At 41.8% G+C, this 72089-nt stretch overlaps 1 long non-coding RNA gene across 1 annotated transcript; it reads left to right on the top strand.

Moving 5' to 3' along the window:
* Nucleotides 1-27676: 27676 nt before the first annotated feature.
* Nucleotides 27677-46531, top strand: LOC149445569 (uncharacterized). The gene is made up of 3 exons (XR_016306388.1): nucleotides 27677-27788; nucleotides 37660-37705; nucleotides 46082-46531. It is a non-coding gene; the product is annotated as an uncharacterized LOC149445569 (long non-coding RNA).
* Nucleotides 46532-72089: the final 25558 nt, after the last annotated feature.

The following is a 72089-nucleotide window of genomic DNA, read 5'->3' on the forward strand; positions in this document are numbered from 1 at the left end:
TAAAGCCATACAAAATAGTGTTCAACAAACAGTTTTGAGCTATTATGTTAACACCCTTCTTCAGATCAGAACACATATTATATATGTGCTCTGAGCTGAAGAAGGGCAATAACATAATAGCACAAAACTGTTTGTTGAGCACTATTATGTATGGCTTTGTCCATTTTTGATTACTCTTTTGTATGGTGATTTTTTTTTTTTACATTAAAAGTTCTTTTTTGTGCAGTTTAAGTGCAATATATTTTATCTTTTGGATTTTAATAAACAGCAATACCGTGTGGTTCTTCTCCATTCCTCATGTATGAGTACTCAACTGCCACAATGTATGGATTGAAACCGGCCAGAGTAGTCGCATAGAGGTTGACTACAAGACACAGCAGAGCCATATATTCTCCTCTATCAAAGCATGTTTGACGCTTATTTAACCATAAGAATCCACAGAAGTCGGTGAGCATGTGGGACCACTGGTGGGGAGCACTGTGCATGCACTGGATGAAGAGCACATTAATATTACGTGGCAGCTATACATCTCATCACTATACAAGTCACAAAGGATTATGTTGATATTTATTTATGTTTGCTGTTGAATGTAAGGAGAGCACATGGGGCAGCACTCCTACGTATATATATATATATATATATATATATATATATATATATATATAGTGCCTTGAAAAAGTATTCATGCCCTTTGAAATTTTCCAGATTTTATCATGTTACAACCAGAAACGTAAATGTATTTTATTGGGATTTTATGTGATAGACCAGCACAGAGTGGCACATAATTGTGAAGTGGAAGGAAAATGATAAATGGTTTTCAACATTTTTTACAAATAAATATCTGAAAAGTGTGGCATGCATTTGTAGTCAGCCCCCTTTACTCTCATACTCCTAACTAAAATCTAGTGGAACCAATTGCCTTCAGAAATCACCTAATTAGTAAATAGAGTCCACCTGTGTGTAATCTCAGTATAAATACAGCTGTTCTGTGAAGCCCTCAGAGGTTTGTTAGAGAACATTAGTGAACAAACAGCATCATGAAGGCCAAGGAACACACCAAACAGGTCAAGGATAAAGCTGTAGAGAAGTTTAAAGCAGGGTTAGGTTGTAAAAAAATATCCCAAGCTTTGAACATCTCATAGAAAGCTGTTCAGTCCATTTGAAAATGAAAAGAGTATGGCACAACTGCAAACCTACCAAGACATGGCCATCCACCTAAACTGACAGGCTGGGCAAGGAGAGCATTAATCAGAGAAGCAGCCAAAAGGTCCATGGTACTTCTGGAGGAGCTGCAGAGATCTACAGCTCAGGTGGGAGAATCTGTCCACAGGACAACTATTAGTTGTGCACTCCACAAATCTGGCCGTTATGGAAGTGTGGCAAGAAGAAAGCCATTGTTGGAAGAAAGTCATAAGAAGTCCCGTTTATAAGAAGCCATGTGAGGGACACAAAATGGAACTTTTTGGCCTAAAAGCAAAATGCTATATGTGGCGGAAAAATAACACTGCACATCACCCTGAACACACCATCCCCACCGTGAAACATGGTGGTGGCAGCATCATGTTGTGGGGATGCTTTTCTTCAGCAGGGACAGGGAAGCTGGTCAGAGTTGATGGGAAGATGGATGGAGGCAATCTTAGAGGAAAACCTGAGTCTGCAAAAGACTTGAGACTGGGACAGAGGTTCACTTCCCAGCAGGACAACGACCCTAAACATACAGCCAGAGCTACAATGGAACAGCTTACATGAAAGCATATTCATGTGTTAGAATGGCCCAGTCAAAGTCCAGACCTAAATCCAATTGAGAATCAGTGGCAAGACTTCAAAGTTGCTGTTCACGGGCGCTCTCCATCCAATCTGACAGAGCTTGAGCTATTTTGCAAAGAAGAATGGGCAAAAATGTCCCTCTCTAGATGTGCAAAATTGGTAGAGACATCCCCAAAAAGACTTGTAGCTGTAATTGCAGCAAAAGGTGGTTCTACATACGGTAGTATTGACACCACACTTTTCAGATATTTATTTGTAAACAATTTTGAAAACCATTTATCATTTTCCTTCCACTTCACAATTATGTGCCACTTTGTGTTGGTCTATCACATAAAATCCCAATAAAATACATTTACGCTTTTGGTTGTAACATGACAAAATGTGGAAAATTTCAAGGGGCATGAATACTTTTTCAATGGCTTCCTCTGCTGTCTCACCCAATGAGGAGAGGGAGTCCCAGGATAGCTGAGACTCCAGTGCACATTGCTGGAAGGAGAGGGGGCATAGGTGAGTATTAGGGGGCTGAGGGAGCTGCTGCACAGAGAAGGTTTTTTACCTTCATGCATAGAATGTAGGAGGCTTGGTATGGGGTCAGGACAATCCTTAAGTATAACTCAGCTGGCTCAGCAGCAGGAGAGTTTGGGTGGAAGATGGAGTGAGTGGCTGGATGCAGGATCCAGGGAGGAGCCTACCTACAGGCAGAGTTGCTGGACAGGAAGATTGCTCCACCTTTCATGCCCTAAGAGAGGACAGTCTGGGAAGCAGGGAAGGAGCCAGCCCAGCGTAAAGGCCTGAAGGCAGCCACCAACCCACAAGCTTCAAGGAGAGGACTGAGTGACCCTACACCCCCTAGGCAAGATAAGGGGGGATGCAGGGGTGGACTGGCCATTTGGAAACTCGGGCACTGCCCGAGGGCCCAGGGTCAGTAGGGGGCCCCATGAGATGCCCCTGGTACCTTTTTCATAGGCTTTTTTGAGTTTGGGCAAGGACACAGGGGCCCCATGATCCCCTATTGCCTGGGGGCCCCATGAGTTGTCAGTCCACCCCTGGGGGGAGGGCATTCTGGTGGGAAACCTGACTAGCTCCTCACCTGGAACTGCAAATTTCTAAATGGCAGCTTCTGGGTCCCCTTGCCCAGGGATTCCCTCATGCAGCTGGGTGAAGAGAAGAATTCATCTGGGGTCTGAGGTGGTACACCTGGAGGGCTGGAGAGCTCTTCCAATAAAGAGACTGTTTGTCTAATGGATTTGTACAGAGTTGCTAAGATGTTTGTCCTCAGAGTTCCCTTAGGCATCCCACCCCAACCCCAAGTTCAAAGAAAAAAAAAAACAAGTTCAAGGACTGTGTACTGTCTTCAGTGTGCAAGGTCTGAAGAAAATGTGTGTTGCCTGGCTGTGCAGGACTATAGGGGGACCAAAAAACCTAGCAACTCCTAAGGGGGTAGTGCTACATGTACAAAAAAGGGCAACAAGGTATGTATAATGTTTTTTATATCTATACACAAATATTTTGCCTTTCATTTATATTTTAAACTGAATGGGTTGCTTTACAAGGTGAGGGTTCACATATATTTTAACTCAAAGCCATTAAGCTGCAACATAATGCATGTTAACGAACCTGTGGCAATGCATTGCACACACGTAAATAGGCCTTTAAAGGTTTGTGGCTGTAGAAATTGCGCTACAAAGTGGTATGGGTGGTCTAGCTGAAATCCATCCCTGATCATTGTGTACACCAACGAGCGGCCAGGATCCTTCGAAGACTTCCGTTTTGCTTACACAAGTACATAAACTCTTGGCAAAGTTGCGTTTTCAATGCTTAAATGAACTCCTGAACACAGATGTCCCATTTGTGTTTCATTAGTATAGCGTTTTCTCAGAGGCTTTGGTCCTGAGCGCTGAGCAATAATTACCTGGCACACAGACGTTCCCTTACCAGCTGGCCGGGGACCTCCTCTTCTCTGACCAAGACCCTCACGGCTGTCAGCCCTTTCCAGTCAACTGGACAGCTCAATCAGTGTGAAATATGAAACATGCCGGAGCAGAGACAGGCTGCATTAATACGAATGCCTTAACCCTTCTCTTGCTGTCCCCTGCAATGTCCTTTATATGAGGATCCAGGAAAAGCACAAAATTTGTAATAAATGCGTTCTCATAGATTAAACATAATAAATAAGCTCTAAGAACGGAAAATGTAATTACCCGGGTCTGCATTTTGTATTTGCATGTACTGTTTGGCAGATAAACTATAATCTATTTTATATTACATATAATGTAAGTCCACCTATAGCTTCCATCCATGTCTCTTTTGAACCTAAGTACCTCTTTACTGCACCGTGTCTGTCTTTTATGCATAGATCTGTATACGCAATAAGCAGGTTATATTCTCTTAAAGCTGAACTTGGGGATAAACAAATATTGTCTAAACACAAGAGGCGTGTATTTTCTTGCATGAATTTTGGTGTACATTGTGTATTTCTTCCAGATCTGTGCAGAACTCCACTGTGAGACGTTATCTCTATGCAGGAGCTTCCTGTTATTAAGACCGGTCACTGTTGCTCTCTCTCCTTGCACAGGGTGACAGGTCTTGTCTTTGCCCATTCCTATCATTTTCTGCAGGCTGCTTTTAGTGAGTGGGGCCTGCTTGGCCCCTCACACACCTCTGCTGTCTGCACAGGCTACGTACAGCACAATGATGATGTCACTGCTACTTTTACAAGGTAATAAATGGGTTTGCAAAGGCATTTGGTGCTCATAAAGTGGATTTGTATCCTTTGTGGCTATTGAGGAATATATTTAAATGAATATTTATGTGCCTGGGGTTCAGCTTTAAGGATATAAATACTTGTTCTGTTTGAACACTTCCTTATTCATATACTGCCTGGACCTTGAAGAAGGGGGCATACCCCGAAAGCTCATCCTCAAAATTGTATGTTAGTGCAAATCCCTCCACTAGCTTCCGATTGCACAACGGATCAAATTCCTATCACTGACGTACAAAGCTGTCCATCATACTGCCCCAAATTACACCACCGACCTAATATCCAAGTACCACCCAGCACGCACACTCCACTCCTCTCAAGACCTCCTTCTCTCTAGTTCCCTGGTCTCCTCTTCCCATGCCCGCCTCTAGGACTTCTCCAGGGTGTCACCCATCCTCTGGAACTCCCTACCCCTATCCATCAGATTATCACCTACTCTCCTCTCTTTGAGGCACACCCTGAAAACCCATCTCTTCAGGGAAGCCTACCCCACCCCCTGCTAATTGCTGACCTCCTCCACTCTTCCTACCACTCCATCCCCCACAGCTATCTCCTCCTGTACCACTACCCCCTCCCTCCTAGATTGTAAGCACGAAGGAGCAGGGCCCTCGAACCCTCGTGTATCACATTGTATTGTTATTGTACTGTCGCATGTACTGTCCTCCATTGTAATGTACAGCGCTGAGCGAACTATTGGCGCTTTATAAATACTGTATAATAATAAATTAAAAAAGTATCACGGACAGTACTCAATTGTTTCTTATTCATGTGAATAAGATCAGTATGAACAGTAGAGTTGTGCAGCAAATCATGGCTGAGAGATTGGATCCAAAACAAGGGCAGTTGGAAACAATCCTCTTGTGGTTTGGCCTTGGCTCTTACTCTACAGTGACTAGATAATCCCTTTAGTCAGTGGCACATTGGATTTACACAGGGTGCAGGCCTGACTGAATATGGAAATGACAGTCATTTTGGCACGGTGATCTGATAAAGCTGGCCACAAAACTGGAGTGAAGGTTGAATTTTACAGAAAAATGTATACCTATGGGGTCAGATATGATCCTATACAATCCTAAATACAGATGAGGTTGCTTGAAAAAACTGAATGAAATAAAAAATATTTCTTTAAATTAAATTTAAAATGTAAATTTAAGCACATTTTAAAATGTGGTGTTCTAGTGCAATGTAACCACCTTCAGTTCAGTAAGCAGGATTGTATGGTGAGAATCCCAGGGATATGGCCATTTAAATTAAATATAAAACCTAGCTTGTAGGGCAGGCAGGTGACACTCCCTCCATGTTTCCCTCCTCGTTGGGTGCCAAGTGTGGGTCACATGGGGAGCCTAGCCCAGGGTGAGTTCTTCTGGGCTACACTGGGCACCTAGGACTGGTCACTCGCCTTGCACATGGCTTACCTTTACTTGTGCCATGCTCGTCAATGCCCTGGGGCAGGGCAAAGGCTGCTTTCAGGGATCAATCCAACTCAAAGATAGTTGTACACTGTGTACACTTGCCTGAATCAATGTACACATTCACTGTCAGTTGTTCTATTTAGGAAGGATATGCCGAGTCTATGTTCCCTCCACCTGTCCATCATATCTCCGCTACCTCACTTCCAGTAACAGAATGGGGTCCCGCCGTGTACCTAGTGCCGACTCCGTGCATGCACTCATTTAACTCTTTCTCTTCCATACCTGTGCCCAGACTGGGGACCTCTGTGTGCGGATCTACTCCCATTGCTATGGGAAATGGACCACCAGGGAAAATAATGCCAACAGCATTCCCTCGCTACAAGAAGTTATCCCACATTTCACAGGTACACGTTTCATGACAGGCTGCTTATTAGGCCTCCATTACCCTTGGTAACCACTCGCTGTCTTCATACCCCAATGTGCTTTCTGACCCAGGCTGGAAACTACATGTGTGCGCCAGTTACTTTTAGTAACTTCATACCAGTCAAGGACAAAGTTTCAAAAGCTTTACTGAAAACTTTCAGCATAACAGTTTCAAAACAAAGTGCACAGTCTTTCCCTAATGTCCCTAATCTGTAACTCAGGCTTGTGGTGGTGCCAGCACAGGACACAGTGCACTGAAAAGTGTTCATACTTGGCAAAGTCCATGTTGGCAGTATCCAGGACTGGTATCTTCAGGGTGGACTATGGATCCCAGCACTCCCCCTACATTAGAGAAAGTCCCTGAAGCCAGGCGATCTTCAGCAGGAACTCATGATTCAGCATGACAGACAGGAACTAGCTAATATCTGAGAGCAAGACTAGATTCGCAGACCCGGCCCCTGTGCCTTTTTATATGTTACAGGACTAGAGGGTCAGTCCCAATAAGCCCACCAAGACAAAGACCTGGGAAATGGTGGCACAGCGTTTATCCTATAACTTTATCCTTCCTGGTTGGGGCATCATCTGCCTACAAGCTGGATAACATTTAGTTTGCTGAAGCATAGTTGCTGTTTTTTTAAAATAAAAAAATAGTTTCTAACTTTGTATCACCTTGTTCTCAGTGCTGGTGATCTCCTGAACTCTAACTGCATTGACTTCTGGTCTACATGCATGTGATCCATTAGTGACTGGATGTCATTCCTCAGGACGGGCTTCTTGATGGTGACAACAGCAAAACCTGCTTGCATAATAAATCAGTGCAGCCACTTAAAGTCTCAGCTGGAAGCAAATGGAGAGTTATAACCACCATTAGTCTTTTCTTTGTCACCATTGTCCCATTGGGGAGATTTCCCTTTACTTTTTGTTCCATAGCCAAAACAAGGAGTGAGAGGAAATTGTTCTGACTCAACTACAGGACCATAAACTTTATCTCCAGCGATGTATACAGCTATATGATGTGGTGTTGAATCTATCTCTTGCATCGGGTCAGACAGTTTAACTCAATGAATAAACTCACATGTTGAGGAAGTCAGATGAGGAAAACCATTTGAATGTTCCATTTAATGGAGGATAATCATAGGTAGAAAAATGTTAATGTTGTAAGCCTCATGGAAAGATGCATTCAGGAAGACAGATTACAGTGGAATGACTACCAGAGAGAGGCAGGGGGGAGGGATATACACAAGTACAGTAAGAGAAAGAGCTCAGCTTAGACAGGAGAAGACAGTGAGCAATGATTATTATTATTATCTCAGGTACTTATATAGTGCTGTCAATTTACGCAGCGCCTTACACATATATATTGTACATTCACATCACCTAACCCTCAAGGGGTGTACAATCTAAGGTCCCTAACTTAAATTCATACATACACATATTAGGGCCAATTTAGACAGGATCCAATTAACCTACCAGCATGTCTTTGGAGTGTGGGAGGAAACCGGATTACCCGGAGGAAACTCACGCAGGCACAGGGAGAACATGCAAACTCCAGGTAGGTGGTGCCGTGGCTGGGATTCGAACCAATGACCCTAGTACTCCCAGGCAGAAGTGCTAACCATTTAGCCACTGTGCTGCCCTTTGATAAACAAGTGATGGTCACAGAGAAATAATAATAAATAAAAAAGTGTAACGCAACACTCCCTGTCTGAAATCTTTAGATTTCATAACTTCAAAATAATTATATATTCAATAAGCCCAATTCTGATAAATGTCTTGGAACCTGTAACAAGAAACATGCAACAAGCAAACATAAACATGAGTTCAACTGGATGGCAGAACACATAGTAATCCAGCATGGAACATCTTCAGGGAATACCAAACTTCCAAGTAAAAATACAGCGGTTAGTAGCAATGTACTCCCCGTCGTGCCAAAAGCATGGCAGCGTGGTTGCATAAGTCAGTCACCTGGCAAAAAGAGTACTAACTCTGTAATTGGTCAAGCAAAAGTTTGTGTTGATCCTTCCTTGGTTACCTTGACCTCTACCTTCTGGACCTTGTCAGCATCACTGGGCATAACTTTAGTAATAAGAACCATAAGCCATTCATTCCAACAAGCTTCCTTGTTCTTTAGGAGAATGATATCTCCAACCTTGAGATTAGTCTTAGATGTTTGCCACTTGTGACGGCCTTGAAAATGATGAAGATACTCCTTCCTCCAGCGATTCCAAAACACACAATTTCACTTAAATATATTGCAGAAGTTCCAATCTTTTGAATAAGAAGCGAAGCTGGAGTAAGGATCACTGGAGCATCAGGATCTGAAGGTACCAGTACTAAAGGTCTTGCGTTCACTATAGCAGACACTTCAGCAAGAAAGGTAGACAAAGTCTCATGGGTGAGTGGTAACTTATGATTCTGCAACATGGTATCAAGAATTCTTTGTGCTACTCCAATCATTAGTTCCCAGGATCCTCCCATGTGTGAAGAATGCGTAGGGTTAGTATATCCCAAGTATATCCATTGTTGGCCAGGAAATTGTCTACTTGCAACTTTACATGCTCCAACAAAGTTGGTACCACAGTTGAATCTCAGTTGCTTGACTGGCCCTCTTGAAGAGTGAACTGTTTTTGGACAATTCAGTTCCATTTCTGATTCTCTCAAATTCCTCCTGATACACCTCTTGTTGCACACAGCGGATAATTACCTCTTCTGCACGTGCAATATCTGCTGCTGTGGGGCATCCAGAACAAATGTGCCAGCCATGACACTCTGCTGTAGAGTTCTTCGTAAAGCAATGAGCAATGTGAATTAGGCAAGCAATAGCTCTTACAGGAGATGACCGGGTAGAAAAACGCTCAAAACGGTGTGACTGCAGTTTCTGTTTTGTACTCACAGAAGTGTGAAGTGAGATGTTCACAGTTCTTATTTCCTTATCATCTTCAGGACTTACTAGTTCATAGGTGTCGTCAGTAGGGAGTGAGTAGGAGTTCTCACACAAAAACCTTGGAGGCGAAAGCCATAAGCTGTTCTGAAGAGCTGCTAATGACGCGGCTCTGGTCCCACAGTCAGCTGGGTTGAGTTCAGTGGGAACATAATGCCATTGACTTGGTAGAGAGAACCTCTTTACATGTTCTACCCTGTTGCTGACGTACATGGAAAACTGTTTTGTTTGGTTGTATATATAACCCAAGTACTACCTTACTGTCTGTATAAAAGGTGAAAGAATCAATTCTAGTGTCCATATCACTTTGTATGACTTCGGCAATTTCTACCGCTAGCACAGCTGCACAGAGTTCAAGTCTTGGTATGGTATGTGCAGGTTTGGGAGTGAGTTCTGCCTTGCCTAGCAAAAAACTACAGTGCGATTCTCCATTAATTCCAGAGGTCTTTAAATAGGCTACTGCAGCAATAGCTTCAACTGATGCATCAGAGAAAATGTGAATCTCTCTATGGTCAGCAGTTGAGATGGAAATTGGAACATAGCAATGTGAAATCTGAAGATTTTCTAATGACCTCAAAGAACATCTCCACCTTTCTCACTTGTGTTGTTTCTCACTAGCTAAAGGAGTATCCCAGTCTATGTTCTCAGTAGACAACTGTCTTAGCAGGATCTTACCTTGAATGGTGACTGGAGCAATAAAACCCAGTGGATCATAGATGCTGTTCACCACCAACAAGACTGCTCTCATAGTAAAGGGTTTGTCACAAGTTGACACTTGGAAGGTGAATGTGTCTTGTTTGATGTTCTATAGCAAACCCAAACTTCGTTTTATGGGAGGCACATCTGTACCTAAATCAAGGATTTTTTAGACTAGTGGCTCAGAGTGACTAGTCCTCAGAGGGAAAGGTATTCTTAAGTTCCTGGCTGTTAGATATAATCTTGTGAAGTCTAAGGTTTGCTACAGACAGCATTTTCTTTGTTCTCTTGAGAAGATTGATTGCTTCTTTAGCAGATGGAAAGGATCTGAGTGCGTCGTCAACATAGAAGTTTCTTTCAACAAATTGGCGGGCATTATATCCATTTTCCTTTTCTCCAGCTTGAGCTGTTCTCCTTAGCCCGTAAGTTGCTACTGCAGGGGAAAGACTGTTACCGAAGACATGTAACTTCATTCGATATTCTATCACTTCCTTGTTGATGTCATTGTCTTTGTGTCATAGAAACATGAGGTAGTCTCTGTTGTCTTCTTTGATTAAACATTTGTTGAATGTCAGCCATTACTGCTATGGGCTCTTGTCTGAAGCAGATCAGGACTCCTATTAGACTGTTGTTCAAGTTGGGTCCAGTACAACTCTGATTTGGTCTGGTTTGCATGGGTGATACATGCCAAAGGATGGAAGGTACCAGCATTCTTCTCTCTCCTTTAGTGGGGGTGCAGGCTCTGCATGATCTCTGTCAAATATATTTTGCATAAAGTCCACAAAGTGCTTTTGCAACTCAGGTTTCCTGATTAAGTTGTGCTTTAAGGAGAGGAATCTACAGATTATTATTATTATACAGGATTTATATAGCGCCAACAGTTTGCACAGCACTTTACAAAATGAAGGTAGACATTACAGCTACAATACAATTTGGTACAAGAGGAAACAGAGGGCCCAGCTCGTTTGAGCTTACAATCTAGGAGTGGCTGCTGCAAGTTGTTCGGCAATCTCTCTCTTAGGAGACAAAAAGGTAGGGGTGCTGCCCAGTTATTGGAGTTGTCTTGAAAGAGATCATTGTCCATTACTCTGATAAATTCCTTGTCTTCCATTGAAGGAGCCAGTATATCATCTTCACTGGTTGTATTAAACACTGTAGAGCCGAGGTCATCGTCATGGGGAGAGAAAGGGCTTGTGTTACCTGAGACACTATGTCGCCATTTGCAGCTGGCTATCTTCTCTTTCACCAAATAGTGATGTGGGCATGGCTCAAAGTAAGTGTTTTGGCCATTTGGCAGAATAGTTGTCTTTAATGATGAAACATTGGTAGGTCTCTTCATTTTGCCTATACAGATGTTGCCTATGATGACCCAACCTAAATCTGTGTGCTGGGCAAATGGGGCATCTGGGGCTCCACTGACTTGTCTGTGTACCTTGTGAACCCTTAGAATGTCTCTTCCTAACAGAAGAAGAATCTGAGCATCTTTATCAAGCGGTGGTATCTCACTTGCTATTACCTTCAGGTGAGGGTGATGGAAGGCAGCAGCTGGTGTTGGGATTTCTTCCCTGTGAGCAGGTATCTGGTTGCACTCAACTAGTGTAGGTAGCAGTAATTGCAGGTTACCTTTGAGAGGAGATACCATGAGTCAACGAGCCCTTCTTCCAAAAACCTCTGTAGTTCCACTACAAATACCCAAGGTGTAAGGATGAGCTTCAGCCTTTATTTCAAATAGATCAGTTTGGATCTTGCAAGTGATCTGTTGTTCTGATCATCTAGGATCACATACACCTTTAGAGTCTTTTCTGGTTGACTTTCGTGGTATATGTTCACCAGGCATATCTTAGCACATGACTTATCACAGTGGTCTTCCCCACAAACTTCACAGGATGAAGAAATGATGGTGGAATCAGGCACTTGATCTGTATTCTCCCCGCCTTGCCTTGACCTGGGAGGAAAGTTAACAGGTTGTGCAGAGCTGGGCTCAAGTGGATGGAGGGCTTGCACATGTTCTTCTGAGCCACACTCTATGCACTTGATGGACATATTACAGTCCTTAGCAAAATGTTCGGTAGAAGCACAACACTTGAAACATACCCCAAATATCTTTAAAGCTCCTTACGCTCTTCAAGAGAACTTTTCCTAAAGCCGATGCATTTTTTTTAGGGAGTGTGGCTTCTTGTTAATGGAACACTCTCGGTTAGGGTTTTCTATCTTCCTAATCTGTTTATTTGCAGCCACAGCTGTGGTGGGAGTGGGGAGGATGTCAGTCTTTTTCATGGATACTGGGCCTCTAAGGTTCCTATAGTTGGTCTGAAGACTGGTACTCTTAGGAAAGGATGAAAAGAGACTGTACTCACCATAGGAAAAACGTGGGTCTTCCTTGGTCTCTGCAATGTTCCTGATGAATTCACAAAAGAAAGAGAATGGAGGGAAGGAAACATTGTTCTGTTTTTTGTATGATGACCCTAGTGTGGACCATTTTTCTTGCAAACCATACAGAAGCTTGGAGACGATTGGGTTTACTGAGTCCAGGTAGTTTTGGGTCTGCCTTGGCTAGCTGAAGTTCAAGGAGAAGTTCACTCAGTCTCTGGAACTCCTTGTTGTCCTTACCAGATATGTCTGGGAAAGTTTCCAGACGCATGAACAGAACATTTTCTATAGCTTCTGGACTGCCATACCTTTGCTCTACTAGATTCCCATGCAGCTGTAGGATTGTCCATAGGCCTGCTATAGGATTGTCCATGAAAACTGATCTTAATGGCTTAACATGTGCAGCAGATAGAGGACCAAGCCATCTGATCAGCAGATCCAATTTTTCAGCAGCTGTAATACCAAGATCATTTATTGCAGTTCTGAAAGCACATTTCCAACTTCTGTAGTTTTCAGGTTGGTCATCAAAACTTGTAAGACCAGTTTTTCTGTGCTCTCTGTGAAGTATGTACCTCACAAACTCTGCTGTCTCAGTTGTCTTCGACTTTATGCAAGATGTTGTTGGCTGAACAGTGCTGATTGCGCTATATTTGACATCGCTGTTATAAGACACAGAGAAATATGCTGTAGCAGATGCATTCAGGTGAGTTTCTTGCTTGAATTCAGTTGCTCCAAAGGTACATTTATTTGAGGCTGTACTGATGACAGGAGATTGATGACTTGCTTGCAGCTCCTTCTGATGCTCTGTGACGTATGAAGGAAGTTTAGGTAGATAGGCAGGAAAGGTGTTGGAGTGATTTTGCATGCAGGAAGTTGCTGGAACCTCTTTAACTTGATGTTGAAAAGAAGTCTCTATGTTGTCAGGAGCCTTGGAGACGATAGAGTGTACACTGCAGTGGTTTATAACATAATCTGTAGTGCGCTTGAGGGGATCTTCCATATCCACTATGTTTAGGTTAATGCTGTCTTTCTCACTTGCACCTCCGTCTGCACTGATAGCTTGTTCTAGGACCCTTCGTTTTGCCCTAGCTGTATCATGTTTATACTGTTTGCTTAAGATTTCCATTGCTGCTCTTTGGCATGCTGAGTTTCCAACTCTGCTCTTTGGCGTGCTGACTGAATTTCCAACTCTGCCGTCTGAGTTGCTAACTGTGCTCTTTGGCGTGCTAACTGAATTTCCAGTTCTGCTGTCTGAGTTACTAACTCTGCTGTCTGAGTTACTAACTCTGATTTTTTTTTGCACATGCGGCCTGCACCTTGCTGGCTTCCACTTCAGCACGGGCACTAATAAGTCGCTCATTGAGTGTAGAGCATCTTGAACTATGGGATTTTGAGGACTTTTTAGAATGTCTTATAGAAACGGATCTGTGAGCTGCAGTGTCTTGTAGCAGTTTTATCTTTGCTTCTGCCTTTAATTTGGTTTGCTGGATAAAACTGTCTCTTTCTATATTAAGAACCTGGAAGCTGTTTAATTCCCTTAACGAATCTTCCGTGTGCATACTCTGTAAAACATTATTGAACTTGTTGCTGGTAAACTGACAAAGCTCATATGAGGCAGAAACTTGTTGGATGGCGCCCTCTAGTGGCCGTACCTTGTGTTCAACAGACAGTATGTTAGATTGAGTAACAACCTTTTCCCATAATAACTTCAGGCTAGTTGTTTGTTCAGATCTTAAAGTTTCATCATTTTCCAAGTTGGTGTAACTGAGTGTTTGAGTAACACAGCTGGATCAGATTCTTGGTCGGCTGTGTGTGACATTTCTTCATATATGGTGCCCTTGTAACTCATGTTGACACAGGCAGATAATGACTGAGAGATAAGCAAGCAGGAAAGTTGTGCTTGGGCTTAGTTATGGAGGCTTACACATGCTCCTGCTGTCCTCTTGCTTTGCAATGAGAGCAGTAAATCTTATCTGTATCAGTACTGTCACCCAGGTATCTTGTAATTAGGCTGTAACCCCTTTTTCTACTGTTCTTACTCAACTACAGGATCATAAACTTTATCTCCAGCAATGAATACAGCTATATGACATAGTGTTGAATCTATCTCTTGCATCGGGTCAGACAGTTTAACTCAATGAATAAACTCACATGTTGAGGAAGTCAGATGAGGAAAACCATTTGAATGTTCCGTTTAATGGGGGATAATCATAGGTAGAAAAACATTAATGTTGTAAGCCTCATGAAAAGATGCATTCAGGTAGACAGGATACAGTGGAATGACTACCAGAGAGAGGCAGGGGGAGGGATATACACAAGTACGGTAAGAGAAAGAGTTAAGCTTAGACAGGAGAAGACAGCCTAAAGACAAAGAGCAATGATAAACAAGTGATGGTCACAGAGAAATAATATGAAATCAAATAGTGCAACGCAACAGAAATCCTTCCAAAGTGCGGGAAATTCAAGATTTCCCTCTGTTAGTGTTCTGATGTCAACTCAGAATTTGGGGTTTTCTTTACCTCCACTTTCAGTGATAATGGTAATCAGGGCTAATTGAGAGGGTGAAGCTCCCTAATAGGGGCACGGACAGCAATAAAAACTGGCAGGTGTTCTAATCCCTCTATCCAAAACTAAAAAAAAAGGTTTTCCTTTAATTATACTTTAACCTCCCTAGCGGTATGAATATTTCAGATTTTTGGTGCTGAAAGCGGTACCATTTTTTTGCATGGAAATATGTATTTTTTTTATTGTAGGCCTGTAATTTAGGAATAACTCACTGAAATCTGTCCGAACAAGAGCCTAGTAAACATTCCGGATATGATAAAACTTGAAACACAAAATTATAAATTATAATTTAATAAATAATCATAAAAAATAATAATATAATAATAATAAATTTAATTAAATAATATAATCAAACCAAAAACACTGAAATTTGAAATATAGCGCCAAGTTCGCACATCGCTGAGCAAAGTCGCAGAATCGTTTTCAGTGCCTGATGACGAATTTCCCCACAAATCATTATCACTCAATTCTGCAAGTGGTTCTGATTTACTATCGCTGTTCTCTAGCTGGTCTAAAACCGCTTTTTACATAAAGGGACACTTTTTGGACGCCATGGACATTTCTAAGCTTCCAGGCAGAAAGAACAGTCAAAATGCAGGCAGGGCACAGAACAAAGCACTCGGGACAAAATGTATGTGAAATGTTTTGAAATAGCAATGTTTTACTATGTAATAATCATTTTTTTAAAAATTAAATTTTTTAAAAAATTTCAAATTTGCCGCCGGTTACGGCGCCCGTACGTCCCGACGTCACAGGGACCGGAACACGGAAGCCGGTTGCCGGCATTGGCCGGAGGAGATGGCCGGGGACGCTGCAGGGGACGCATCGCGGGACTGAAGGACAAGGTAAGCGCTGCAGGGACTCCCTATGCAACGCTGCATGGTAAGCCCGAGTGTAGCTCGGGGTTACCGCTTTTGGTACTGAAACTTTACCCCGAGCTACACTCGGGAATACCGCCAGGGAGGTTAAAGTGAATGTAAATGCTTTTCTTTTTTTTTTTTAAACAAACAGGTTTATACTTATCCATTATCCATTCCACTTATCCAGTTTCATTGCATAGTGCGGCCCTGAACCTCCACTTTTTGGGTCCCCCACCTGCACTTCTGGCTCCTCCTCTCCTGCGAGTGCCCCCATAGAATGCCGAATTCTATGGAGACAGTCGTGCAGGTTCACTTCCGAGCCTCACTGTCTGCATTTATAGACACAGACAGCTAGATTCGGTCCTGCCCCTTGCTCCCTCATCACTGGCCTTGATTGATAGCAGTGGGAGCCAATGGCTCCTCGTGCCTCAGCAAAGTCTGTGAGACCAGGAAGTGATGGAATGGATTTCTTTTGAGTGATTTTTGCAATGAATGGGCTGCACAAAATCACTCCAAATGGACCTGCATAGGTGTGAACAGATCCTTAATCTTCAGTGTAGCCCTAGCTTAATTTTTGGTTCACTGAAGTAAATATCTGCACCTCCATGCAGTGTGTCACGCAGTCACCTCAGTTCATCAGATGAGGTCTGCAGACAGCAGAGCGAAGTGCACACATCAAGAATTGTTCGTTACCCTCATGTAACCCTCTCCTGTCATCTCAACAGATCACATTCACCCAGCCCTAGAACCTGTGTACTTTATTTGGGTACCTGACTGAGAGAATAATACGGTCATCCTATGTTGCTGCTGAAAATGTTTAGCATTTGAATGGTTAACGGAAGGCAGAGAAATTCCCCCAAAACTTGTAATTTTGCAGAACCATGATGTAAAAAAAGTCAGCATGGGGAAAATGATACAGTGCAGAAGTAGACACAAGTACCCAGGGGATCAATTATAAAAACACTCGCTCAGCGAATTCTATTCAAATGAACACCTGAAGAAGAAGTCTCCGAGGTTTAGGAAGCGTGCGGATGTTACTGGCTAAATGATAGGCCAATGAGCGCCATCATTGTCTGTTACTCGTGTGCAGGTTTAACTTGACACTAAAATGGGCTTTGTGGAGGAAGCCTCTTCAGCTCTCTTCTCCACTTTCATCCTTAAAATTCCCTTAACACTTTGTGATCTGAGACAGAGAGCCCGGCGCACCTGAACCTTCAGCCTGCTGCCGCCATTCGCACCTATGAATATTCACGCGGTGCACTCAGAGCCTGAGCCGCCAGCCCTCGCCTGAGAGTTTAAAAAACAAGAATTTGCATTTGCCCGCAGGTCATTGTACACAGGGCAAGCTAATTCTGTCTTAAAGTGCACCTGTCACCAAACATTAATCATTTCTGGTTTAGCTGCATTTTAAAAGTTTTACCTTTTTATCAGTTGCTTAGTTATATTTCAGATATTGTCCTTCATTGCCACTAAAATGTCCTTCACTTCACACTTTGGCTTTAAGTTTAAACAAAATACGTAAATAATAATACACAAACCAGAGATCCAACTGTTAGCCTGGGTTTACACTGATGCGGTTTGAAATTTGCACTGGTTTCTGTGCGAATTCCGCACCACATCAAAATCACACCCCGTTCATGCGAACCGTTGTGGGTTTGTATGTTAACAACACCTCGAAATAGGTTCCCAAAACGCGGTGCGATGTGCAGAATTGGAACAAATTGGTGTGAATACCTGTGCGGACAAATAAAGGGTCCTGCACCTTTTTGGTGTGGATGCAGTGCGATTTGAGCCATACAAGATGTATGGCTCAAATTGCACCGCACAGAATTTGCATGTGATTTGCACAGGAATGCGGCGCGGTTCCTGTGCGAATCATTTGCGATGTTCCACACCACAGAAGTGTGAATCCAGGCTTACTCTCTTGGACCTCATTCCTTCTGTAACACTTTCTTCAACAGTTGTTCTTTGCACTGGTCAGTGTACACAGTGAAATGTGAAATTATTTGGTGCAAAATGGCAATATTGGAGGCAGATTACAACAGTTATGCTACAAGCGGTGTTCAAGTCAAACTGGGACTTTTGAGTTTCTATAATAGAAGAACAAATTTCAAAGAGTGGAAACTGCATTTATTTTTCAACATACACCCCTGCTACATTTATACACTTGTGCCATAATTTATCTAATGTCTGGAGAGCTTTGGCATTGAAAGATTTGTCAGTATGCCTGAACCATCTTAGGACAGCTTGCTTCACTTCATCAACAGTGCTGAAATGTCGACCTTAGAGGAACTCTTTTAGGGGTCCAAACAGGTGGAAATCACTTGGAGCGAGGTCTGGGCTGTAAGGGGAATTTGGCAATACTTCTCAGCCAAGTTGTTGTAATGTGCAAAGAGCAGTATGAGCTTGTGTGTTGTCCTGGGGAAGCAGGACGCACTTAGAGATCACACCAGGCCGTTTTTCCGCAGACGCATATGCACATCACTCAGAAGTGGTAAAAAACAAAGTTGTTTTGGTACCCAGCGTGTGCTAACTTTTTGAAAATGCAAATGTTTGTGAATGATTGTATTGACTGTTCCCACAGAAAGATTTGTCTCTTGTGCAATTTTATGACAGGTTATGCGTCAATTATCCAGGATCAGGCATTCCACGTGCTGAATGTTCACAGGAATGACTGCTGTGGGCTGGGAACCACCATGGCCGGGATCATCACTGGCAGACGTATGACCATCTTTGAAATGTTTACATCATTCAGATGTCTTACTGCGGCTGAGCGTCTCATCACCGCACTGTTCTTGAGGTCTTCTGTAGATATTTGCAGGTTTATGCCTTCTTTCAATAGAAACATCATCACCACACGCGGTTCCATGTACGCACTAACACTCTTTTCTGCTACTGTATCTTGAATAACAGTCTCTGGACTGGCCCATGACATGTGCGCCGCCTATCAGTAATAGGACACACTTGCCCCTTACTACTGTGTGTAGTACCACCACGCTAGCATCCCTTTTTATACCTGTAAAATTAAAAGACCCAGTTTGACTTGAATGCCCCTTGTATGTTTTATGAATTTAGCTGGTAGTAATGCTGAGAAAACTGGGAAAGCAATATAAATGACAAGATACCCAGAATATCTTTCAGGATGCTAGCATTCATTTTCAAGAGTCAGTAATTTGGAGGGACAGACAGTTTTTTTTAATTCAGATCCCCATTCCCTCTTTCTTCTGTACCTCTTTGCGACTTGTTGCATGGATCTCTATACACACATTTTATATAGTTCTGTTTTATTTTTCTTAAAGTGTATAACCAAAACCTTTTTTTTTCCTTTGCTTTAGGGCAGGTACACACCACATGCAGCCCATTGTGGGGTTTTTTTGCATCAAAAACGCATGGATAGTAGGTGATATGGATTCCAATGACATCGTTTACACCAGTTTAGTCAGTTCCAGTGCATTCGAGTTCCAGAAAAAAAAGTAGAACACACTGCTTTTTTTGTGCACTGAACTGTACTGGAATGCGGTACAATGCATCAAAAATGAGCCTGAATGCACCAAAAATGCACCAGAACGTACATGTATGGGAAAAAAAGGGGGAGGGGGGAAAATGCACCAGAATGTATTAAAAACACACCAAAATGCATCAAAAACATATCATAAATATGCATGCAAAAACACATTCGGATTGCATTTCTGTGGTGTGAACTGGCCCTTAGAATTTGGCAATTTATTCTCCAGTTTAATTGGTGAAAAAACAGGTTGCGCTAATCAAATACACAAATAAATGAATATCAAATAAAATCATAAGTAAATCATATAAAGTCCAACCAAAAAAGTCCAAATTGAAAATGAAGCGTGATGAATAAAAAATGTTGAGCAAAATAACACCAAAAAGTGAATCCACCACCGAATAGATTAAATGAACTCTCCAGAGCAAGATGCTGATCATATTATAAATCAGCATACAGCGCTTTCTGCTCTGGGAGCAATGGTCTGCAACTTGAAGAGGTAACACTAGAAACTTGGTAACTTGTTTCCAGGGAGCAATACTCTGCAGTATACCATATAGATCCACTTCACCAATCAGCCACCGAATCCTTAGGATGATCAGACCTCCACTCAAAATACAAGGGAAAAAAGACTCATGGTGCAGTACTTAATAAAACTTTTTAATAAAACATATTGCACTTACAAGAAGCAGTGTCTAAGCCGACACCAGCATATACAGCATGAAGAAATCACAAACACAGACCCAGCCTGACTGCGCATGCGCCGTACCAGCGACTTGGGAACATCCTGACGTCACATCCAAAGGCTCCGCCCTACGCGTTTCATCATTGACGCCCTCACGGGTCACAGTGCACCTACTTTTGTTCTCCCATGACCCAGAGTCTAAAGCCCGAACTCATCTGATGTCACAGAGGCGCTCCAGGTTCTGGAAGGATCCCAACAATATTGCTGGGATCCACTCTGATGCCTGATCAGCAGCTGAGAGCTGGAGCCAGCTGTGCCTGTCCACTCTCCAGCTCGGCACTCTGCTGTAGGACCTGAGTGGAGAGCAGTGGCTGACAGTCACCATTCTCAGCTCTGAGCAGACCAAGAACTGAGCAATCAGTGGTCATGTGATCACTCAGTTCTTTGTGTTAGAGCTGGCAGTTGACATCTGCAGCATCACAGCAATGCTGAATCATTGAGGACTTTATGTAGGTTTGTTTTTCTTCAAATCCCACGCTTCTCCTATTTTTAATTCTCTTACTACACCACTTTTTGCTGGCTGTTATAGATATCTGTGAATTAGTGAAATCCCATCTTATGCACCTTGGTGGTCCTTTATTCTTATATGAAATTATATTTATATGACCAATGGGTTTAAATCAGTACTAAACCCATTGATTAACCACTTCCGTGCCGCTCTATTACAGAAATACTGCTACAGGACGGCACGGGTGCGCAAAATCACATATATATATACATGATGTTGCAGTTCCGGGTAGAAGGCACGTGCGTGCCCTACCCGCGCCGCCATTCGCGGCACCCGGGAAATCTCTGAGTCAGGGGCGGACTGACCATTTGGAAACTTGGGCACTGCCCGAGGGCCCGGGGTCAGTAGGGGGCCCCATGAGATGCCCCTGATACCTTTTTCATAGGCTTTTTTGAGTTTGGGCAAGGACACAGGGTCCCCATGATCCCCTATTGCCCGGGGCCCCATGAGTTGTCAGTCCACCCCTGCTCTGAGTATTACCAACGGGGGAGAGACCTGTATGTAAACAATACAAATCTCTCCCCTGTCAGCTCCTGCACACTGCTTTGTATGGCTCTGAATAGCAGAACCATAAAAAGCAGTGTGCTTACAGTGTAAAGCACACACACAGCCCACATAGTAAAACATCACACAGTTAACCCTTTGATAGCCCCACATGTTAGCCCCTTCCTGCCCAGTGCCATTAGTGCAGTGTCAGTGCTTTTTATTAGCACTGATCACTATATTGGTGTCACTGGGGATGTCATTGACACCAAGTCAGTTCCCCCCCCCCCCCAGTATCAGAATGCCCACCGCAGTCCCAAAGTCCTGCTATAAGTCGCTGATTGCCGCCATTATTAGTAAAAAAAAGAAATTCCAGTACCTACATCGCCATTTGTAAACACTATAACTTTCATGTAAACCAATTCATTTACACGTAGTGGGTTTTTTTTTTTAGCAGAGACATGTCACAGAATACATTTTGGCCTAAATTTATGACGAAATTTGATTTTTTAAATTTTTTTACTGGACATGTTTAATAGCAAAAAGTCAAAAATATAGTTTTCATTCAAAATTGTTGGTCTTTTTTTGTTTATAGTACAAAAAATAAAAACCGCACAGGCGATCAAATACCACCAAAAGAACAATCTATTTATGGGAAAAAAAGAACGCAAATTTCATTTGGGTGCAGCTTTGCATGACCACGCAATTGTCAGTTAAAGCGCCATGTAGCAAAAAAAATGGCCTGGTCAGGAAAGGGGGGTAAATCCTCTGGAGGGCAAATGGTTAAATTGTTTCCAAAAGCAAGGCATGGCTTGCATGATAACTGTCACATTTGTTTGCGCTTTCATTCTATTAAGCCATCGAATGGCTGGTGTCATAACTGATCACATGTGCAGCACCATGCAAATGCAGATCAAATAGAGGCTAAGATGGCAGCTTCGTTGGCTATAAAGGATTGCAGCCCTTTACCAGAGATATGTATTTTACTTATATTTTGTGTTAACAAGCCTCCCTTTCTCCTTTGTCCTAAAAATGAGAGGCATGGTACGCATAAGTAAATCATGTAGCTAATATGATACAGGTAAAGTAAATCACACAACTGGTTCTTAGTTTGGCCACAGATCCAACAGCACTCGCTCAGTGTATCACCATTTATACTAGAGCTCTGCAGAACAGTCACCCAGTGTTCTGAATCTAACATTCTGTCCATGCCCATATGAAGTTCGCTTGTAGAAGCTTCAGCCTTTATATATGTATAAGGTGATTGTAGCAGTATTAGTGTACTTGTTACAAACACAATTGAGTACTGTCCATGGTACCATTTTTTTAATTTACACTAACATCCAGCTCTTCAGGACAAGCTTCCGAGTGTACCTCCATTTTCAAGGTTCAAGCAGTACTAAACCATTATGTACAGTGAAGGAAATAAGTATTTGGTCCCCTGCTGATCTTGAATGTTTGCCCACTCACAAAGAAATGATCAGTCCAATGGTAGGTGTATTGTAACACTGAGAGACAGAATAGCAGCAAAAAATTCAAAAGAAATGCATGTCTAACAAATTATGCACTGATTTGCATGTTCATGAGGGAAATAAGTATTTGATCCCCATCACAAAACATGACTTAGTACTTGGTGGCAAATCCCTTGTTGGCAATCACAGAGTTCAGACGTTTCCGGGAGTTGGCCCCCAGGTTTGCACACATCTCAGGAGGGATTTTGACCCCTTCCTCTTGGCAGATCCTCTTCAAATCATTAAGGTTTGGTGGCTGATGTTTGGCAACTCGAACTTTCAGCTCCTTCCACAGATTTTCAAATTGGATTAAGGTCTGGAGACTGGCTAGGCCACTCCGGGACCTTAAAAGGTGAATATATTGGTGCCCAAGGAAAGGGTATTAATGGAATATTATCGAATCTACCAGCTGCAAACTCCACCCTAATTGGTATAGTGTGTAACAAAGAACAAAAAATAATTTGCGCTAGTGAGTAAAACAAAATAAATACCCCAAATAAACAAATGTGAATCTAAACATTAATAAATACAACAAAATAAATAAAAAATAAATATAAATAAATAAGTGTCTCAAAAAAATGTCCAAGGATAATGTGTAAAAATCTTTGAAGTCCAAAAGATGAAGAAAATTCTGACAGTCCACCACCAGAAAAACTAAATAAACTCACCAGAGTTAAATGATAAATCAGCATAAGGCACTAATTGCAATGATCAGCAGGATGATAAGCCACTAGTAGATCGATCTCCAGGGGGTGATGTTCAGCAGAAGCCAACTCCAAATCAACCAAAATGAAGGAAGCAATGATCTGTATTGAAAAGTACCACTAAGGAAATCCACTTCTCCCAGACTCCACCTTATTCATATCCAAAGGTTATTAGGCCAGACACTCGGAAAAGAACAATAACAACTTCATAGGGCAGTACCTTAAAACAACTTTATTATGCACTCATTGCACATAACTCAAAAGGTGTCCCAGCCGACACCAGCGTTATCAGCATGTAAAATACACAATGAACGAACCCAGCCATTCGGCACATGCGCAGTAGATCACTGGGAAACGTAATGACGTCATATCGATCAAACCCCGCCCTACGCGTTTTGTCATCGACGTCCTCACGGATCGGATAGACCTTAATATGCTTCTTCTTGAGCCACTCCTTTCTTGCCTTGGCCGTGTGTTTTGGGTCATTGTCATGCTGGAACACCCATCCTCGACCCATTTTCAATGCCCTGGCTGAGGGAAGAAGGTTCTCACCCAAGATTTGATGGTACATTGCCCCGTCCATCATCCCTTTGATGTGGTGCAGTTGTCCTGTCCCCTTAGCACAAGAGAGTCTGTGGTGCCTCTTTAAAAAAAATAGATAGCTCTGGTATTTCTACTACCCATTATTAAGGGTTCATTGTACCATTCTCGGCTATCATTCACTATATTGGGATAATACGACGATCTACACCCAAGCCTTTGTAAACCCCCTCCACGTTAGGATTCTGATGGTGGTCTTAAAAGAGGTTTTCCACTTCCGTTATAGTGATAGTAAAGGCAATTTTTTTAAAAATAAAAAATATGTTATACTTGCCTGCTGTGTGCGATGATAGCACAGTGATGTCCCTTACCTCCTCTTTGGAATTCACCTTCTATTGCTGTCTGCTCCTCTGTCCATAGACACACAGCAGCGGTAAGCCATGCTCCTCACAGGAGTTTGACTGACAGGAGCAGGAACCTTTGACTTTTCTCAGAGTCTCCTGTGAGACAAGGAAGAGGGGAGCGGTGCTGCAGCCAAGACAGTGCTGGATCGATGACCGATGGAACATGTAGTGGGGCATTTTTTACCTTAATGCATTAAGATAATAAACCTTTATGAGTTTATAACCACTTTAAGAAAGTTGAAAATATATCCACGTGCCTTCATGGTGCTTATTGGCTGGGCTTTGCTTGCCATCTGAAACCCAATGTTTTTCGACAGTAATGCACCAAAGAAAACTGAGCAACTCCTGTTGGTGGTAACTGTATTGAAACATCTGTACAAGGGTGATTCAGAATTTGAAAGCTCCATACAAAGTAGAATAAGTGAGCAGCACAAGGAGAAATCAGTTTTACTACACTGCTCATGTGCTTACAAGGGCCATGATGATAGCAGGTGGGAGCAGAGTGAAAGAAAGATTTGCTCCTCAATCTCGTGCATCATCATTGTCACAGGCTGGGGGAAGAACAAGACCTGTAAGTGTTACTTAAAGTGATTCTAAAGGTTGTAATTTTTTTCTTTTTTACAAAATAACAAACATATTTTACTTACCTTCTCATAACAAACATATTTTACTTACCTTCTCCCAACAAACATATTTTACTTACCTTCTCATAACAAACATATTTTACTTACCTTCTCCCAACAAACATATTTTACTTACCTTCTCCTAAAAAACATATTTTACTTACCTTCTCATAACAAACATATTTTACTTACCTTCTCTCTGTAATGGTTTTGCACAGAGCAACCCCGATCCTCTTCTTTTTTGGGTTTCCCGCAAGTGGTCTTGGCTCCTCCCCCCTGCCGAGTGCCCCCAATAGCAAGCCTCTTGCTATGGAGGCACTTGAGCAGGCTCACTCCTGAGCTGCGGTCCTGTGGATGGACATTCACATAAAGAGCACGACTCACCCCCATCCACCTTCCTCTCCTTATTGTCTCACTGGCTGTGATTTGCAGCAGCAGGAGCCAATGACTCCCGCTGCTGTTTGAGCCTGTAAGGGACCGCCTGGCGACACCACTAGCACTCCACTAATCAGGCGTCCCCAGCGCACGGAGTCTAAGTCCCAGAGTACTTGTTCACCAGAGCCCCTGATGGTGGGGATGGACTTGGAGTACCCCGGGACCAGGTCGTGCTTACTGAGGGCACCCGTCAGTGGTAGGGGTGGTCGCCAGGGGCTCCCACGGGAGAGAGCCTGATATGAGGAGGTCTGGGAACCCCGCTGAGAGGAATGGATGGATGGATGGATGAGCAAGTGCAGAGTCAGGCAAGCCGGGTCGATAACGGGGAGGACAGCACGGTACAAGGCAGCGGGCAGAGAATAGTCGGGTCACACGCCAGGTCATCAACAGTAGGTCAAATCCAATAGGGGACATACGGAAGAGAGGTCAGGCAAAGCAAGGGTCTGGGCAGGAGAATTCAGCAGTGGTCAGGTACAATCCGGGTCAGCAACTTACAGGTTCAGGTTCAGATACAGGATACAGGATACAGGGCAAGGACAAGACCAGAAGGCACTGAATGACAGCTCAGGGCCGTTTAAATATCGCGCCCTGCGCTGCCATTGGTGCCCAGCGGGCGGCCGCGGCTCCTATTGCGCATGCGCGAACTCACGCGCCGCGGCCGGCCCGGACCTAGAGCCCGCGTCCCTGCACAGGGCGGCATACTGCGCCTGCGCCGGGACCATCGCGGCGGGGATCGAGGGGATCCCTGACAGAGCCAATGAGGAGAGATAGAACCAGGAGAGCCGTGGCTCTCATGCACATCGCTGGATCGAGGTGAGGCTCAAGAATTTGGGGGGGGGGGGCTTCAGGAGGGCTATGTGGCAGGGCTGTGTAAATCCCTACAGATCCTTCATTTGGTAAGAGAACTCCCTTATACATGTTGCATTTAGTTTGCCTGTAGTTCAGCTTTAGGTCAAACCGAAATGACATGAGATGTAAGGCCTAATTTTAACTTACAAAATGCACCTAGGGCCCATTCACACCAAGTGCAGTAGGACTGTGCTAGGAACCCTTGCTCTGCGCAGCCTTGAAGCAAGACGAGGCAAAATGCCTTTTTTCCTGTTAGGCTAATTCACACACCCACATTGTGGTGGTGTGCTCATAAAAAAATGACAGCCAACAGTAGGGCCACATTGCACCTAATAGAACCTAATGAGATTTCACTCTGTGATTAGTGCATCAGCACTGATGTTGTAATTCACACCAGCGGATGTGTTCTGGTGCAGCTGCTGGTGTGAATGGGCCCTAAAACTTTCAACTTTTAATTTCCCTGCCTTACCACGTTGTAGAATTTTCTGCAAAATGCTACTCTTTAAGAAGGTACAATTAATGTACAAATACAGTGCAGCGCTTAAATGAATGAAACAAAATGTATTCATTGTTGACGAAACGTGTAGGATGGAGCCACTCACACACGCAACCATGCATGTATGCCTGGCCTGCGGCCATTTTGGATGCTGGAAAGATCTGTTTCTAGTGCTTGTATACGCTGAGTTATGCCTTTTACCATATGAGTGCATTTTATATGTCAATAAATTTTGGATTTTTGTAGCTTTAAAAAGTGGAGAAATCTTTTATTACATGTTTAACGTCACGAGCTCTGGTCTCACAACTTCTTTGGTTGGAGCCATTATATATAGGGAGATCGGGTTGGGAGGGTTATCAATCTCTTCTTTGGGTGTCCAGATGATGATTCTTACCATCCATTTTCCTGGATGTCACCTATAAAAAGCGCAGATTGACCACTCTTAGCAGGGGGTCACATATCTTCCAGTAAGCCTTGCATGCAAGTGGTTAGTGTCACATTGGCTATCCTTGGAAGTCTTTCTATCTCACCACGACATTTGGGGACTGTTCTGCTTTGATCTCACCATTTGATACTTCACTAATGAACATTCTGAGATTAATTATCAATCATTTTTCACTATTATTTTTACATTGTACATGAATTTTGTTTCATTGATATAAGCACTGCACTTTATTTGTACACTATTTATGAGGTGCCTGGTATCAGGGTACGATGTCCAGCTGCTTTTCTTTTGGTGTTTATTTCTCTTAGCGCAGATTTGGGGTTGTATTTTAGGGTACAATTTTTGCTGATTGTGAATATATAATCCCCAGTTTGAAAAACCTCCTGCAAATTTACCTGTTTTTAAATTGCTGGTAAATTATTGTGCTTTATGAGAACATTGTGTTAAAGAATATCTACAAATAAATATATTGCATGTATTTTTGCTGCATTTGTATTTACAGATATGAAGACGCAAACGCCAAGCAGGCAAAGAAGGCGCCAGAGCTTAGATAAATAAATCAGCATATATCACTCTGGAATGCAGAGGCAGTTTATAATTGTGGAAATGTGGTGTTTGCATTAAGCATCAAAAGAAACTCCATGGAGTATCATAAATGTTAACATAGTGTGCTAATCAGTGTCATTTAACAGGCTGCAAGCTTTGAAGTCAGCTCGTCCAGGTGGGGGAAAATCTGTAAGCAGAGGTGGGTAATGAGAATATTGTAACTTGCTAAAAATATGATTTTCAGAGAAAAAAAAATGATGCAGTATCATTACTGGACTAAAAGAGGAACAGGGCTGAATTTTTTAAAAGGTTAACATTGGGGCTCTTATAAAAAAAAAAAAAGCCTAAGCAACAGGGATGTCCTACACCTACAGTAGGTTCCCCCTTGGCACAGAATATAGATAAAAATGTTGAGGCACACGTAGTACAAAACCAGAACTTGATTTTCAGCACTGGAGACTGCAGACACACAAGTTTTGAGATCTGCTTTAGATTGCTCTTCAGAGGACATTTGAGAAGCAGTGAGAAGGTGTAATATTGCCTCCTTACCCATTTGTTTTAACCCCTAAAATCCTGCAGCCCTCTAATTTGTGTGCATTGCACATATTTGCAGGGCAGAAAGAGTTGCGTTGGTATAATTTTTGCCGCTTGTGTATAATCCTATATGGCAGCCTTTGCAGCTTAGAGGTGCAGTTGGTGGGTTGTAAAAACGTGGCCTAACCGTGTGCTTTTACCACCCTCAATTCCCCCCAACCACAAGTGTAAACTAAGCTTTAAAGCTGTTCTCCAGGCAGGGGCGGACTGACAACTCATGGGGCCCCGAGTGATAGGGAATCATGGGTCCCCTGTGTCCTTGCCCAAACTCAAAAAAAGCCTATGAAAAAGGTACCAGGGGCATCTCATGGGGCCCCCTACTGACCCCGGGCCCTCGGGCAGTGCCTGAGTTTCCAAATGGTCAGTCCGCCCCTGACTCCAGGCAAATAGCTAAACATATAATAAATCCATATGCAGGAGCTGTTTTACATGCCAAAGGATTTGTAATTCTATCCATTCAGTCCTGGGATTTACACTGCTTTGCCACACATCACCCCCATCTGATACGTCAGGGGACCTGATTTTTTCTCTGCTGCAATTATGTAACGTTTACAGGTCTTTTCTCTCCCCCAGTCCATGGCAGTAAAGGAGGCACAGCAGCCTCTCTGCTCTCTTCTCCTGTCAGTATATACCTTGCACCGCAGTACAATCTATTGGCTTTTTGTTCTGATTCTTCCTCCCCCAGTCTATGCTCTGATGTACAGGAACATCCATAGGCTGATGTCAAGTCAAACTCAGGAACTTACACAGCTTGTATATAATTTATCAATGCAGAGTTGTATTATTTATTATCTATATGTTATATCTGCCTAAAGTTCAGCCTCCAAAGGCCAATGTCAATGGGCTTTGGGCAGCCAATGCAGTGAGCATTTGAGATGCTTCTGAGATCATTCACAATTCATTGCATGTGCATTTGACCTGCCTTTGACCTGCTTCTGACCTGCCTTTGACCTGTTTCAAGCTACTTTGCATTACCATAGATTTGTATGGAGAGAGCAGCAGTTCTGAAGCGAATTGACACTGGCCCTTACATAGTGCACGTTCTTGCTTTCCTGGTCCTAACCTGGTTTAGAATATTGTACATGTATAGCTGTATATTAGATAACTTTTCCAAATGATGATGTGCAAGGTGCCTAAAAATGATTGGTCTGTCCAATAAACACCAGTTAGACCCATTACACTCAGTGATCAACACTCTGGTAAGATGCGCCCCGTCTTCCTGTTTCTTGCCAGTCCAGTGTCATCACTGCAGCTTCTCCTTCTTCTGGTGGCAGCAGGGGGCAAGTATTCCTCCAGGACTAATCATTGTCATCTAATGATGCATGAGTGCTGCTCAGTCCTGGAGTACTGTGAGCCCAGTCTGCCTGATGACACACCCTAAGGGGCATGTAAACAACAGGCTGGGCTCACATGAAATGGGCAGAATAACAGTGTTGTACCTGGAAAGGTGAAAGAGGTAACAGGTAGTTTAAGAATTTACATCCACTTTAAAGAGGTAGTAAAATCCTTGAATAGAAAACAAAAAATGTGGGCCCCGATAGTGCACCGCATACTAGCACGTTATGACAGACTTACAGTAAAACAAAGCCCTCCATCTGCATTCTGTCGCAACTGTTGGTCCTTCTATCTTCACCCAGTCTTCTATCTTCACCCAGTCTTCTATCTTCACCCAGTCTTCTGGTGCTTCTATCTTCATCCAGTCTTCTGGTGCTTCTATCTTCATCCAGTCTTCTGGTGCTTCTATCTTCACCCAGTCTTCTATCTTCACCCAGTCTTCTGGTGGTTCTATCTTCACCCAGTCTTCTGGTGCTTCTATCTTCACCCAGTCTTCTGGTGCTTCTGTCTTCATCCAGTCTTCTATCTTCAGCCAGTCTTCTGGTGCTTCTATCCTCTTCCAGTCTTCTGGTGCTTCTATCTTCACCCAGTCTTCTGGTGCTTCTATCTTCACCCAGTCTTCTGGTGCTTCTATCTTCACCCACTCTTCTGGTGCTTCTATCTTCACCCACTCTTCTGGTGCTTCTATCTTCACCCAGTCTTCTGGTGCTTCTATCTTCATCCAGTCTTCTGGTGCTTCTATCTCACCCAGTCTTCTGGTGCTTCTATCTCACCCAGTCTTCTGGTGCTTCTATCTTCTTCCAGTCTTCTGGTGCTTCTATCTTCACCCAGTCTTCTGGTGCTTCTATCTCACCCAGTCTTCTGGTGCTTCTAACTCACCCAGTCTTCTGGTGCTTCTATCTTCACCCAGACTTCTGATGCTTCTATCTTCACCCAGTCTTCTGGTGCTTCTATCTTCACCCAGTCTTCCGGTGCTTCTATCTCACCCAGTTTTCTGGTGCTTCTATGTTCACCCAGTCTGCTGCTGCTTCTATCTTCATCCAGTCTTCTGGTGCTTCTATCCCACCCAGTCTTCTGGTGCTGTTATCTTCATCCAGTCTTCTGGTGCTTCTATCTCACCCAGTCTTCCTTCTGGGTTCACTCTCTTCGGCCCTTTGAATGACCAGGCTGCAATGGCATCACTACGCACATGCGCACGGGAGTCACAGTTGTGGCACATTGCTGTTACTGGATGACATTCTTGAGTGAGCTATCCATTTAGAGCAGAATGCGCATGCGCCAGTGACATCATCGGCCACTGAAATGTGAACATCTCCTAAACGGTACATGTTTGGCTGGTATTCATTGTACCTTCAAGTAAGCAATAGTATAGGATTTCCTGTAGGTACAAGTCAATAAAGCAGAGTTTGCTACCACTTTAATGCTTAATTCTGGGCTTTTGTCCCCTAGTCCTTCCCTGTTTGATACCCAGAAGCCCCCCCATCCTTTGCATGTATTGTTAGATTTTATACTTGTCTTTTCACGGATGCCTTTAAGGCAGTGGTGGGTGGTCCTCGATGCAGAGAGAGTCGCTGACATTATGATGTCAATGACAGTCTTTACATTGTAGGGTAGTCCCACGACACCCTGCACACACAGGAAGAGGGTTAAAATGCACTAGCCATCATTCTCATTGGAGGAATCGCCAAGTAGAGGTGGGTATAGCAGTCAGAGCAGCTTTTTTGTTCATAAAATCTCCCAGAGAGATCTTTTTCCAAACATTGGGTTTTAGTCTGAGTTCACACCTAGAAGTGTGACCAAACAAGTGTGCATTGTGTGTAGGGCAGCCTGTTTATTTCAATGGGCTGCCTGCGCACGAGAAACACAGAAAATAAGTCCCTGACCCTTTTCCAAAAACACATTGTGCCACTGCTTGACACGTATGTTAGCAGATGTGTGCCAATAACAATTCATAGCACTGTGCGTCCATCTGCTAAAGGTCAGTGCATTTCTGTGCGTGTATGTCGGGAAAGCATGTGATTTTGCCCGTGTTCCAATAGACAGTAGTATGAACCTAGCCTTAACGTAAACCCTAGCTGAATTATTATTACAGGTACTTATATAGTGCTGTCAATTTACACAACGCTTTACACTCACATTCATATACATACTAGAGCCAATTTAGACAGAAGCCAATTAACTTACCAGCACGTCTTTGGAAGGTGGAGGGAAATCCAAACAGGCACAGGGAGAACATTCAAACTCCAGGCAGGTGGTGCCATGGTTGGAATCAGGGGCGGACTGACCATTTGGAAACTCGGGCACTGCCCGAGGGCCCAGGGTCAGTAGGGGGCCCCATGAGATACCCCTGGTACCTTTTTCATAGGCTTTTTTGAGTTTGGGCAAGGACCCATGATCTCTTATTGCCCAGGGGCCCCATAAGTTGTCAGTCCGCCCCTGGTTGGAATTTGAACTAACAACTCTAGTGCTGCCTAGTGAAAGTTCTAACCACTTAGCCACTTGATGCCCCACAATTTACATTTAGGCCTCTTGCACACTGCAGCTTTAAAAATTTTCGTACAGTTTTTTTTTTTACCGAGGTAAAATGTAGTCCATTATCTACAGTGTGCCTTTGGATACAGGCGCATAAATAAGCACCGCGTATTCCGCAGTAAAAAAAACAAGAGAAAATCTGCATTTTTGGTCAGTAATTTACGCTGCCTGCGCACAAATATGTGCATATGCACATAAATATTAATCAATTTTTCCTAACAGTATATTGTGCGCCCAAATGCGCAAACAAGCATAAATATGCACATAAATACACACAAAAAAGTGTCTGAAATTACATTCAAAAGAAGCAGACGCTCAAACATCAGTACCGTGTGCAAGAGTCCTTATAATGCTCTTTGCACCGTGCATCTTAAACAATTAGCATTTGTTTCCATAAAATGTTTTTACCTTTTTTCATCCTTTGTTGCATCCTAGCGCTGCTGATAGCCCACAGCCTCTTTGCAGCCACATCCTGTGCATATGCACTCCAGTAATGGCTGCACAGCATTTCTCAGGGCAAGTTTCCTGATGGTGACAATAATGAACGATGCCTGTGTAGCTTCTCCCACTTGTCTTTATTATAAGACCATGTAACAAGTTGACTACGCTCAGCAGAAAGTGTCTGAACAATGCAGGATCAACAAAGTTGCAGATTTAAAAATATTGAAAATGACTTTTAAATGACATTAATTGGTTAAAGTTTATAGGAGATTATTGTAACTAGGTTATATACACTAAAGGTGGGAATACACGATCAGAAAATCAACCGATCGGTCATCCGAACACCAAGAGGCGTTCGTTTGTTGGTCGAAATCGTGACCCACATTAACCAATCTAAAAAAATCGTTCGTTGGGCAATACGTAGTATTGACGTCTTCCGTACAAGTGGAGGTGATGCGGTGTGTGTGTGACCTTGTAGCCACGCCCTTCCGGCCAGAACGAGCGATATACACAATTACCAGCAATGAGTATAATATCGTTTATTACATCACCTATATACATAAATAGTGATACATCAAATATAATGTGCAGAATTCTGGTTTCATCATCTCATTAGGCCAATCTACTTTTAACATTTGGATTTTTCGTTCGTGTTTACGAAGATTCCTTGGACATAAACATCCGGGTCATCTTCTGTTTCCACTCATGCGTGATAGCGCTTGATAGATTTTTTTTGTACGACCGGACCATCATACCACCGCATAGAAAATCGGTCATTCCTATGCGAAACAACAAAATATTTCACTGTTGTTCAACCTGATTTTTTCGTTCACAATATCGTTATCGGTTAAAACATCCTGCTGATCAACTAAGAGAAAATCATTCGATCAGTGGTTCCGCTAAATTTTTCAGATGATTTTCATATCGTGTGTACGGGGCATTAGGTATGTGGTGCTTGAAAAAATATCTGTAGGAGATCCACTGGGCAAATATGTATCTCCTGTGTGTCACTGCACCTGTAGGGAATTATAAAGCAACATATAGATAAGGTTCCTTTCATTGTAGCCAGAGACAGCTACATAATGTTGTGGGGGCCCCATTTACCGTATTTTTCGCTCCATAAGACGCACCTGACCATAAGACGCACCTAGGTTTTAGAGGCAGAAAACAGGAAAAAAAAATTCTGAACTAATGGACTGCAGACATAGTACAGGAGATGACCAGAGACTGCGGACATAGTACAGGAGATGATCAGAAAATGCGGACACAGTACAGGAGATGACCAGAGACTGCAGACAGTACAGGAGATGACCAGAGACTGCAGACAGTACAGGAGATGACCAGAGACTGCAGACATAGTACAGGAGATGACCAGAGACTGCCGACAAAGTACAGGAGATGACCAGAGACTGCAGACACAGTACAGGAGATGACCAGAGACTGCCGACATAGTACAGGAGATGACCAGAGACTGCCGACATAGTACAGGAGATGACCAGAGACTGCCGACATAGTACAGGAGACAACCAGAGACTGCGGACAGTACAGGAGATGACCAGAGACTGCAGACAGTACAGGAGATGACCAGAGACTGCAGACAGTACAGGGGATGACCGGAGACTGCTGACAGTACAGGGATGACCAGAGATTGAGGACATAGTACAGGAGATGACCAGAGACTGCAGACATAGTACAGGAGATTACCAGAGACTGCGGACATAGTACAGGAGATGGTCAGAGACTGCGGACATGGTACAGGAGATGACCAGAGACTGCGGACAGTACAGGAGATGACCAGAGACTGCGGACATGGTACAGGAGATGACCAGAGACTGCGGACAGTACAGCAGATGACCAGAGACTGCGGACAGTACAGGGATAACCAGAGACTGCGGACAGTACAGGAGATGACTGCTGACCTTTGGGGAGAGGGGGGGGGGGGGAGCGGGTACCTGAATTTCTTCCGTGGAGTTGTTCTTTGATCTTACCTGTTCCTCTAACCAGCCCCGTGCTGTCTTCCCGGCTTCTGTAGTGTGGGTGCCCAGTGCGCATGAGCGAGAAGCGCTGCGCTTTGTGATTGGTCTGGCCCGGTATTCTGACACGGCGGCGGTGGAAATACCGTACTGGCCGCTCCATATTCGCTTCATAAGACGGACTGATATTTTCCCCCCTTTTTTGGGGGGAAAAAAGTGCGTCTTATGGAGCGAAAAATACGGTATGTCTGTAAATACATGCACTTCAATTTAATAAAAAATAAAACAGATTTTAATTAGGTCCATCTGCTGGTCAGCAAAACTATAGCTCTATGCAGGGGCAGACTGACAACTCATGGGGCCCCCGAGCAATAGGGGATCATGGGGCCCCTGTGTCCTTGCTCAAACTCAAAAAAGCCTATGGAAAAGGTACCAGGGGCATCTCATGAGGCCCCCTACTGACCCCAGGCCCTCGGGCACTGCCCGAGTTTCCAAATAGTCAGTCCACCCCTGGCTCTATGTAAACATGAAAAGACATATCCTGTTCCATATCAGATTGGTGATGTCCCTTTAAATATAAATAGATATGTGTAGATGTGAAAGAACGATTTTCTGCCCATGCATGCTTATAGTCAGGCCTGCTTATGCATGATGATATCCTCGCTAATTGCAAATAACAGCAAATAATCCCTTATGCTTAGCATCTGATGGATTAAATCAGCATTTTTGTATACACCTGCTTGGCCTTCGCCGAGCTCCGGGGTTTGATCGGGGAAAAAAAAAAGCTTTAAAAGTCGACATTTTACTTCATGTGAAATTTACTTGTACTCCTGTTGGCTAAACATAATTATGTTATAAATAGAGTGGTTAGCTGTGCTATGCACTTCTCACTTGCCTTAGATTAGGCTCAGACAAACTGGAACTGTCGAAAATATTAGCCAATATTCTTCATTTCTAGGGACCAACCAAGTTGTGCAGATTTGTCCATGAAAATGTTTGTCGATGGAAACATTCCTGAATTTAAACACTGGTCAAGTTCACAATAAAATTCCTGGATTTTTTTATGTTGCCCATTCTTGTTTTTAAGGTCTCATATACATTTTTATATGCAATTAATGCAGCATTCAAATGAACTCTAAAAAAGTCAATTGTTTTCTATGGTGCTGCATTCATTGCCTTTAGGGTTCATGTACACTGCAGCTGATAAACTCACGTTTAGGAGCTGTTCAGCGTTTTTTTCAGCAGCCCCTGAACTCCCCCTAATGTTTTCCTATGTGTCCATGTACACATCTTCATTTACAGTCGTTAACAGGCATTTGAGTTTACAGTTGTTTTTTTGAATGCAGAAAACTTACGTTCAGCAGTTGATTTTATCAGCGTTTCAAACGCAAAATGCTAAATGCGGAAAATCTTGTTTATAAGCTTTTGCGTCTGAAAATTTTTTTTAACTCCTCCAGTTCCTGATGCTGTCCAGAGCCTTTTTTCATCATGAAAAATGCATGCAAAGCGTTTTCAAGGTAATCAGATGGACAAAACACTGAAAACAGGATGTTCCTACCAAGCTTGGTACACATTGTAATGACCAATTCACACCTCAGACCTCCCCCACCCTTGGAAACAAAAGATATGTTAATGACCATTCACACCTCAAATTCCTCATGAAGACCCCCTGCCAGGTGACCTTAATGACTTCTTCCACCAGACACCTTTCCCACCCTTGGAAACAAAAGAAATGTTAATGAGCAACTCACATCTAAGCTAATGTCAACACATACTGCTGTCTCTGCTTCTACTCTCTATATTTCTCTGAAACAGTCTGAAATAGTTAATAATTTACCACTTTTCAGTGCATTCTGGGCATTTGGGAGGTTCTCCTGTGCTTATCTTTAAAAATGCCTTTAAACGCACAGAAACGCATTATGGAAACGCTGCTAAACAGACATTTTTTAACCTACGTTTTTCAGCAGTCAGTTTCCATCGTTCAGAAGTGTCCCGTATACATGGGGCCTAAGTGTCCATTTACACCAGTGGGCATGCATTATGCTCTGTGTAACTTTCTGTAGGGGCAGTGCAATGCATTATAACACATTGCACTGTTTACTTTTTTTTTCCTTTTTAAACTTTATTAAAATCTCAGAAAATGACACTATATTCAACTCTTGCAACATACTGCTGTACCTTCTAACGGGTTGTTGTGTGCTCTGTAGAATTGCAGATATGCTGCATTTTTATCCAACACACACCAATTCTTTTGTATAGCTTAAACAGGACACATAGAAAACACTTGTTTTCTATGTGCCAATGTGTTAAGTTTGCATTCATGAATGCTGATCATCTTACTAGGTGTAAACAAGTCCCCAGTGATCTGAGTTTATACTTTTTTTTTTCAATTTAAATGTTCCTTGCTGTACTATGCTGCTGTTAAACATAGATATAAAAATAAGAAAAGTGTAATATGCTAACCATTTACAAAATAACCTATCATTATAGTTGTGCAAAATTAGTGCAAAAGTGACGTGCATAGTAAATAAATAAAAATGTGAAAAGTTCTATATTTTATTTATTTTTTATGCACGTGTCACTTTTGCACTAATTTTGCATGATTATATTGATAGATAATTTTGTAAATGGTTAGCGCATTAAACTGTGTTTACATTTTTACAGTATTTCTGTATCTGTTTGTGGGTATTGTGTGTACTGCTCAGGGGTGGACTGACCATTTGGAAACTCGGGCACTGCCCGAGGGCCCGGGGTCAGTAGGGGGCCCCATGAGATGCCCCGGTACCTTTTTCATAGGCTTTTTTGAGTTTGGACAAGGACACGGGGGCCCCATGATCCCCTATTGCCCGGAGGCCCCATGAGTTGTCAGTCCGCCCCTGGTACTGCTGCCTGTTATAATTTTAGTTTTTATTTAAGGTACCTCACATTTATAGGTAGAGTTGATCCAGAGAATATCCGATTGCCTCTCGGGGGATCAGGAAGGAATTTGTTTCCCTGCAGGAGCAAATTGGATCATGCTTTGCTGGATTTTTTGCCTTCCTCTGTATCAACTGTGGGTATAGGATTATAACTTTTTTTTTTTTTTTTAATGGTTGAACTGTATGGACTTTTGTCTTTTTTCAGCCAGACTAACTATGTAAGACCTTGTGCCTAGTATGGAGATCATTGCTTTTTTTCTTTTTTTCCTAAACATAGACACGGAAGCCACCATCACTGTCATCAATGCCTCTCCTTCTGCAAGGTAAACTCAAAAATTCACATTCCTTCATCACCTTTCTGCTCCATTGGAGCACAAGATCTGTTCCTCTTATGACGTGGGGGATTTGGGTATGAGGGAGTATGTATCTCCATGTTACAGTGCTCTAATTTAGCAGCCAATAGCTAGTCTTGAACACTTTTGCCTGAAGGAGATTGATGTAATTGATGTCAGTTATCCATGCAATCTCCACATCAGGTACTGGTGAACTGCCCTCATCCTAACATGCAATGCTCAAGGCCTGGGACCCAGTAGACATGATCCTTTCAGTAGCAGGGGTGGGGGACACTGATGTCAGTTACCCTGGCAAACTCCAGCAGATACTGGTGAACATACACATCCACTGCCCTCATCCTAAGGCTACTTTCAAACTGAGGAGTTTTTCAAGCATTTTTGCGTTAAAAAAAGCACCTGAAAAGCTCAAGAAAACTGCTTCCCTATGTACAGTGGGGATCGAAAGTTTGGGCACCCCAGCTAAACATTTGTATTAATGTGCATAAAGAAGCCAAGGAAAGATGGAAAAATCTCCAAAAGGCATCAAATTACAGATTAGACATTCTTATAATATGTCAACAAAAGTTAGATTTTATTTCCATCATTTACACTTTCAAAATTACAGAAAACAAAAAAATGGCATCTGCAAAAGTTTGGGCCCCCTGCAGAATTTATAGCATGCACTGCCCCCTTTGCCAAGCTGAGACCTGCCAGTGTCATGGATTGTTCTCAATCATCGTCTGGGAAGACCAGATGATGTCAATCTCAAAGGTTTTAAATGCCCAGACTCATCTGACCTTGCCCCAACAATCAGCACCATGGGTTCTTCTAAGCAGTTGTCTAGAAAACTGAAACTGAAAATAGTTGACGCTCACAAAGCTGGAGAAGGCTATAAGAAGATAGCAAAGTGTTTTCAGATGTCAATATCCTCTGTTCGGAATGTAATTAAGAAATGGCAGTCATCAGAAACAGCGGAAGTTAAAGCAAGATCTGGAAGACCAAGAAAAATATCAGACAGAACAGCTCGCAGGATTGTGAGAAAAACAATTCAAAACCCACGTTTGACTGCACGATCCCTCCAGAAAGATCTGGCAGACACTGGAGTTGTGGTACACTATTCCACTATAAAGAGATACTTGTACAAATATGGTCTTCATGGAAGAGTCATCAGAAGAAAACCTCTTCTACGTCCTCACCACAAAAATCATCGTTTGAACTTTGCAAATGAACATATAGACAAGCCTGATGCATTTTGGAAACAAGTTCTGTGAACCGATGAGGTTAAAATTGAACTTTTTGGCCGGAATGAGCAAAGGTACGTTTGGAGAAGAAGGGGCACAGAATTTAATGAAAAGAACCTCTGTCCAACTGTTAAGCATGGGGTTGGATCAATCATGCTTTGGGGTTGTGTTGCAGCCAGTGGCACAGGGAACATCTCACGAGTAGAAGGAAAAATGGATTCAATAAAATTTCAGCAAATTTTGGATGGTAACTTGATGCCATCTGTGAAAAAGCTGAAGTTAAAGAGAGGATGGCTTCTACAAATGGATAATGATCCTAAACACACCTCGAAATCCACGGGGGATTACATCAAGAGGCGTAAACTGAAGGTTTTGCCATGGCCTTCACAATCTCCTGACCTCAACATCATTGAAAATCTATGGATAGACCTTAAAAGAGCAGTGTGTGACAGACAGCCCAGAAATCTCAAAGAACTGGAAGACTTTTGTAAGGAAGAATGGGCAAAGATACCTCAAACAAGAATTGAAAGACTCTTGGCTGGCTACAAAAAGCGTTTACAAGCTGTGATACTTGCCAAAGGGGGCAGTGCATGCTATAAATTCTGCAGGGTGCCCAAACTTTTGCAGACGCCATTTTTTTGTTTTCTGTTATTTTGAAAGTGTAAATGATGGAAATAAAATCTAACTTTTGTTGACATATTATAAGAATGTCTAATCTGTAATTTGATGCCTTTTGGAGATTTTTCCATCTTTCCTTGGCTTCTTTATGCACATTAATACAAATTTTTAGCTGGGGTGCCCAAACTTTCGATCCCCACTGTATGTGAATGTATATCTCTGTATGATTTCACACTGAGGTGTTGCACTTGTGGTGCGGCGTAAAAACTCATTTTTGGGGCATGTTTGGGGAGTTAAAAAAAAAAGCCCCAAAAACGCCTCTTCCCATTGAAATAAATGGAAAATGTCTGAAAAACGCCTCTGAGAAGCATTTTTGGTGCAGTTTTAAGTCATGTGTCCTTTAAAAAAAATGCGGCAAAGGATTCAATACATTTCTGTGCCTTATATTTCCCGATTCGACACTCTTCTCTCCTTGTTTTCACCTACTTCTTTTTCTTACTTTTTACTGTCCCCATTTTTTTCCTGAGTTTTCTGGGGCTAGGTGAGCCTATTTTTGCTAAAACAAAAACAACTTGCTCCACAAGAACTGTGTGAAAAATTTGAAAGTGAATGCTGTTGTGCCTTGATAAGAATCAAAAAGATTGATAAAAATCAAAAAATCAGTGAAACAATAAAACAGCGCAAAACATGAAATGAATCAAAAATAATTATACACAAATCATAATAAATGCTGTAGTTATAAAATAAATGTCCAAAACCACCAAAATGAAAAAAATATAAAATTTGTGTCCAAATACAAAAAGTGATGAAACCAAAAACAAAGAAAGTCCCCTTTAAACATGCAAATAGTGCTCCAAAAAAATTTAGGATAAGTGTAATACAAAGAAACGTCTCCACGGATCCACACCTTCCTGTGAATACTGATGTATTCCGCACTCACCAGAGATAAGAATAAAGTGCACTTTATGGATACAATATTCTGCTCCAATTCTCAGGGAAAATTTCCTCTCCGTAGCCTCCTCCATATACAAGAGCTTCCTTATATCCAACATCAAAAAGGGATTTCCCCTCATAACGATGTATATAGGAAGACAAAGGAGAACCAATAGTGCAATATTGCAAAGACTTTTAATTGAATAAATAGCGCTCAATCTACTCACATTATAACTTAAAATTAATCGCCAATTGACAAAATCCTCCAAAACAGACTTCCTAGCGTAAAATGGATTCCAGAAAGTAAACCAAACTGGCAGCATCGGATATGACATCACACGCTCAGCATAGGAAACCGGAAGTACGTTTGACTGATGCGTTTCACCCCTCCTCCAGGGTGTTATCAAAGAGCCTATTGTTGGCTCGTTCTACAACTTCTGTCATGTTTTCCTTAATGTTCATTCTGTGTGATTCATGAAGCTACAACCAATGACCAGGAGCGGACTGACAACTCATGGGGCCCCCGGCAATAGGGGATCACGGAGCCCCTGTGTCCTTGCCCAAACTCAAAAAAACCTATGAAAAAGGTACCAGGGGCATCTCATAGGGCCCCCTACTGACCCCGGGCCCTCGGGCAGTGCCCAAGTTTCCAAATGGTCAGTCTGCCCCTGCCAATGACTCTCATGTATCTGGTGGAGTCAATGCTGGGTAGTTTCTATTTGACCTAACCAGGTAATTTCGCACAGATCTTCTGTTTTCCTAAGATATGTCTGTTTGTTAAAACAGATGTTCTTATGTGTTAGTTGACATTTTGTGCTATAACATGACATTTGTCTTTGGCACTATTTGTAACTTGAAACATTTTCAATAAAAACGATTGGAAAATAAAAAACGCGGCAAAAACACTTTAAAAATGTAGCAAAGATGCGGTAAAACGACCTATGCGTTTTTGCGGTGGATCAGTGTGAAAGTAGCCTAACATGCAATGTTCAAGAAAGATCCATTATCTCCTGCGCTCAAGGACTCAGATCAAACAGGCGTTAGTGACAAGCAGCGTGTTGTGTATTCATCCGCTGGTGATCAGAGGTTGTGCAGCTCTATCATGAAGCTGGGGAAGCTTAATAAAACTGTAGAGGAAGATGAAAGAAAGAGCGCACAAACCTTGCGCATTACCTCAATAAATAGTGACTAATTTTATTAATAAGGAAATATAAAATGATTGTATAACAGGCATAAGTAACCATAATCCAAACAGGGTTACAGGTAAATCAAAAAGGGGGGGTATGAAGGCTAACGCGTTTCGAAGGGTGCTCCCTTCTTCATCAGAGCTGGGTTTGGCAGATAGAAACTTCAGTATGGCAGAGTTCCCATGGCAAGGAGATATTCAGCCACTGAGTGTCAGTATTACAGCAGTTCAGCCTGTTTAGTCCAACAAACACCCTTCGAAACGCGTTAGCCTTCATACCCCCCCTTTTTTATTTACCTGTAACCTTGTTTGGATTATGGTTACTTATGCCTGTTATACAATCATTTTGTGAGTATATTTCCTTATTAATAAAATTAGTCACTATTTATTGAGGTAATGCGCAAGGTTTGTGCGCTCTTTCTTTCATCTTCCTCTACAATGCAATGTTCAAGGCCTGAGACCCAGTAGACACGATCCTTCAAGTAGTAGGGGTAGGGGACAGTGATGTCAGTTACTCGAGTAAGCTCCGGCAGATACTGGTGAACATGCACATCCCCTGCCTTCATCCTAACATGCAATGTTCAAGGCCTGGGAACCAGTAGACACAATCCTTCCAATAGTAGGGGCGGGGGACAGTAATGTCAGTTACCCAGGTAAGCTCCGGCAGATACTGGTGAACATACACATCCACTGCCCTCATCCTAATCATCCTAAAATGCAATGTTCAAGGCCTGGGAACCAGTAGACACGATCCTTCCAATAGTAGGGGCGGGGGACAGTGATGTCAGTTACTTAGGTAAGCTCCAGCAGATATGGTGAACATGCACATCCACTGCTCTGATCCTAACATGCAATGTTTAAGGCCTGGAACCCAGTAGACACGATCCTTCAAGTAGTAGGGGCAGGGGACAGTGATGTCAGTTACCCAAGTAAGCTCCAGAAGATACTGGTGAACATGCAGAGCCATTACCCTCAACTTAACATGCAATGTTTAGGGCCTGGGACCCAGCAGACACAATCCTATTGGTAGTAGGGGTGGGGGACATGCAAATAATAATATTCAATCAGCAACTATCAGAAAGTCCCTATTTGCAAATCAGCTTCCATCCTGCAGCACTGGATGTTAGAATGTAAAGGTAAGTGCTACCCCTGATCAATTTAGAACCTTTTCCCCTTCTATAGACTCCCTTTAAAGTAGAACTCTAGCCTACAAAATTAAATACACATATATGAACAATTTTTTTCTTTCTAAAATATCTGCATTTCTGTTCAGTCACTTTCGAGATTCACACACATTAGATAGTAATGCTGCTGTAACATTACAGCTTTCTCTATCACCTTTATGTATCCTGTATACTATGAATGGGCATTACCACATTCCTGAGGCTGCTTCTCTTATGTTTCCATCTCCCAGTGCCTGAAAACATGATAGACTGGCAGCTTTGCACAAGGCAATAGAACTTGGTTGTCTCGCAAGGCCAACACAGGGAATTGTGGGAGTATAATATAAACACAGGCAGTCAGCAGAATTTTAAAATACATTTAATAACTTTTTAATGAAAACATAACTGGGCTAAAGGTGTTTTTTATATTTGGCTAAAGTTCTGATTCAATGAATGCAGTTGCAAGAAAACATAAACATGAATGCACAGACATAACTATAATATATGTGTGTGGTAATCAGCTTTTAGGGGAAGAAAAACCCATCTTAACAACCTTTGTGTATCTGAGCCCAAGATTGTATTTTGAAAGATCATTTCAGATCAGGGATAATCTACTGGTAACTGATTTATCTTCTGGGTGGTTGCTGGTGGGTCCCTTTACTCAGGCATCTAATATCTCCTGGAATTCAGCTCTACCTACCTAACACCGGTCTAAGGCATAAGATAACACTGTTTAGGGATACTATGATTAGCACAGTTTTGCGTGACCTGGAAAATCTTCCCCACTTAAAACTATGCTCTGACCAGAGACCCATTCCTAATAAATTTTACCCCACTCCCTCTAGCTAATACTCCCCAAAAAAAGAAATCTTAGCCTGAATCATTGGTCATGTGACATGCCATGCCCTATGTTTTCTTTCTTCTGCACTGTAGAGGGGGGTCCTTCTTTGGGTACCCATCTTGCTGCCTTGTGACATTGATGCTTCCATAAGTGGGGCCCTCACAGGCCTCAGAAGACTGCAGTGGGTTGATGATGTTACGATAAAGGGCAGCAATAAGACTGGTTGGTAGCACACTCAAACTGCAACTTTGGATGATCAGTCTTTGCTTCTACAAGAGTTGAGGTGTGAAAGTGGCCTCAGGTAAGTAAAATAAATTCTGCAAATCAGTAAAGTCAGAGAAAAGTAATGTATGGAGAGGAAAAACACTGCAAGTAAGCAGTTAAAATACTTGATTTTTCTATGCAATTTTTAAAGTTGGTAACAGGGTTGTTTTAAGAGTTCAACGTTGCTGTAAAAGCAGAAGTTCACCTGAAAAGGTAAGTTCTGCTCATCACCCCAAAATGTTGAAAATTTCAAGAGGTAGGAATACTTTTTCAAGGCACTGTATGTGTATGTATGAGTTTTAGTTATGGACCTTAGATTGTATGCTTCTTGAGGGCAAGGGTTGAAGTGATAGTACGATATATACAGTGTTCAAAATAATAGCAGTCAGACATCACTAACCTGATCAATCAATGTTTTTGGTAGAAATGATATTTCTACATGGCAAATAATTTACTAGCAGGTGTAGTAGAGTAATAGAAATCCAACAGACCCAACAGTCATGACATGCATGCTGCTGATTCTGTATAATTGAATCACTAATTGAAAGGGGCATGTTCAAAATAATAGCAGTGTGGAGTTCTATTAGTGAGGTCATTCATTCTTTGAAAAACAGGTGGCAATTATTGCCCTTATTTAAGGAAGGAAGGCAGCAAATGTTGTACATGCTGGTTACAGTGCATTTCTCTCTGAAATTCTAAGGAAAATGGGTCGTTCCAGACATTGTTCAGAAGAACAGCGTACCTTGATTAAAAAGTTGATTGGAGAGGGGAAAACATATAAAGAAGTACAGAAAATGATAGGCTGCTCAGCTAAAATAATCGGAAATGCTTTAAAATGGCAACCAAAACTTGAGAAATGTGGAAGAAAGCAAAAAACTACCATTCACATGGATAGAAGGATAGCCAAAATGGCAAGGACTCAGCCAACAATCAGCTCCAGGAAGATCAAAGAAGATCTAAAGTTCCCTGTGAGTACTGTGAGTAGTGAGAAGACGCCTATGTGAAGCCAAGCTATCTGCAAGAAGCCCCCGCAAAGTCCCACTGCTGAAAAAAAGACATGTGCTGAAGAGGTTACAATTTGCCAAAGAGCACATTGACTGGCCTAAAGAGAAATGGCGCAACATTTTGTGGACTGATGAAAGTAAGATTATTCTTTTTGGGTCTAGTGGGCGGAGACAGTTTGTCAGACGACCCCCAAACACTGAATTCAAGCCACAGTACACTGTGAAGATAGTGAAGCATGGTGGTGCAAGCATCATGATATGGGGATGTTTCTCATACTATGGTGTTGGGCCTATTTATCGCATACCAGGGATCATGGATCAGTTTGAATACATCAGAATACTTGAAGAGGTCATGCTGCCTTATGCTGAAGAGGAAATGCCCTTGAAATGGGTGTTCCAACAAGACAACGACCCCAAACACACCAGTAACCGTGCAACATCTTGGTTCCAGACCAACAAGATTGACGTTATGGAGTGGACAGCCCAATCCCCGGATCTTAATCCAATAGAAAACTTGTGGGGTGACATCAAAAATGCAGTTTCTGAGGCAAATCCAAGAAATAGAGAAGAACTGTGGAATGTGGTCCAATCATCCTGGGCTGGAATACCTGATCACAGGGGCCAGAAGTTGGGTGACTCCATACAACACAGATGTACAGCAGTTCTCAGAAACAGTGCGACTACAACCAAATATTCATTAAGTGATTCAAAGGAAAGCAAAATCTTCAAACATTTTTCAGTTTATATAGTGAATGTTTGAGTTTGTAAAGAAGAATACAAACACTGCTATTTTTTTGAACAGTCTAATATTCACTTTTCTTCAATTTTTTTTAGAGGAAAAACACAAATTTGATATATTTTTCTTCATGTTTTGATTTGGGATAGAATGTGTCGTGTTCCCAATGCATTTGTGTGTATGGAAATAAAAGCTATTAGAAGGATTTTGAGCTTTATTCACTTTTTTCAACACACTGCTATTATTTTGAACACAACTATATAGCGTAAATTAATAGCTCCACCTGAGTATAAATAAAATCACAGAGAACACTACAGGAAATAATCTAAAGACACCCTGATAAAACACTTTTATTCATAAATAAAAATGTTTCTTTTCCAGGAAATTTCATCTAAGTGACTATATAGGCAAAACCGAGAGTTTGTGCTTAGTCGATGGCAAAAAGAGAGACATCACCAAAATCACTCCGTCATGCTTAACTGCTGACCTCCTTCAGAAAATACTAGTTCCCTGGAAAAATTAATGATTCTGTACTTTGAGTTACTGACCCAGGACAAGTCCAGCCTTCACTTGCTACATGCTTCCTGCAAATAAGTGACTCAGAACTGAAGCCGGCAAGTAGATTTTCAAGAAAGAAGTCAACAGTGACATGCTCTAATAATTCTCTTATGACCAGATTCTTTTAATGTGCAACTTCTCTTCCCTGCTTTGTTGGATGTTGTAAGGTGGGTTAATGAAATATCCCATTTTTGTAGATAGCTGGTATTATTTCACTTGTTAAAGTCGATGTGAACCTCAACTAAAATAAATTTTGATTTATAAAGCACTGTATATTATAGATGATGTTAATTTATTTTAATAAAATAATCATTTTAACCTTTTTTTTCATCCTTTATTGTATCTTGATGTTGCAAATCTTCTTCAGCCTCTTCGCAGCCACTTCCTGTAGACATGCACTCTAGTAATGGTTGCATGACATTTTTTGGGGTGAGTTTCTTGATGTTGACAACAGTGGATCACGTTTGTGTGATGTTTGTTGAAATGGCCATTTATAATGTATTGTGACAGGGTGACAATGAGGAGAACAGTTAGGAAACAGGGTCAAAGCTTTGTCACTCTATAACAGGAACAGGTATTATTCTAATTAAAGCTACAGATTTAAAAATGTTGAAAATTATTTTTTAAAATGACATGAACACTTTAAAACTTCTGTGAGAATTTAGAGATTGAGATTACATCTACTTTGAAGTGTATATTACCCTTTCAATACTACATACTGTATATGCATGTGCAGATCTGTGCTGCTGTGGTCACTTTACATTCTTGGTCTTGCTGCTTGGAGATACAGGACAAATGGCGTGCTTGTACTCCTGTAGTCAGGTTTGCCGCCGCACCCCTCACCTGCCCTGATCTTTAGACTGACAGTGGGTCTGATCAGAATAAAAAATGGAAAAAAGGCATAAAACTTTTTTTTTTTTAATATTGAATGTAGTTAAACATAAGTATTTGGCAGTATTACAGTGTGTATTTTAAGAGTGTCTTCACAAAAAAGTTTAATCCACTATGAATTCCTCCTGGAGATAAGTGTTATGCTGACCAGTTGAGAAGGAAATCATTTGTGTTTGTTTCTGTCGTACAATACACACATTATGATCCTGGATCCATTGCAGCTACAAGCTCTATTTGAGATCGAACAGTGACACCTGCAGTTTCAGTAAATTACTGGCTGTAGACAAGGAAAACGTCTTCACGAAAAACAAAGCCAGATCCATTCTATATTATTACCTGCAAAAAAAAAATTCTGAACTTTCATTTGACACCAAGGTCAAGTTCAAGGATTATGTTTGGGACCTTTGTTTTGGCAGTGACACGTGAACATGGTCATAATAGATTGCTATTGTACACACAGCCCTTTTATAGAACACTTAGGTTGTTTGTAGGTAGTCACATAGCACTGCATAGCACTTTTTCTATTGTATCTTTTTCACATAGCATTACACACTGGTCTAGTTCCCCTTGTCAGCTTTCAGTTCTTTTACATTTATGGAATACAGTTTGTGCTAAAAACACATTTAGATACATTAGGAGAGGTAACAGAAATCAGCATTTTGGTAAATACTTTGCAGTAACTCTTAGATTTACCTTCTCTGGAATTTTCTGTTCCAGTTGTCAACTTTCCTGATGATTGGTGTGGTTACTTTCTGCATGGAAATGTTTAAAAGTCTGACATTTCTGATAACAAAAGTTTTAGTGCATGTGTTATATCAACACACTGAACATACCTGAAAAAGTAAGTTGTCACATGGCAACAATTGATATTTACTAACGCCTAAATGTAATCTATCTGTTATTTTCTCTTTCTTTCTTTCTTTCTTTCTTTCTTTCTTTCTTTCTTTTCTCTCCTTCCTTTCTTTCTCTCTTTTTTTCCATTCCTTCCTCTCTCACATTCTTTCCTTTCTCTCTCTTTCCTTCCTTCCTTTCTCTCTTTCTTTTCTTTTCTTTCTTCCTTTCTCTCTTTCTTTCCTTCCTTCCCTTCTCTCTTTCCTTTCTCCCTTCCTTCCTTCCTTCCTCCCTTCCTTTTTCTCTTTATTTCCTATTTTTCCTCTTTATTTTCTATTTTATTTCTATGTTTCTCCCTTTCTCTCTCTCTCTTTTGTTCTTTCCTTTCTCTCTTTATTTCCTTTCTTCATTTTCTATTTCTTCATTTTTTTCCTTTCTTTTCTTCCTTCATTTCTCTCTTTCTTTCCTTTCTCTCTATCTCTCCTTTCTTCCTTTCTCCCTTTCTCTCTTTCTTTCCTTTCTCTCTTTCTTTCCTTTCTCTCTTTCTTTCCTTTTTTCCTTTCTCTCTTTCTTTCTTTTCTTCCTTTCTCTGTTTCTTCATCTCTTTCTTTCCTTTCTTCATTTCTCTCTTTCTCTATTTCTTTCTTCTCTCTCTCCCCCCCCCCTCTCTCTCTCCCTCTCTTTTTCTTTCCTTCCTTCCTTCCTTCCTCCCTTCCTTCCTTCCTTCCTTCTTTCTCTCCTTCCTTTTTCTCTTTATATCCTTTCTCCGATCCTTCCTTTCTCTCTTTCTTTCTTTCTTTCTTTCTTTCCTTCCTTCCCTTCTCTCTTTCCTTTCTTCATTCCTTTCTCCCTTCCTTCTTTCCTTCCTCCCTTCCTTCCTTCCTTCCTTTTTCTCTTTATTTCCTATTTTTTCTCTTTATTTTCTATTTTATTTCTATGTTTCTCCCTTTCTCTCTCTCTTTTGTTCTTTCCTTTCTCTCTTTATTTCCTTTCTTCATTTTCTATTTCTTCTTTTTTTTCCTTTCTTTCCTTCCTTCATTTCTCTCTTTCTTTCCTTTCTCTCTTTCTCTCCTTTCTTCCTTTCTCCCTTTCTCTCTTTCTTTCCTTTCTCTCTTTCTTTCCTTTCTCTCTTTCTTTCCTTTTTTCCTTTCTCTCTTTCTTTCTTTTCTTCCTTTCTCTGTTTCTTCATCTCTTTCTTTCCTTTCTTCATTTCTCTCTTTCTCTATTTATTTCTTCTCTCTCTCTCTCTCTCTCTCCCCCCCCTCTCTCTCTCCCTCTCTTTTTCTTTCCTTCCTTCCTTCCTTCCTTCCTTCCTTCCTTCCTTCCTTCTTTCCCTCCTTCCTTTTTCTCTTTATATCCTTTCTCTGATTCTTCCTTTCTCTCTCTCTTTTGTTCCTTCCTTTCTCTCTTTATTTCCTTTCTCCTTTTCTCTTTCTTCTTTTTTCTCTTTCTTTCCTTCTTTCATTTCTCTCTTTTTACCTTTCTCTCTTCCTTTACTTTCATCCTTTTTCTCTTTCTTTCCTTTCTCTCTTTCTCTCCTTTCTCTCTTTCTCCCTTTATTTATTTATTTCTTTCCTTTCTCTCCTTCCTTTCTCTCTTTCTTTCTTTTCTTCCTTTCTCTCCTTCCTTTCTCTCTTTCTTTCTTTCTTTCTCTATTTCTTTCCTTCCTTTCTTTCTCTATTTCTTTCCTTCCTTTTTTTCTTTCTTTCTCTTTCTTTCTTTCTTTCTTTCTTTCTTTCTTTCTTTCTTTCTTTCTTTCTTTCTTTCTTTCTTTCTTTCCTTTCTTTCCTTTCTTTCCTTTCTTTCCTTTCTTCCTTTCTCTCTTTCTTTCCTTCCTTCCTTTCTCTCTTTCTTTATTTTGTTCTTTCTTTCTTTGACTACGGGTAAGTTAGTTGTCGGCTCTTCCAGAAATACAGCGCTCATGTGTATGTGAGTTTATTGCATGTGCAAATGTAAAGACTTCAGAGGTCCATCTTTTGGCTGTTTGTCTTCATTCCTTCCTTGCTTTATTTCCTTTTCTTTTTTATCTTGTTAGTTCTCAGCTCTCCCAGAAATACAGTGCTCACGTGTATGTGAGTTTATTTCATGCGCTCAGAGGTTCAGCTCTTGCATGTTGTCTGTTTGGGTGAATTATTAATTTACTAAGGAATAATAAAGTTAGGTATAGTCCATGTCCCAAAACAGGAATACATTGGTAAAACTCGAGGGCAGTTTTAAAAAAAAAATAGATGTGATAGTCAGGTACACGCATGAGCATGATATGAGAACTCAGTGTGGAAGCATTTTCATGTGCATGGGTGTACAATCAGTAAGGCATCATGAATTTTAATGAGCTTTCAATGTGGTCTATGCCATTTTTAGAATGTATGCCATAATTCCAAAATTTTAAATATGGAATATAATAAATAAGAAGTATTTAGCTCCCCATCCCTTTTAGGATGTTTGTTAGTGATGAGATAGAGTTGTCAACATTCTGATATGTACAGTCATTTTTTTTTTGTGCCGTGCTATATATTGCAAAGAATTATAAAAGAAATGACAAAAAATAATATATACTTGTCTATTTTTATTTCCATGAAAAACAATGTTATAATCAAGGACAGATGCCAGGAAACAATAGTGATTCATGCTTTGATTGGGGACTATGTGACGATGGTGGTGAGTAGTAGACTTTAGTGCACTGAATGAGCGTACATATGGTAATGTATGTGCTTGCATGTATTTATTATGTATATATGGTGGTGGTGGGGGGGTCTACAGCATCACCATGGTTCAGTTTTAGTAAATCAACTTCCCCCTCCTCCACAGCATAAAAGAGCTGATTTTTTAAAGGAGTGAATATCTCTCTCTCTTTCTCTCTCTACCCTCTCTGTCTCTATCTCTCTCTGTCCATATCACAAAAGAGCTGATTTACTAAGGGAATACATCTCTCTCCCTCTCTCTCCACAGCACCTGATTTACTGAAGGAGTAAAAGCTGTTAACTTAGCAAAGTGAATGTTGGTAAATAAGTTTAACCTATGCTTCAACAAATAAAAAAAATGATTTTTGCAAGCACATGACTATTAAAGGTGAACACAGGTTCAATTTATTTTATTTTAACGTGCACTTTGCTTAGTCTTGCTGCCGCTATACCTTTAGCAACTTAACCCCAATGAGGCTAATTTAATTAAGTAGTAATTTTCACGCTAGCTTCTATTCACTGCAATGAGGGGCTATAGCTTTTTAATGTTTTAAAATATATATATATATATATATATATATATATATATACACATATATATAAAAAACACATCAGTTGCATATGACTCATCTTATTTAAATACCATTGTTTAGTAAGTATAATGTGTATTTTTTTTTATCTACATTAGAGCAGCCATAACTGATGGTTGCTTATGCAGGATCTGCTACCTGCTGATTGGCTTGCCTCAGTACAGGTCAAGCAAGCATGATCTGTGCAATTGGAAGTAAAAGAATCTCTGAAGTATTTGATGACATGAAACACCCACAGTGTCTGTGAGAGACCCAAATATTATGTTAGAGACCAGTTGTGCTTTATTGAAAGCATAAAAGATGTACTTATTTACTTAAAAAATTTGTGGAATTTGACAATGTTTACAAACTCCTTTTGATTCAGAGTGAATTTTACTAATAGGTCAACTTTAAATGCCCAATCAGGTTCAAAGGAAATAACATTTTTAAAAAAAGATGATAGTGTACTTGAATGTATTATAGTAAAACTGACCCCTGTGTTAAATCAGTCCCAAAGAATGAGTATATGTTGTAAAAATTCAGTAAAATAAAATTCAATGTTGGGGTTATACCAACAATATCAAAGTAGAAAATGATTAAAATTCCTTCTACTTGAAAGTATTCAAACATATTACCTTAAAAAGATTCTTGTTCTTGCAAAGTATTTCCTCATATGAATAACTCTGATAGCAAATGTAACATTGCTATCTTTGCGGTATGCATGACAATTAAACAAAACCCATAGCTTTAAAGAAATGAATTTCTTTCGGATTTTTTTATGTTTAATCTTACATATATCAACACAGAAAAAGTATATTTGAGAGCACTGCTAGGTTAACATTCCCTCCCTTTCTTTTTTTTCCTTTTTTTTTTCATTTTCTTTTCTTTTTTTTTTCCTACAATTTTACAAAGTGTCGTCTTATGACATTTTACAGAATGTTTAATCTTGTCATATTTGTGTGACTTACTCTCAAATGTTACAAAGTAGACATAGCGCTGCATCTCATGAAAAGTTATATAGGTAGAGACTGGAGAGGCTATATAGGCTTTTATAACTTCTTTCTTGGAATGACAAATTTTTGTCTGTTGTGTTACTGACCCACTTTTAGCATTTGATGAAAATGAACGGTATTTTCTTTTTCAAAATTGAACCTGTGGTTTGAAATTTTTTTCTTTTTGCTATGCTCTTCGCAGTATGCAAATTCCTTTATGTTCCACGTCTCGGAATGAACAAAAAAAAAAAAGATTCCTTTGTACGGTCCCTGAGTGTTCCCGCGATTCCCTGCTCAGTGGCAGATGTGCTATGCTTAATGGTGCATAGACAAGACACATTCCCTAATCCCTAAATGAACTTTTCTCTAAATATATACAAGATAAGCTTTATAGGTTCCATTTCACCACCAGGCTATTAAGTCTACCACAACTGAATAGTTAAAGCAAAACAAAAGCCATTGTCAAGCACCTGTTCACAAAATTCAGAGTCGGAGAAGATAAAAAAGAAGAAAGTGACTTTGAGGGTAATTTAATAAGGTGGTACAAAGTGCAGTAACCCCTAGCAACTGATTGGGCTCCAGATTATTATGGTGCAAAGAGAAAAAAGGAAAGGTTGGTTATTAAGGGTTGCTGCACTTTGCAAATACACAGTGCAGTTTTTATATATATATATATATATATATATATATATATGCATACATGAAATAGTTGGCACAATTCATAGTAGTTCTAGACTGGTAATCAGGCAACTGTGACACATGCCATAGTAGCTGGTGTCATTGAAACTGAACTCCGGGCAGAACATTTTTTATTTTAAAGTTAAACTTTAGTCAGAAATTTAAAAGATAAGTTCTCCTTTCATTATTATTATACAGGATTTATATAGAGGCAACAGTTTGCGCAGAGGTTTACAATATGAAGGTAGACAGTACAATTACAATATATTTCAGTATAGAAGGATGGGTGGGCCCTGCTCATGGAGCTTACAATCTAAAGGAAGGGGGAGGTGGTACAAAAGGTGATAGCTGCAAGGGATGAACTGATAGAGGTGGCTCAAGTATAGTTCTTAGGAGGAGGGGGTGTAAACTTCCCTGAATAAGTGAATTTTGAAAGATCGCCTAAAAGCAGACAGGGTGGGGGCTGACCGGACATACTGGGGTAGGGAGTTCCAGAGGATTGGAGAGGCTCCAAAGAAGTCCTGGAGGCAAGCATGGGAGGAGGTGACAAGGGAGCTAGAGGTCTTGGGAGGAGTGGAGCTGGCGATTTGGACAATATCTGCGGACGAGGTTGGTGATATAGCTAGGGGCAGTGTTGTGGATGGCTTTGTATGCTGTGGTTAGTATTTTGAATTTTATACACTGGGTTAGTGGAAGCCAGTGGAGCGATTGGCAGAGAGGGACAGCAGCCGCTGATCGGTTAGAAAGGTGTATTTAGGGTGTAACATGTTATGAAATGACCAGACCCTAATCCCCAGCTTTGACAGCTAGTGGAGGATCTTCTTCCCCTGCTAGCTATCAAAATTGTAAAAAAAACGCCCGCCCAGCTGCGTCACTCATTTACAGTGTTTTGTGAATGAAAAACTACTAGTACTGACAGCCTTCGCAGCTGTCGGCTTGTAGTTCTCAATGAACTACCACAGTAGCTGTGAGTGCTGTGGTAGTTCCTTGAATCTTCCTGTCAGTAAGTATCGGCTTGCCCGTACAAGGTATGAGCAAACAGATACACTGACGGGTCTGCTGGAGTCCTGCATGGCACCAGCGATGGTGCAATGCCTTCCAGGTTCCTACAACAAAAAATTATAAATGCACATTTTTTTACCTGCAAATGTGCATTTATTATTTTTTGTTGAAAGGTGAACTTATCTTTTAAGTCCTGCTAGATCACTTCAGGCTGGCCCCTTTTGCAAGTATTGCTATGTAAATATTACAAATGTTTGCCTGTAGTGTTTAAAATCCAGTAATACACTATCTCACCCTGATCTGCACTTTCTCAGTTGCTCTCTATTTATTGTCACTGTGGTGAAAATGTAGAGACTGATCTGCTGACAGCCTAAATATTTGCTGCTGCTCAGGGGCTCTGGGCTTCAGCCAGGGGCAGACTGACAACTCATGGGGCCCCCGGGCAACAGGGGATCATGGGGCCCCTGTGTCCTTGCCAAAATTCAAAAAAGCCTATGAAAAAGGTACCAGGGGCATCTCATGGGGCCTCCTACTGACCCCAGGCCCTCGGGCAGTGCCCGAGTTTCCAAATGGTCAGTCTGCCCCTGGCTTCAGCAGAATAGCAGCCTCCAGCAAGAAGAAACAGGAGCAGTGCTGAAAGCAATTTACAGCACACACCAGCTTTGGTAGCCTAATTATTAATGTGGAATGTATATTCTTTACTAATGGACATACTTTTTATCAGGTTGTTGTGGGTAAAGTTCCACTTTAAATTTATTTCTCAGCTGCCACAAGGGGTATAAATCAACTTTGTGCGTACCAAATGCCTTTGCAAACCCATCTTGTAAATGAAGTGCTGATATCACTGTGCTGTACATAGCCTGTGCTCCACCTACTACAGGCTGCCTGCAGGAGATAAGACCAGTCACCCTGCACAAGGAGAGAGAGCAGCAGTGACCGGTCTTTATTACAGGAATCACCTGCACAGAAGTAACGTTTCTCACTGGATTTACTTTGCAGATCTGGAAAAAACACACCAAGCTCACCATAACTCAAGTACAAATACAAATGCCTCTTGTATTAAGTCAATATTTGTTTATCCTGGCGTTCACCTTTAGGATCACCTCAAACAGCCCTATTAAGTGCAAGTCCACCCAAAATATATTATTCTGTTTTGGGAAAAGTCTGATAGAGTCTGAACATCTACAGCTTACACAACCCATCCATGAGGTCCTGGCTCTCCACCCTTTTCCTCTGTGTCAGCCTTTGCAGGTGGAGTACAGTATTAGTAACATCACTGCTCTGCGTAAAAGTGAGCAAGGTCAGAGATGTGGACTATGGATCCCATACCTTAAAAGTGCATGTAAAGCCAAAACATTTTTAAATCGAGGATAGAATAGGTAGGGTTAAAACCCTGTCCGTTTATTTTTGTCATCTGTGTCTCATTGGGTAGATTTCCTTTCACTTCTTGTCCCAGAGGCACAACAGGAAGTGGGAGAAAATCTCTGCAAAGCGAAGGGAATCCTTTTTTAGAGAGCTGTCATAAAAAACAGGTAACTCAATTGGAAGATTTACTCTCACTTTCTGTCCCCGTGACAAATGTAAAAAATGTTATGACCTGTTGTCTTTGTGACAAATGTGACTAGGACAATTAAGAAGGGTAAATCTCCCAGCGGGTACATAGACAGCAATAAAAGCTTGACAGGGCTCATAGTCCTTTCCTACGAGTTTTGGTTATGCACATGCTTTAGCAAGCTATTGTTCCTTTGTGGTATGCCAGTACTCATCAGTGTGTTCAATATTCATTATGGTGCTGGAACCAGCTTATCTTCTATATCTTTACTGCTGCCTGTCCCTGCCTCAGCCTGGAGCTCCATTTAATGTGAATTCTGCCTGCGCTGACCATGGCTTGGTCTGTAGACCATGTTCTTACCTTTTGACTTGACTAATTTACTCAGTGTCCTGTCTGCAAAGCCATCTGTTGCCCATAGGTCTAAATAGAGATTTGGGGGTAGGGAGAATCAGGCAATAAATCCCATACCTCCATGCAGGAGCTCCTGGAGACAACCAAATGGTCCTCTTACTCCACACCTCAGTAGATCCCAAATCCATTGCTGGTGACACAAAAGGTATACACTATACTGGTGGCTTGAACATAGTGCTAAAAGGCTTTGATACTTGTATGTGCGAGCATTAATGTTCCTTGATTCCCTTGAGTTTATAAATATTCATGGATGCTGAGATACTTAGATTTCCATCAGAGATAAGGTGCTTTAATCCCCTTGGTGAAAAACATTATAGTGCTTTGATTCCTTGGAAAAAAGCATTAAAGCAGAACTCCAAGTGAGCATTTACACAGCTAATATATATAGAAAGTCAGGATGCGTCCCAGTGACATGTTTGCTGTCTATTAAAAAAATACAGTATTTTCATTTATACTCCTTGTGCCAAGTCCAATGAGTGCCTGCATCATTTCTAATGTTTTGTATTGAACTCTGTTTGCCATGCAAGTACCACTTGTCTGCACAGCTTTATATATAGTATATATACACTCACCGGTCACTTTATTAGGTACACCTTGCTAGTGCCGAGAAAATATCCCCGAAACCATTACACCACCACCAGCCTGAACCATTGATACAAGGCAGGATGGATCCATGCTTTCATGGTGTTTACGCCAAATTCTGACCCTACCATCTGAATGTCGCAGCAACCAGTCTGCTCATTCTCCTCTTACATCAACAAGGCATTTTCGTCCACACAACTGCTGCTAACTGGATATTTTTTTTTTTTTTTTGGACCATTCTCTGTAAACCCTAGAGATGGTTATGCATGAAAATCCCAGCATATCAGCAGTTTTTGAAATACTCAGACCAGCCCGTCTAGCACCAACAACCATGCCACGTTCAAAGGCACTTAAATCCCCTTTCTTCCCCATTCTGATGCTCAGTTTGAACTTCAGCAAGTCACCACTTCTAGGTGCCTAAATGCATTGAGTTGCTGCCATGTGATTGGTTGATTAGCAATTTGTGTTACCAAGCAACTGAACATGTGTACCTAATAAAGTGGCCGGTGAGTATATATATCTATATATATATATATATATATATATATATATATATATACATACATGAACTATAATGGTTACAAAAAGATTTGTGACAACCCTGTTGCCCACCTTTAGCCTGTTCATTGGATAATTATTCAACATCATCACCTCTGTACAATCAGCAGACAGATGGGAGCTGTGAAACTAACCTGGGAGATAGAATAGTGATCTTCCTTCAAATCCAAAAGAAATTTCCACATGTCCATTACCTAGACCTGTTCCCTTCTAATCCTTGCAGTCTGCTCTGCAGCGTACCCTGCACCTTACTTCACCCCAGACCCAAAACTAAAGCAGAACTACATATTTGCTATCACTTTAAATACAATGTTTGGGCCAGCTTGGGTAAACTGTCATTTTTAGTCCCCATCATGACAGGGTGACAACACAGGAGCACAAGTAGGAGACCGGTACAGAGCATTGTCACTCTACTAAAAAGTTCCTGAACAAGGACCTTTATAGTAAGATCACCTTTTTTTCTAAAAATTGCAGTTTTAAACAGTTTCGAAAAGATGTTAAACATGTTAAAACTTATATGAGATGTAATTATAGGGTTTACATCTACTTTAATTCAACCCTTAATGTGTTTGTAAAGCTTAGGCATTTTCTACCTTAAAGCATTCCCTGTAGTAAGGTAAAATGTTTCAGTGTGTATATCGCCCTGTCACCCCCTTTATACTTACCTGAGTCTGATCTTGATCCAGAACTGTGCCTATCTGCAGCAGCAACTCTATCTTCTTCTCCCTGTTCTCATGGGCTTTGCTGAGAGTAGTGGGAGCCTTTAGCTCTCCCTGCTTTTAGGCCTCTCAAAAAAAACAGATGTTAACGGATGTAAACAGATGATCATCCATTTACATCCGCTAATACATAGAAATACATGGATGTCCGTTTTTCCTCCATAAATGGACAGATGAAAAATGGACATCCATGTATTTCTATGGATTAGCGGATGTAAATGGATGATCATCTGTTTACATCTGTTAATGTCCGCATCCATTAACATCTGTTTTTTTTCAATGGAAGAAACCCTTATTTTTCTTCCGTGAAAAAAAACAAAAAACGGAACGGACGTAAAACTAATGTAAACAGACAAAAACTGATGTAAACGGATGAAAAATGGATGTAAATGGCCAAAAAAGGCTGTAGACTAATGTAAACGGACACAAAAATACATGTAAACAGACAACAAAAAGGGTTAAAAGCAGATGTAAACTGACGAAAAACTGACGTCAAGTGATGAAAAACTGATGTGAACAGATCCGTTTTTTCTTGGGAAAAACATGACTGAACTGATGAAAAAAAAACGGAATGCCCATGTCAAAGGGGCCTTAGTCAAATCCTGTGACAAGGGAGAGGGGGAAGCAAGGCTGAGACTTGCTGTCTGTGTCTATAGATGTAGACAGCATGGCTCGGGATCGAACTGCAGGTGTGCCATGATAGGAAGCAGCTTCCTGTTGTGACGCACCAAGAAAAGGAGGAGCACCGGCAGAGAACCTAAGAAGAGAAGGCTCAGAGTCGCTCTGTGCAATTCACTTGCACAGAGCAGGTAACTATAACATATTTATTATTTTAAAGGGAAAAAAAAAACTTTGCCTGCGCTTTAAGACATGTTTTACTGCAGCTGGAAAACTCCCAACCCTGTAAACCCTTACCTCTAACCAACGATAAATACACTCCTAAAAATCCACTGTTACCTTACCAGTATCCCTGGTGGCAAAAGCCCTTTCTCCTGTTTGGAGATCTTCCATTTTTCTGCATTGCAGGAACCATAAAGCTAGGTGAACAGAATAACTAGTTCTTTGGCAGGTAACCAATTTTGAAATATGTGTTCAACTGTTGGCGTGAAATTCTACTTTAAAGCCCACTGATTCTCATTAATGAAGTCAAGTGCCAGAGTTCTTTGATTCTCCTTGGTGAAAATGTGCTAAACAGCACTGAGTCACAAGAGTACATACAGTACATTAAACTTAATTACCACGAGCACATACATTATATACATTAAAGAGTGATAATGTTCTTTGGGTTTCATGGGTTAAAAGGTTTAAAGTACCTTTACTCCCGTGGGCAGAATGTACTAAAGTTCTTGAATACCCAGGTGCCTAAGTTCCTGGATTACTACGAATGAAACATGTTGATGTAAATTAGTTCCCATGTCTGATATGTAGCTGTTCATTGATTCCTATGAGAACAGACATTTGGCAGTAGTAATAATAATAATAATAATAAACACCCTAATTGTAAACACAGTGGTATGTGTACGCCCCCGGAGATGTTTTGGACAACTTCCAAAAGATTTTTCCCTTGTTAATGTATATATAAACCCAATTACTAAAATCTCATAGAAACGTTAAAGCTGAACTCTGGAGAAATGTAAAAACTACCCGTGCAGTGCAGCTCCTCTCGTGCTGCAAGGGTTAAATGCTTGTTTTTTGTCCAGGGAAATATAAAAAGCAATTTTACTTACCTTATCGTTTGCTTCCTCAGAAGCCGATGTTCTCTTCTTCTCTCTGACGCTCTGGGCTGGGGCTAGGCCCTCGGCATTCTCACTTACAATGCTGGTCCTTTTTTCAGAGAATATGTGCAGGTACCCCCTCCTACAGACTCACCCCTTCTTATTGGCCCCTTACCCACCTCCGAGCACCATCCCTTGGTACCACCCCCTACCTACCTCCCAGTACCTCCCCATTTAGGGAATACAGTATAATTTTGTGATGCTAAGCAATTTGTATTAGAATTTGTTAATAATAACAAGAAAAGCAGTAAAATAGATCCCCTGTAGCCAGCAACAATAGACTCCCCCTAGCAACAACATACCCCAGCAATAAAATACGCCCAGCAGCAACAGATCCGCACCCAGAAACAATAGACCCCTCAGCAACAATAAATCCCCCCCAGCAATAATATACTCCCACCAGCAGGGGCGAACTGACCATTGGGGAACTCGGGCACTGCCCGAGGGCCCGGGGTCAGTAGGGGGCCCCATGAGATGTCCTTTGTACCTTTCATAGAGTTTTTTGGCAGTGATTTGAGTGTGGGCGAAGACACGGGGGCCCCATGATCCCCTATTGCCCGGGGGCCCCATGAGTTGTCAGTCCGCCCCTGCCCACCAGTATCAATAAACCCTCCAACAGCTGGCAACAATAGAGCCCCCCCCCCAGCAGCAATATATTCCCCCAGTAATTATAGATCAGATCTCCTAGGAACAGTAGATCCCCCACTAGCAACAATAGCCACCCCCTGCAACAAAAAAAGTGCCCTGAAACTATAGATCGCCCTCCATCCTCCAACAGCTGGCAACAATAGAGCCCCCAGCAGCAGTAGATTCCCCCAGAAAGTATAGATCAGATCTCCTAGGACCAGTAGATCCCCCACTAGTAACAATAGCCACCCCCTGCAACTAAAAAGCCCCCCTGCAACAATAGATCGCCTTCCATCCTCCAACAGATGGCAACAATAGAGCCTCCCAGCAGCAGTAAATTCCCCCAGCAAGTATAGATCAGATCTCCTAGGACCAGTAGATCCCCCACTAGCAACAATAGCCACCCCCTGCAACAAAAAAGCCCCCTGCAACAATAGATCACCCTCCATCCTCCAACAGATGGCAACAATAGAGCTCCTCAGCAGCAGTAGATTCCCCCAGCAATTATAGATCAGATCTCCTAGGAACAGTAGATCCCCCACTAGCAGCAATAGCCACCCCCTGTAACAAAGAGCCCCCTGCAACAATAGACCCCCCTCAGCAACAATAGATCCCCCAGCCAGCATCAGTTGGTGTGACCCTCCAGCACACAGCAGCACCCTTTGCCATTACATATATTCAGTGCTGGAGGAACTGAAATTGCATTTCCCCGTGTTCCTGCTGAAAAAAAGCCTTGGTCACAAGAAGTAATACCGTTTGGTTGGTTTATGATTGACTGGTGAGGTTCTTCAGAGAGACAGGTGTGGAGCTGAATACAGGATGTGTCCATATATGTGTCTGTAAGCTATCAGTACTGTTAGCCCCTGATGACATCCCATAGGGTGAAACGTGTAGGATAGAGCTTTGCATGCTGGTGCCACACACTGTCAGCTCTATTCAGGTGACAACATTTTCATGTAAGTCTGCTTTGCTGGCATTTATTCTTTAATCTTTAGTGTGTGGTTTTAATAACAGACTTTGCTGCACTATTGGAGCATTTTACTTTGTTTATGATCACATCATTTGGAGAAAATTTGTGTTTTTACATTGTTCTAAATACCCTGCTATTCGAAGTCTTAAGAGTGTATTGCCCTCTTTATAGGCAGTGCGGTCTTATATTTTGGTGAGTGTCCATTTGGATTTTCAGGTCATGATGGCGACTCTGCACAGTGGATATGCTAAAATGCACACATATTACACATTTGGTTAGATCCTCTAAATATTTTGAGCATGAAAATCTAGTGAGTGGTGGCACGTATTTTATTTCAGGTACTTATATAGAGCTATCAATTTACGCAGTGCTTTACATATATACTGTACATTCACATCAGTCCCTAACCCTCAAGGGGTGTACAATCTAAGGTCCCTAACTCACATTCATACATACACATACTAGGGACAATTTAGACAGGATCTAATTAACCTACCAGCATGTCTTTAGAGTGTGGGAGGAAACCGGAGTACCCGGGGGAAACCCACGCAGGCACAGGGAGAACATGCAAACTCCAGGCAGGTGTTGCCGTAGCTGGGATTTGAACCAACAACCCTAATGCTGACAGGTGGAAGTGCTAACCATTTAGCCACTGTACTGCCCTTCACTTATTTGGAAGCTGGATGTTGGTTTACTTTAAGGATCATTTAAAGTAAATCTCACTCCTAAAGCTGCAACTTTGTTTTATACGGTGCATGTGCAGTGCAGTGTATACTCCTGATCTGTAATTTGCCAAGGATGGGGCTGGAAGCTGAGATTATGTAGCTCCAGTGTGAATGCGCGAAGGGTACATCAAAAGTGGCTGCACAAAGGGTGAAGAAAGAAGATGTAGCAGGAAATAAGATAGCAGTGGCATCGATCAACAGGTGATGGGGAGCACAGAGCTATCATTCCTGGAGGAGGGAAAACCCAGAGATGTTTGCAATAATGTGTGCATACTTGAAAAATATAGCAAGTTCTGCCACAGTTCTGCTTTAACCACTTGAAGACCAAGCCTATTCTGACACTTGTCTCCTACATCTAAAAATCTGTATTTTGTTTTTTGCTAAAAAATTACTTAGAAATCCCAAACATTATATATTTTTAAGCAGAGGCCCTAAAGAATAAAATGGTGGGTATTGCAATTTTTTATGTTACGCAGTATTTGCTCAGTGGTTTTCCAAACACAATTAAAATAAAATTAAATTTTAGTGCGCACAAACACAATATAATACCCGGTTTTATGGTAAAATATTATGTTAGATCAGTGGTTCTCAACCTGTGGGTCGCGACCCCTTTGGGGGTCAAACGACCCTTTCACAGGGGTCCCCTAAGACCATCAGAAAACACATATTTCCGATGTGTAAAGAGCAGCTACTGTGTAGAAAGCAGCTGCTGTGTTGAAAGCAGCTACTCTGTTAAAAGCAGCTACTGTGTTGAAAGCAGCAGTATTGGAGGTAAAACGACACTCATGAATTATAATTACTAGGTAAATAATTTTATGGTTGGGGGTCACCACAACATGAGGAACTGTATTAAAGGGTCGCGGCATTAGGAAGGTTGAGAACCACTGTGTTAGATGATCCGCAAAGTAAATAGATACCAAACAATTCATGATTTAAAATTGCGTACATCCATGGAACAACGCCAAACTACATACATTAAATTATCCATAGGCAATGCTGTAATTTTTTTTTTTTTTGTACACTAACTTTAAATATTTTTTAATCAACTTTATTGCTATCACAAGGGATGACCAACATCCTTTGTGATAGCATGGGCAGTGACAAGCAGGGGCGGACTGACCATTTGGAAACTCGGGCCCTGCCCCTGGTACCTTTTTCATAGGCTTTTTTGAGTTTGGGCAAGGACACATCCCCTATTGCCCGGGGGCCCCATGAGTTGTCAGTCTGCCCCTGGAGACAAGTCTTCTTTACTGAGACCCCAGATCTCTCCTCTGCCCTTAAAAAGCATCTGATCAAACCAAGATGCTTTTCCCAAGCCAGTAATGGCTTGTTTATATTTGGCACAAATAGAAGTGACAAAATACTTGTTGCTTCTGGTTTCTTAGACCATAGAGATGATCGGGGACATTCTGGTCCTAGAACATCTTTATGGTCCAGACTCCCTGGTGGGACAGGAAGCCATTAGCCACTAGGACAGTTTTTACAAAAAAGTGCTCCACCGGTTAAAAACAACAATACCGGAATGATGCCTGTAGCTGCAGGCATCATCCCAGAAAACCCGCTCAAACATAAAGCTAAATTGTTTTTTAACCATTTCAGCACCCACAATGTACCCATATGTCAGGGGAGCTGAAGTGGTTAAAACACAATTTAACTTTATGTTCAAATCAGCTAAATACATGCAAGGTGCATCAAAACAAATGGTTTAAAATGGATTCCACCCTCTGAAGACAGACGTTGCTGGTGCATCTTGGCCCACTGTATCTGCATTGAACTGAACTGTGAGTGACACCCAAAGCGGTGCTCTCCTGGTGGGGTTGTTTGTATTTGGCATTCTCTGCAATATAAGTTCTGAGTTTACCTGCAACCGGACTCAGTGTCTTTACTGCCACACCACGCTGCACCTACACACAGGCATACTGCAGAGAAAGACCCTTGCCTTCTATGTGGAAGCAGCTGTTTCCTTGCCGGGTTCAGACACATCCCTTACTGAGTCAGACCTATAGCTCTGCCATCAGCAAATCACTTGCACCTTGCTGATTGGAGAGTTGTAGTTTTGACTCAGCAGGTGTGTGCTGGACCTTTGCAAGGGGAACACTGCTTTCCTACAGAGAGCAAGAATCCTTCTCTGAAGCATGTTGGCAGCAGACAGATTTTTTCACTCAGGCTGTGGCTGTTTTCTAAAGAAAACAAACACTTTTTGTGCAGCTGATTGTATCTGATTTAAATTGAAAGGTCACATTTAAACCCCTATACATACTTTTTTTAAAAGTCCTTTTGCTGGTCCAGTGATGTCACTGAAACCTCTTTTCTCCCAAGAAAACCAGTTCGGCTGGAGTTCTGCTTTAAGCAGAAATGCTATAGGAATACCATGATATACAGATGACAACTAAAGGATTTTTAGTTTTGACTATATATTGTAAAGCGCTGAGCAAACTGTTGGCGCTATATAAATCTTGTGTAATAATAATAATAACTATGAAATTTAGTAAGTATTTTTAAATTAGGAATATCAACTACAGACAGTCTTTTAAAGTATGACTCTTTTTTACTTTTGTGCAAAAACAACCAGAAAAAACCTCTAAATACTGCCCTTAAGCCAGCCATGCACGGATTGAACTCCGAAAGAATTTTCTTTCGAAAACCTTTTCTGAGAATTTTTGTTTGAATTTCGCACCATTAGCTGGCCACAGTATTGGACGATTTTCAAACAACCATCGAATTTGAGTGATCTGGCATGTTGGAAATGTTTTGAAAAATGAATTAATTTCTAATCAATGATGGGAGAATCGTACAAGAAATGTAATTGAAAAAGGAATGAACATGAGCTGTGAACTGGAAAGAAAAGAAAAATCTTGGCCAGGAATGTTCTTTTCTGTAACAACACGAGGTGAAATGAAAGGCTTGTTTGGTCAAATTTTGAAACCAATGGTGGCATCATCGGATTACTAAATGCACAAAATGTCCGATTTTCTAAGGAAAATGTGTCCTGCATTAGTTTCCTTTGAATTTCTTGTGACTTTATTGAATCATGGCCATCCTAAGTAGCTTTTTTTGTCATTTTAATTGATCTGCATGTTTTCTGCTTTGCCAAAACAACAAACACCCAGAGCACCTGGGAGAGACCTAATTTACATGTATGCAAGTTTGGGAAGGTGTTCAGTGTATTTGTGTATTTATATCTATATAGTATCTATATATAGAAGAATTTGGCTAGAGCAATGCATCATGCACTGCACAGCTAGTTAATGATACACTTGGGAGAAGAAGGGAGTCCTCTCCTGAGAAGAGCTCCTACTAGAGCCTAAATGCTGCCTCCATACATTATTCATCCTACATCGCTCTGTCCGCCAATGTATATATAGGAAGGAACCTAGTTTAGAGCCTTCCCAGGGATTATAAATAAACTCCTTAAAGGAAATTTAGTGGCTCTGCAAATGTGAAGAACAAAAAAAAGACTGTAGTATTTCAAAACTAAAGGGAAACTCCACCAGTAACCCCCGTGTTCCATAGCCTCCCACACTACTTTACTGTTGGATGCAGATTGTCTGCCTTTTCTCCTGTAGTATGAAACAGGCTGTGGTGCCTTTGCCTTTAAGCTGAAACAGCTAAATACACAGATTAAATAAAAGTATGGGAGCTGTCTGCCTGGCATGGATTTTAAGGCGATGTTAAACCCAAAAACAAAAATATATTGCAGCTTACTAATCATTAGATGTGGTGGCTGCATTCGTTTTCTTTTTGTTAGGATTTTTTCATCTGATGATCTGGTCAGTAACAAATCAGAGCCTCTACTCTGGATGAAGGAGCACAGGGGGCATCTTTCAGACAGGAGTATTATTATTATTACATCGAATTTATATAGCGCCAAAAGGTTTGCTCAGCGCTGTACAATAGAGGGGGGGGGGGACAATACATGAAACAGCACAGCAACAACAAACAGCACAGGAAGAGTTAGAGGGCCCTACTTTTTCGAGTTTACAATCTAGAAGTACTATCAGTCGGGGGGGGAGGCAGTGTTAGATGTACTAGCAAATTTAGATACACTATCAAATTCAAGCCAGACTCCAATTAATCAGTTATAAGCAGTTACAGAGCAAACTGTTTTTTTTTTCTTTTGGGATGAAGGTTTTACATACAGTAAATAAATAAACATTGATCATTGTAAGCACCCCTGTCATTGGTAAATGGTTTGTCTCATCACTGTAACTGATACATTTGGAAGAGAGTTTGTTCTTTTGAGAAACAACAGGCTTATTGGCCAGACCAGATTTCCGACTTACCCTCAGTCTAATGGCTTTATTATTACTCTTTAATAAAATATTTGTTTGTACCTTTTTCATCCTTCTCTGGATCTCCTGATCTACTCAAGCCTAATTAAAGCCATTCCTTGTCTACATACACCCCAGCACTGAATTTCTTGGTGGGTTTCCTTAAGGTGACAACAGTAGACCCCGTCTGTGCACTCTGTAGTCTTCATGGGAGGCCCGTGTGACAGGATGACAATGTGGGAGCACAATCAGAGGGTGACAGGGACAAAGCGTTTCACGCTATAACGGGAAGTGCTCAACAATGACCTTCATGGCAGGATCTACAGGTATTATTTTAATTAAAACTGCAGATATTGGAGTGAGAACAGTAACTTTATGCTCCTCATTTACGGTTTACGCTAAACTGATGACCTGTAAAAGCATTTAAAGTATCACCTATTGATCATTTTGGGTACCATACATTTTCATCATTTTCCAGGTGCACACAGTGTTGAGGCTTAACACATTTGGTATCTATTTACTCCACACAACCTCATCTTTCATTTTGTACAACAAAATTAACTTTTGTTTGTGCAAGATAAAATTTATTTTAGTGTATTTTTCCCGAAACTATTGATCTGATAAACAGTTGTGCAAACATCATGTGACAAAAACAACTGCAACTACTATATTTTTATTTTACAGGGCCATTGCATTCTGAAAATATATACTCTTGTGGGGGTTTCAAATGACTTTTTAGCCAAAAGTGCATATTTTAACATTTGTGCAAGAAATTAAAACATTGCTCTAGAGGGGAACTAGTTAAAACAGAGCTTCAACTAGTACGCTCCCTCCCCCCAGCCTGTAACTGAGTTACAGTTTTTTTGTGGGGGGACGGGGATAACAAGTACCAATCATTATTGGTACGCACGCCCACTTCTGCAATCCTTTCCAAGGTGAAGATGGCGTCCCTTGCCCTGTCTTTCCCCTCCTGCAGCCTCCTGGGAAGCTGCAGGGCCATTCACAGTTTGCCACACAAACTCATGCATGCACTGTGGGAATCCACAGCTGGCTCCCACATCCAAAATGGAAACACCAGGGACCCGCAGGTGTAAGAACAACTTACTGCAGGAAGACAGTGCTGGACTCCACTGAATTTCCTTTTTAAGGTGAATATTCAGACACATACAGTGTTGATTTTCTAAAATATAACAAAAGTGATGATTCATTTCAGTGATGTGCAAGAAAAATACAGTTTTTTCCCTTGCACATGATTATGAATTCATAATTGGGAAAGTAAGCATTCTGTACTGCATTCCCACTGTACTAAAACGGTGTGACGGAAGCAGCACTGATGTAGGTTGACATACCCGTATGTCACTCCGCATCTGCCGTTTGTGCACACTCCCTAGGATCGATCACACAGATTACATGGTACAAGGCCATTCACAGCAGCCTTGTACCATGTGATGTGATAGCTGTGACCAATCACAGCTAAAACTATTTTTATTTAATTTCTTAATTTTCCAAACAATTGTGACAAAAATTACAACTTCAAAAAATCATGCCTCATACTAAATACCTTGGACTGCCTAATTTCCAACAAGGGGTCATTTGGGGGGTAATTGTACTGTCCTGGCATTTTAGGGCTTCAAGAAATGAGATAGGCATTCAGTACATCAGGACTGATCAAATTTCATATAAACCATAGTTTGTAAACGTCCGGGGTCGCCAACCCGTCGGTTGCGATCTACCGGTTGACCGTGGGCAGGTGACAGGTAGATTACGATAGAGTCTTTGCCTTGCCATCCCACAAACGCTTCTCCCTCAGAGTGGGAGAGCTGCACAGGGAAGACATGAGCACAGACATACTGGCCACCTGCACTCCGAGGCTGGGAAGCTGTCAAGTCCAATCTCCGCCACACAGCCTGCTTTACTCATGGCTGCGGGGTGGAGACTTTTGACACCCATGTTTAGCTATCGGCTTTGATTGCTTTTAGGAGGGATAGCTCAGGCGGGTTCAGGCTCCTGTCCAAATACACCTGAGCTCATCTCCAAAATGCACTGCACTGATCCCCACCGGCCATCCTCTCCAGTCCTCGCATGTGGATGACATCATATGAAATGGACAAGAGAAGAACTGGCGGGGACCAGAACAAGTAGATCGGCTGCTGTACGTTCCCTGCACACTTCCTGAGCCTCCTCCCCACATGGTGTGCCCTCCTGAACCTTCCTCGCTGTGGTGTGCCCTCCTGAGCCCCCATGTGGTATGTCCTCCTGAGCCCCCCTGTAGTGTGCCCTCCTGAGCCTCCCTGTACTGTTCTCTTCTGAGCCCCCCTGTGGTGTGCCGTCCTGCTCCCCCCCTGTGGTGTGCTGTCCTGAGCCTGCCTGTGTGCCCTTCTGAGCACCCTAATAGTGTGCCCTCCTGAAGCTCCCTTTACCATGCCCTCCTGAGCCGGCCTGTAATGTGCCCTCCTGAGCCCCCATGTGGTATGTCCTCCTGAGCTCCCCTGTAGTGTGCCCTCCTGAGCCTCCCTGTACTGTTCCCTTCTGAGCCCCCCTGTGGTGTGGTGTGCTGTCCTGCTCCCCCCGTGGTGTGCCCTCCTGAGCCCCCCCCCTCCCCTGTGGTGTGCCCTCTCAAGCTCCCTGTGGTGTGCCGTCCTGAGCCTGCCATTCTGAGCACCCTAATAGTGTGCCCTCCTGAAGCTGCCTTTACCATGTCCTCCTGGGCCCCATGTGATATGCCCCGTGGTGTTCCCTACAGAGGCACTCTTTACCATTCCCTTCTGAGTCCCAATGGGGTTGCCCCCTCCTGAGTCCCCCCTGTACCATATCCTCTTGCACCCCTTTGTATCATGTTCTTTTGTACCCCCCTTGTACCGTGCTCTTCTGAGCCCTCCTTGTAAAATGCCCTCTTGACTTCCCTCTTGTGTGCTTTCCTCACCCCCCCATACCATGCTCTCCTGACCTCCCTGTATTGGGCCCTCCTGATCCCCCTGTATACTGCCCTGCTGACCCCCTGTTGTTGGCTGTGCTGACACCCTGTTCTCTGCCCTGCTTTTCCCTGTACACTGCCCTACCTACTACTGACCTCTGTACATTAATCCAGCTACTACTGACCCCTGGACACTGCTCTACCTACTACTGACCCTGCCCTAACTACTACTGACTTCTGTACACTGCTGTACCTGCTACTGACCCCTGGACACTACCCTATGTATTACTAACCCCTGGACACTACCCTACATATTACTAACCCCTAGACACTACCCTATCTACTATTGACCCCTGTACACTGCCCTACCTACTACTGACCCCTGGACACTGCCCTAGCTACTACTGACTTCTGTACATTGCTCTACCTACTACTGACCCCTGGACACTACCCTACGTATTACTAACCCCTGGACACTACCCTATCTATTATTGACTCCTGTACACTGCCCTACCTACTACTGACCCCTGGACACTGCCCTACCTACTACTGACTTCTGTACATTGCTCTACCTACTACTGACCCCTGGACACTGCCCTATCTACTACTGACCCCTGTACATTGTCCTAGCTACTACTGACCCCTGGACACTACCCTATCTACTATTGACCCCTGTACACTGCCCTACCTACTACTGACCCCTGTACATTGCCCTACCTACTACTGACCCCTGGACACTGCCCTATCTACTACTGACCCCTGGACACTGCCCTATCTACTACTGACCCCTGGACACTGCCCTACCTACTACTGACCCCTGGATACTGTCCTACCTACTACTGACCCCTGGATACTGCTCTATCTGCTACTGACCCCTGGACATAGCCCTACATACTATTTATACTGGCCAGACAGCTAGGCTAGCACTGAGGCCAGCCAGGTCTGAAACTAGTTAAGCAAGTCAGCCTGCAGTACCAGTTGTTTTGCCTTCTTGATGGATTCCTGCATCAAACTTTTGGGGGTGACCAATTACTCCCCAGACATGAAAAAATTGTGAATGAAAGTAAATGCAGAGTTTTTTTTGCTGAAGCTAATTATATATTTTTACAATCACATTAGTTTTATTAGATATGTCTGAGCTTTTTTTGTGCTGTCTTTACTTTTTACTGGGGGCTTGCTAGTTAACTTCTTTAAATTAAAAACAAAAGGGTGCCACACTGCAGTGATCTTTGATCTCTTCCATGTTGTTCAGGTAGATTTCTGCCTCCCAAAGGTTGCTTACCCCTGGTATACGCTATAACTTTCATAGAGATTAAATAATATACTTTGATTTGGGTCATTTTAACCAAATAAATGTAGCAGAATATATTTTGGACTAAATTTATGAAGATAAGAGTATTTCCTTGCAAAATTTTAAAACAGAAAATAGGGAAAACAAAAAAGTAAAGAAAGGGTAAAAAAAACCAGCGGTGATTAAACACTACCAAAAGAAAGCTCTATCTGTCTCAATAAATGAAAAGAATTTAATATGGGTACATTGTTGCATGAATGAGCAATTGTGATTCAAAACATGACAGTGCTGAATGCTGAAAAATGGCCCTGAATGGAAGGGGGTGAAAGTGTCCGAACCTGAGGTGGTAAATAAATCAATCCCTGTAAATTGGTATTGTACTGTTTATTTAACATTACAAACTGTATAGAACTTTTGTGTTGCAGGAATGCATGTTTTTGCATTGCTCTGGCATTCACTCTGCATGCACCTTCCCATTACATTGCATTGCAGTATGCCACAACATACAGTAGCCCACTGCTGCGCATTGTGGTGTACTGTGTTGCCAAAAATGGTGAATGCACCTTTTTCAGTGCTTTTTTTAATACATTAGGCTGCCTATTCAAATGAAAGGGAGGTCTTAACATAACATGCTATAACATACATGCATTAAACATCTGAAATGAACAATGAACAAAGCATATCCCTCTAAGTGTGTACATTTCTCAGTCCAAAACACTTTTGTGACTTCTGGGATCCATTTAGTCTCTCTATATTTGCATCAGTTGTGTTGTATTCAAAATTGGGTCTGAGGAAGAGGGGATCTCCCCTTGATACGTGTCAGCTTTTTGGATCGCCTATTCATGCTTGGGACTTGTTCGGGGACCAGGCTGCTTCAAGTATACTGTAGCTTGATGTGCAATTATTCTAATGTTGCTTGTGAGTATACCTCTGCTTCTGTTACAATAAAAAGGTTATCACTGAGGTAAATGCGTTAGGCTGGTGTGCCCTCTGTTCTTTGTTTCCAGTTCTTTTGGATATGCAAGTACAGAGTCAAACACAGTCTGCCACAGTTCATTACAGATACAACTCCAGCTCATCCTAACTAAGGCTGCCCATATCATACCTCCAAGCAAAAGAAAGAAGGCCCATGTCCTGTCTTCGGTGCCCAGACTAGGTACGCTAAGTGCCGGTTCACATATATGCGGATTGGATGCGGTTTGAACCGCATCCAATCGGCATGACATGTGAAATAACATTGCTTCCTATGGTGCCTGTTCACATATTTCCAGTGCACTGGCGGTACAGATTCAGTGCAGTTTGAAAAAGAGTCATGTACGATTCCTGAGCAGTGCGGTCTGGTTCAGGTGCGGATTAAAGGTTATTGACTTCTATGGGAACCGTTTCTAAACCGCACATGTGTGAACAGGATAAAATATTGACCTAATCCTGTCCTGAACCTGATGTAAACCTGACCTGAACTGCTGAACAACTAATGAGTCAATTAGCTGTGAAACCTGAGCTTCAATCCGCACTGCACATGTGTGAACAAGATAAAATATTGACCTAATCCTGTCCTGAACCTGATGTAAACCTGACCTGAACCGTTGAACAACTAATGTGTCAATTAGCTGTGAAACCTGAGCTTCAATCCGCACTGCACGTGTGAATCAGCTCTAAAAGGGGAACCACATGTTCTTGATAGAATTACGTCTTGCAGCACACCTTCCTGTTAGCTCCCATGTGGAAGGCCCCTCAACCTCCTCACCAGGCTGCTCCCCTTGTATTTATCATCCCACCACAAGGGGGCAGA

This window comes from Staurois parvus, unplaced genomic scaffold (assembly GCF_062004578.1).
Source record: "Staurois parvus isolate SC_StPar_1 unplaced genomic scaffold, SC_StPar_1.0 ptg000718l, whole genome shotgun sequence".
NCBI lineage: Eukaryota > Metazoa > Chordata > Amphibia > Anura > Ranidae > Staurois > Staurois parvus.